The 71,550-nt window shown below is 44.5% G+C and overlaps 1 protein-coding gene across 1 annotated transcript; it reads left to right on the top strand.

The window, feature by feature from the left end:
• Nucleotides 1–11,009: 11,009 nt before the first annotated feature.
• Nucleotides 11,010–57,519, top strand: LOC121495239 (translation initiation factor IF-2-like). Its single transcript, XM_041762485.1, has 6 exons — nt 11,010–11,014; nt 11,074–11,724; nt 24,443–24,549; nt 52,412–52,452; nt 54,658–54,737; nt 57,435–57,519. The coding sequence occupies exons 1-6, from the start codon at nt 11,010–11,012 to the stop codon at nt 57,502–57,504; spliced, it is 954 nt and encodes a 317-aa protein (XP_041618419.1). The 3' UTR covers nt 57,505–57,519.
• Nucleotides 57,520–71,550: the final 14,031 nt, after the last annotated feature.

The following is a 71,550-nucleotide window of genomic DNA, read 5'->3' as shown; positions in this document are numbered from 1 at the left end:
TTCCCTAAACACTCTCATGAATTCCAGAAGGGCTGGTATTTGCCAAAGAGAATTATTCTACTTAACACCTAGTCTAACTGATGGTGAATGGGTTGGGCAAAGGGCCCTGTTCTCTGTCAAGTAGTAAGTAGCCCAACAAATCTTTCCCCTAGGTGTTTTACCATCGAATTGCTTTTCCCAAAGGGCTTTTCAGCTGACAGAGGCTGGATGCAACACAGTATTAGCAATAATTTCTGTTGTGTGTGCCATTGTTATATAAGTAGGTTGGAAAAATACAGGCCTATCTCATTTTATTGCACTTCATTCTGTTGTGTTTTTTGCAAATTGAAGGTTCAGGATGTTAGTAGAGAAGTCATTGCAGATGTGGTGGAAAGAGCAAGAGAACTAGAATTAGGGATGGAACCCGAAAATGTGACTGAATTGCTCCCATCTCACAGTAAAATGGATAAGGAGTTGCTTCCTGTGGATGAATAGAGAATGTGGTTTTTTGAGATGGAATCTACTCCCCGTGGAGATGCTGTGAAGATTGTTGAAATAACAACAAAAGGATTTAGAATGTGATTTAAATGTAGTTGATCAAGCAGCACCAAGATTTGAGAGGACTGACTCCAGTTTCAAAAGAAGTTCTACTGTGGGTAAAATGCTATCAAGCAGCATCACATGCTACAGAGAGATAGTATGGAAAGGAAGAGGCATTCAATGTGGCAGGCTTCATTGTTGTCCTATTTTAAGAAATTGCCACAGCCCCCAACCTACAGCAACTTCCACAATCAGTTAGCTGTCATCAACATCGAGCAAGAGGCTCCAGCCAACAAAAATCTTGCCACTGGCTGAGAGTTCAAATGATGGTTAGCGTTTTTTTAGTGATGAAGTATTTTTAAATTAAGGTGTGTACATGGGGTTTTTTTTCCACATATAATTCTATCGCACACTTAATAGACTATAGCATAAACATAGCTTTTATACACACCAAGAAACCAAAAAGTTAATTTGACTTGGTTTTTAGGTGACATTTGCTTTATTGCAGAGGCCGGGACCTAACCTGCAGTATCTTGAAGGTATGCCTATTCACTTATTTGCTCATTGAATCCTTATACAAATCCCATGAGATTGGTAAAGGATCCCCAGGGTGACAAAACCAGCAGAAGTCACATGTCTTCCTGGAATCTCAGATAGACCCACCCTGGAAGGTCTCATCTTGGGAGGAAGGGACTTAACTCAAGAACAGTTGTATAAGAAGCTGCCAGACACTGGAACATCATCTTTCTGCTGGAGCAGCCAGAGGGCAGCAGTCAGGCACCTGACCAGCTCTTTTTACCTCTGAAGGAGTCTCACATGAGAAAGTCTTCTCATGAATGTGTAGAGGTGTGGGCATAGAATGCACACATCAAGGACACGGTGCTAAGTGCATGCAGAGGTATGAGTATTTCACAGAGCCAGTGTCCTGAAGAGATCTGAAATTTTTAATTATAATGTAACCTTTGATCATTTAAAAAATTCCAAATGTCCTCATAGAACTATGCTCCCCTATACCAATCAAATGAGTATTAAAAAGTACAAACCTATAAAATGTTTTCACCAGCATTAAACAAGCATGCAGCATGATGTAATACATACACTTTAAAAATTGGTGAAAGAGGGCAGCCCTGGTGGCTCAGTGGTTTAGTGCCGCCTGCAGCCTGGGATGTGATCCTGGAGACCCGGGATCAAGTCCCACATTGGGCTTCCTGTATGGAGCCTGCTTCTCCCTCTGCCTGTGTCTCTGCCTCTCTCTCTCTCTGTGTCTCTATGAATAAATAAAATCTTTTTAAAAATTGGTGAAAGAGAAGATTCTAACACTGTATGTTAGAACATTCTATGTACATGCTAGCAGTGAAATACAACCCAATGACCCCTAAAGTCTTTAGCCATAATGAAAAGTCTTCAACATCAGGAGCAACCTCCCTAAGACTCCCAAATCAGGGCAAAAGCAGACTGGATGAAGGCCTTTATTTATTTCCCTCTTCAAAGATATTTGGAAACCACTATAGAAAACAGATGAAATGGAGAAAATGGACAATGGGCTAATCACCGAAAGAAGTGAGACCTGCCCTATAAGAAATGTTCAAGAGAGTCCTTCAGCTGAAATGATACTAGACAGCAGCCCAAATCCACATGAAGGAATAAAGCACATGGATAAAGGAAACAACTTAAGTAAATATAAAAGACAATTAATGAAAGAGAGGAAATTATTGCCAACCTTCCAGAAATAATAAGGATTATAAGAGAACACTATAAACATTTGTGTACCAACAAATTAGACAACCTAGAGGAACCAGACAAATTCCTAGAAACACATGCAAGTTCCCATAACTGACTCAGGAAGAAACAGAAAATCTGAACAGACTTATAAGTAGAGATATTGAATTAATAATCCAAAACTTCCAAAATAATCAAAAGCCTCCCAAAATCACCAAAAACCTCCAAAACCTCCCCAAAACCTCCCTTCTTGACTCATTCTGTGAGGCCAGCATTACCCTGAGACCAAACCCAGACAAAGACACCAAAAGAAAAGGGAACTATATAGATCGATATCCCCTATGAACATAGATGTGAAATATTCCATAAAATAGCAAACTAAGTTCAGCAGCATACTAAGAGGACTATATATGGTGACCTAGTAGGATTTATCCCAGGAACAAATGTAGTTCAATTTTAAAATATTAATAATGTAATACAACATGTGAATTGAATGACTTTAAATAAAGATTATATCAACTAATGCAGAAAATAATTTGACAACATTCAACACACTTTTATGATAAAAAACACTCAATGAGGGGATCCCTGGTGGCTCAGGGGTTTGGAGCCTGCCTTTGGCCTGGGGCATGATCCTGGAGTCCCAGGATCGAGTCCCACATCGGGCTCCCTGCATGGAGCCTGCTTCTCCCTCTGCTTGTGTCTCTGCCTCTCTTTCTCTCTGTGTCTCTCATGAATAAATAAATAAAATCTTTAAAAAATAAAACAAAAATAAGCTAAAATCCTAATACTTTTTAGAGGAAAATAGATGGGAGAAAGTTTCATTGGATTTAGGAGTGCTTTCTTGGATACGACACCAAAAGCACAGGCAACAACAAAAAAAAATAGATAAATCGGACTTTATCAAAATTAACTTTTATTATATATCAATTATATCTGAATAAAGCTGGGGAAAAATGAAAAACTTTTGTGCATCAAACACCATCAAGAGTGAAAAGGCAACCCAGAAAATGGGAGAAATCATATATCTATCTACTAAAGTGTTAATATCCAAAATATATAAAGAATTCCTACAGCCAAAAATGTAAAAAAAAAAAAATGGGCAAAGTAATTAAGTAGACATATCATCCAACAAGATATACAAATGGACAAGAAGCACATGAAAAGAAGTGCTATTCATTAGGGAGATACAAATCAAAGCCACAATAAGAAATGACTTCATACTCATTAGGATGGCCGTTGTTAAAAAGAGAAACAGAAAATAACAAGAATTGGTGAGGATGTGGAGAAATTCAAACAGCTGTGCATTGCTGGTGGGAGTGTAAAATGGTGCAGCTATTATGGAAAATAGTATGATATTTCCTCAAAAAAATCAAACATAGAGTTACCACGTGATCCAGCAATTTTACTTCTAGGTATATAACCAAATGAATTCAAAGCACAGACTCCGACATTTGTATACCTATGTTCATAGAAGAATTATCTATCTATCTATCTATCTATCTATCTATCTATCTATTATAGATAATTATATATAATAGGATTATTATATATAAAAGGTGGAGACAACCCAAGTGTCCATCAGAGGATGGGTGGGTAAACTATAGTGTGTGTGTGTGTGTGTGTGTGTGTGTGTGTGTGTGTAATAGAATACTATTCAGTCCTAAAATTTTTTTTTAATTTATTTATGATAGCCACACGCAGAGAGAGAGAGAGAGAGAGAGGCAGAGACACAGGCAGAGGGAGAAGCAGGCTCCATGCACTGGGAGCCCAACATGGGATTCGATCCCGGGTCTGCAGGATCGCGCCCTGGGCCAAAGGCAGGCACCAAACCGCTGCGCCACCCAGGGATCTCTATTCAGTCCTAAAATGAATGAAACTCTGATACATGCTACAACATGGATGAATAATGGTTACTAGGAGCTGAAAGGAAGAGGTAATAGGAGTGATTGTTTCATGGGTACAGAGATTCAGTTTGAGAAGATGAAAAAGATCTGGAAATGGATGGTGGTGTTGACCACCCATGTGAATGTACTTAATGCCACTGAGTTGTACACCAAAAAATGGTTAAAATGATTAGTTTTGTGACATATATTTTACCACAATAATTAACTTTTTAAAAGAATTGTTCATGGGTAATGGCAATAAAAATTCTCAAGTATTCAATTTAAGTAGTAAGGTACTCATGAATCCTTTTTGAGAGAAACTATTTAAAAGTGAAGTCTAAGCCCCAAATAAATGAATCCATTTGCAATTCATATAACAAAGAACTAATTAACCTAATATAAAAAGATCTCCTACAAATAAATAGGGGAAAAAATCATCAACCCCAATTTAAAAAATGGATGCGGCATAAACAATATACAGAGGTTGAAATACAGATGATTTTTAAACATATGAAAAGATTCTGTGCTTCACTCCTAATAAGAGAAATACAAATGAAAACAATATTGAGGTATCATTTTCACTTAACCATCCATCCTCTTCTCTGTAGAAATGCAAAGAAAAATGTACAGAATATTTTCCTAATATTAGTAGCAATACTTTTTAGATGGTAAGATTTGGAGGAACTTTTAAGGCATTTATTGTACTTTCTATGGTGTCTGTGTTCCTTACAATGAGCATGTATATGTTTTGAAGTGGTTTTTAGTTAAAAAATAAAACCAGAAGTAAATATGCAAGATGACAATAAAGACGAATTATTTTCTTCTGTGTATTTTTCAGTTTTTTTTAAAACTCCCTCAACCTTTTCACAAATCGTCACAGATTTTTAATTTTGATTTCTGATATAACACACTCCCAGTTTTACATCTGTCTTTGACACTCCTACCACCATCCTTCATCTCTGATTTCCCAATGCTACTCATGTTCAGCATTCACCTCCAGCACATCCTCTTCCTTGGAAACCCTATAGGGTGTACAAGTGCCCACACCTGGAGCAGATGTGTGGTCCAGGTCATCCAAAAGTAGCTTACTACCTCAATAACTTTAGGCAAGTCACTTTATGTTTCTGAGACTCAGTTTCCTCATCTACAAAATAAATGACCTGTCTTATTGGAGTATTAAAGATTTTATTTTTTAAGTCATCTTTACGCCCAACATGGGGCTCAAACACACAACCTGGAGATCAAGAGTCATACGCTCCACCAACTGAGCCAGCCAGGTTCCCCTCACTGGGGTTTTAAAAGGATTAAATTAGGGCTCCTGGGTGGCTTAGTCAGTTAAGCGTATGTTTGCAGCTCAGGTCATAATCCCAGGGTCCTGGGATGGAGCCCCACATTGTGTGTGTGGGGGGGTCCCTGCTCAGTGGAGGGAGCTTCTCCCTCCACTGCTCCCCCTGCTTGTGTTCTCTGTGCCAAATAAATAAAGCTTTTAAAAATTAAAAAATTAAAGATTAAATTAGCATGTAAAGTCCTTAACAGTACTAAATTTGTGTTGACAATAATAATATTCCTATTCTTCCAGACCTCCCTGAAGCAATTACTAACTCCACAAATAATTAGTCCTTTTTATGTTCTCTTTGGTTCCATCAGGGAAATTATAACTACCTTTGGGAGAAATATTTTTACTTATCCATCCCTTAATGAAAGCCAGAGCCCTTGGGGAAATGTACCTCATGATGCTCACACCTCCTTCTTTCTTTTTTTAGTCCAAGCAGACTAATGGTATCTAGGCTTCTGGCAAACTCACCTACTGTAAGCCATCACACTTCACAGTGAGATGGGATGGGCTGTCTGGGGTCTTCAATTAGTGAAAGAAATGTTGTTTGACTTGTGAGAGAACTCAGGGTTCAAATACTCCTATAGTAGTCATATTTTGTGTCTAAGCCTGATTTAGTAGATGAACCAATGTTGGACTTGAACATATCTCACCTTTCACAGGTGATTCACTCGGACAGGCTGCAGGGGACTGCAGTCTTCATGATAGGCTCATCCTCTGCCAGCCTCTCGAAGGGCAGACAGACGTCAAAGCAAGAGTGTCTTTGGGAGTACTGGCTTCTTTTCCCCACAGAAAGACAGATTCCCATCTGTGTTGCCAAATTTGTAAGTCTTTTCCTCTAGGAACACTTAGGAAAGACTATTCCTTTTTCACGGGAAACCAGGGCCACCCAAAGCAAAATTACTTAAATCTGGCTGTTCAAGAACAATTGGTCTCTCACTTTCTATTTGTTTACTTTTTTTCTCCTTAAGAAAGTTAAAGGATATTTTTGCTACTTGTAGGTTGTATTTTTCTAGAGGCAAACAGTTTTCATTTTGAGTTTTAAACTGGGGTTTGGAGATTGTCCATGGAACAAACATTTTACAAAGCAGATCGGATACTAGCTCAGACGGAGGACATAGTTGATAGTTTAGTAGCAAAGCACAAATACATCTTATGAGTGGGAAAGTGGACATGAGATTCCCTGCCCACCTGACACCTCACCCAAGATGTGCAGAATCTAAGTCCTGCAAAATGTGAGCCTTTTCTAAAATTCTCCAGCTCAATGAAGGGCAGCACTGTGTCAGTTTGGATCCCCTTAGAGCACATGCCAAGATGGAATTAAACATGCAAGAGCTTATTGAGGAAAATGTTCATGAAAGGTAAAGAGCTGAAGGGGCAAGAGTAGGCAGAGAGAGACTCAGATCATGATGCAGGTCTTTCCCCCTGAAAAGGGAGAGAGAAAGGAAGAGAATTAGGCAGGAAGGGCTTCAGGATACAGATTGGTTCTGAGAAATTGTTGACCACACTGATTGGAAGCCCCACAGAACAGATTGCATGTTAGACTGAGTCCCACGTTGGGCAGAAATGGCCTGGCTCTGGTACCCCCACCGAGTTCATTCATTGTCTGGGAGAAGCCAGAGAGTGTGTAGCCTTGTGTGTATGCTGCAGCAAATCTAAAGGGGTGGCAGAGACATAGGCAGAGAGAGAAGCAGGCTCCCTAAGGGGAGCCTGATGCTGAACTCCATCCCAGGACCCTGGGGTCATGACCTGATCCAAAGGCAGACGCTCAACCACTGAGCCACCCAGGTGCCCCTGTAGAAGGTTCTCTTGAAGACTGATCTGAGTAGCTTTGCATTTGGCACATTCATTCATTCAGTTATGCAACCTGCAAGTCATGCCTGATATCTTCTTCTCCCTTATCTCTAAGACCCAGTCCACTGGCAAGATCTTAACCATCTCACCTCCTAAATATCTCTCACATCTGTCCGTTTCTATCTCCTCCACCACTACCACTGTCATATTGTTCCCAACCATCTTTCAATCTACTCACCACACAGCGTATAGAGCAGGGTTTTTATGTTTAAAAAAAATTTTTTTTTAAGATTTTGTATTTAAGTAATCTCTCTACCCAATGTGGGGCTCAAACTTATCACCCTGAGATCGAGTCATAGGCTTTAGCAACTGAGCCAACCAGGTACCCCAGAGCCATCTTTCTACAATATAAGTTAGATCTGCTTAAACAACATCAATGTTCATAGGATAAGGACGTAAATCCTTAGCATGACCTTCAAGGCCCTACCTGTGTCAGTTTTTGCCTTACTCTTCAGTCTGTGGACTTGGGTTGTCCTTACTCTCTCTGCTCCACTGACCCTCTGAGCATCAGATAGCATTAAATCTAACCTCCTTCCAATTCCCCAAATGCTCCAAATTCTTTCCTGCCTCAGGACCCTTGCACATGTTGTTCCTTCTACCAATTATCTCTTCTCCAATTCCATGCCCCTTTACCCAGTTAACTAATCCTCATTCCTTAGCTACCAATTCAGATATAGTTTCTTCTGGAAAACCTTCTCTGACCTTTACACAAGTTTGAATCCTTTGTAATTCCATTTTATCATGAATTAAATGCACTTTGTAGCAATTAGAATGGGATTCTGTATTTGATTATCTGACTGATACCTCACCAGAAAGTGTGTTTCCTTTTTTTTCTTTTCTTTTTTTATTTTTTTAGAAAGTGTGTTTCCTTATGGCAGAGACTATGTCCATTTTTGCTCATTATTGCAGTATTAGCAGAGTGGGGGCAGTTTGCAGTCGCAAGAAAATATTTGTTGGATAAAGAAAGTATCTAAAAGGTTATTTGGCATCTTTTCCCCTTTTATTTGAATCAAACTCCATATGTTTTCTTTTCTAACCAATGCATTCTATTTATATTGTTCTCCAGCTTTGTTTCATGATCTCCACCTAGGTCTACTTCCACCCTTCGCCCATGGTAAAATCTTTGAGAGTTGGCCTTGGACTTGTGATTTTTCACTTCTTCCTTGAGAAGCACTGCAGGCCAGAATAAAGTGCTTGTTGCAGAATTTGCTGTGGCACAAGATTTTATTCTAGAGCTAAAGGTCAGGGATGTAGGAAGGAAAAGAAAGTGAGTTGCCTCCAAAGATTTGGGATACAAAGTTGCCCTTTGAAAGTTGAATTATAAATCAAACCAATCAGAGCAAAGATACAGAACATGCCTCCTGAAAGAGAAATAAGGACTCCAGGACCTACAAGTCCTAACAGTACTGTTTACTCAGTAAGGCCTTGTTCTATCTAAAAAAGAAATGTGTTCATCTAAGGAGGAACAGCCCTGGTAGCATAATAAGGAGAACCTAGGTAACAGAGTGTCTGCTGGCCACCATCCCCAGGAGACAGGCTGGCCGGGACTGCAGGAATGAGTGGCCAATCCTCACAACAGCTTGTTTGACCTCTGGTGTGAAGGAAGATGCACCAGGCTCCCGAAGGCTGATATCATTAAACATTTAATTTTTTTATAATTTTTATTTATTTATGATAGGCACACAGTGAGAGAGAGAGAGGCAGAGACACAGGCAGAGGGAGAAGCAGGCTCCATGCACCGGGAGCCCGATGTGGGACTCGATCTCGGGTCTCCAGGATCACGCCCTGGGCCAAAGGCAGGCGCTAAACTGCTGCGCCACCCAGGGATCCCTATCATTAAACATTTAAATCAGATAATTCACTCTTCTGCTTCCAACTTCAAGCTCGTCAAGCCACCTTCCAACAATTAGGTTCCAAATTATACACTTAAGAGAGTGCACTCACGAGACAAATTCCAGTCTCATGTTCCTGACCATTTTGCTTCTAACAGTCATGGTTAAGCTCCAGGTTTTAGTATCAGATGGCCTTCATTTGAACCCTGACTCGCACTTACATACTGTACATACTAACCTTGGGAATTTCCTTCATCTTTTTTACCACAACTGAAAAAAAGATCACAACATACCACATGATTACAGGGAGAATTAAAGGGAGCAATGCATGTAGTGTACTTAGCAGAGAGTTTAGCAAACAGTGAATGAAATCAATAAGTTTACATTCTGATTTTATACAACGTAGATTTTTAAATCGACACTGGAATACTGAAAAGATGAAATTGTGGATCCCACGGGATCAAAGACCAAATCTGGACTGTGTGAAATCACCAAGATGATAGACTACAGGCTAGCCTTTCACCTCCTGGCACCTCTCTGGTCACATGTATAACATCTGTAAAAGGAAACCAGGATGTGGCTTTACATTCCTACATCTCTACCTCTCTTTTCCTAACCCTCATCTCCCAGACATACTTTTTATGAAGAAACATATTTATCTCTCTTTTGTTCTCATGGATCAAGAATGATTGTCCTATCACAAGGAAGAGCTCCAAGGCTTCCCTTGGTTGTTGTTGTTTTTCCTTTTTCCTTCATTATATAGACCAAAAGCATCATCTCCTGGAGAGAAACATGGGCTCTTGTTTATCTAAGGTTACTATTTGGCCTGCCCCACTTCCCCACGTGCTCTTTTTTTTTTTTTTTTAAGATTTTTATTTATTTATTCATGAGAGACACAGAGAGAGAGAGAGAGAGAGGCAGAGACACAGGCAGAGGGAAAAGCAGGCTCCATGCAGGGAGCCCAACGCAGGACTCCGGACTCGATCCCAGGTCTCCAGGATCACGCCCTGGGCCAAAGGCAGGTGCTAAACCGCTGAGCCACCCAGGGATCCCTTCCCCACGTGCTCTTGAGGAGAATACTGCAGTTATACTTAGAAAGCCACAACATCAGTCACAGATCTAGGCTTCCATCACGCAGGGAATGTGTCTGAATTTCAAACAGGCAAGCCAAAGTGACTCTGCCAAGATTAGGCAATTAATTCTGCTTTTCTGTTCGTTATCAGACAGCTCTATCACAAAAATGAGCAAACACACAGATGGCAAATTTTGTTTGGAGTATGTATGAAGTCTCATCAATGTTTTCCAAGTAGAAATGTATTTTCAGATCTCAGTGACTGATGCTGGACAGAGCTGTAGGGACTTTGTTCAAACTTCAATATTGGAGTAGTGTTCTACTTTAACAGAACTTGATCCAGTGTCATAATTATAGGGGCTAGTTGTCAAGTGAGATGTGAGGCGCCTTCCAAAAGGACTGCAGTGCCTCCTCAGTCCCTCTAAGTCAAGATAACACGGTCTAAACTTTGAAAGCTATCTTATTCTCCTGGAGATCTCCACTTTTATCAACTAACATTAGAGAATGACTTGGTGGCTGCCCTCAAAGAACCCACCTAGAGCCTAAGAGAAAACGCCAAGTATTTCTCCTTGATATCGTTTCATGTAATTCCTACAACCTTGAGGTAGGTATGGTTATCCTCCTCATTTTGCCGAGAAAGAAACGAAGACTAAGGGAGGAAATACCCCGCCCCAAATCACACAGCCAGTAAGGGACAAGTTCAGGGCTCTCTAAATCCTGGGTGGGGTATTAATGGGCACCAATTCGAGCAGGGAGTCCAAATCCTAAGCTCGCTGTTCAGTTTTTCTTATCAAATGACGTAACCCGTATTTCACTGAAACTCTTGGCTTTTGATGTTTCGGCTGCCCGAGGATGAAGCGCCTGGAACCCCGCGGTCACGGTCCAGGCTAGGCCAGGCCCTTGCAAGCCACGGTGCAGACAGCCGGGCGGAGGGTCCAGTGCGCATGCCCGGGTCTGGGGGACACGCCGAGCCCTGGGGTCTGCGAACAAAACCTGCCCCAGCCGGCCCAGCGCTCCAACCCGGGGCCCCGCAGCGGCCTGCTCCCGGCCCCGGGCCAGGCCCAAGCAGGCGCCGGCCGAGGGGCGGCGGGGGAGGCAGCCCTGGGCCGAGGCGCGGGGCCGCACGAGGGCACGCCGCGGGCCTCTCCCCCGCCGCCCCCCCGCCCCCGCCCCGGCCCGGCCCGGCCTCGCGCCGCGGAGCCGTGCCCCGGGCTCCCGCCGCCTCCCGCGTGCAGGCCCGAGGCCCGAGCCCCGAGCCCCGAGCCCCCGCCTCCGGCCGCCAGCCCGCGCTCCGCGTGCACCGCGCTCGGCCGCGGGCCCGCCTCTCGGCCGATTTCGCTTTCGCTTTCCTGCAGCCGTCGCGGAGGAAAATGAAAGTGACCGTGGCCGCGGCTCGGAGCGGCGCGGCTGCCGTCCGGGCGAGGGGCGCAGCGAGCTGAGGCGGCGGCCTGCGTGGAGCCCGCGAGCTGGGGAGCCCGCGAGCTGGGGCCGCGGCCCGCACCCGGCGAGGTAAGCGCAGCCCCTCGGCGGCCGCCTCGCGGGCTCCGCCTTGCGGACCGGGCGGGCGGGACGCCAGGCAGCCGGGTGACGCGGGCCGGGCCGGGCCGGGCGGGGCTCCCGCCGCGGGGCTGGGGGCGCCTGCGTGGCCCCGGCTCAGCCTGGCGTGCCAGGGCCCGGGGAGCTGGAGCCAGGGCGCACGCGACCCGCAGGCCGTGCGCCGTTCCCATCACGGCTCCCTTCCCGCGCGACGCCACCCATCCCCCACCCGCGACCGCTTTCAGCAGAGACCCAAGGGGGAGAACGTGTGGCCGATGCTGAGCAGAGTGCCTCACCTGAGCTCAGCAAGGAGGAACTCGTGCTTTACCCCCTCTTACCTCTTAGACTCTTCTCCATTTGGCTCCGCTCCTCCTGCAGTTTGCCTTTCTGCGTTTTACAGATAGGGTGCCCTTGAGCGCACTTGGGGTGCCTTCCTACCTACAAGCCTGCAGCTCGCCTCTCTCGGTCCTAGACACGGACATGGGCTAGTCCAGGATGTCGCCCTCTCCCCAAGGCCCTGCCCATGAGAAGACAGGACCTTACTCTGCAGAGTCCAACCCACCCACCCACCCACCCCCTAACTGGGGGTCGCCAAAATGGTCAGGGATGGGTGCGCTCAGGGACCGAGTCCTTCCCAGACCAGGAATCTTCCGGGCCACTGCATCTGCCAGCAGAAGGGTGAAACATAAGTGCTCTGGTCTTTGCCATTGGTCACCTATACACTAATTCAGTGGTGGTATTCGAGAACTGGGCTCCACCCAAGGCTGGGGAGACAACCCCTTTGCAAGGAAAAAGACATCATGTGTGTGTGTGTGTGTGTGCATATACACATACACACACACAAATTGCCCACATGGCCAGCTCTGTGGAACAAGCATACTGGGTAGAAGGCATTAAATGTTGAAAGTAAGGTGACTAAATCTGCAGGCACTTGACTTACATTTCTTAGTAGCCAATACCAAGAACCCCCTTTTAATCAACTTTTGTCTCAATAACACTGAATTCAGCCTAATCACACAGATCTGATCCTAAGGCCTGTTACTGAATCAAAACTTGAATGATCTTAACTTTGAGAATAGCCATCTGAATTTCACAACAATGATATAGGATACTAATTTTTAAAACATGGAGTCCCTCCTCTGCCTTGCTCTGGTGCCCTGTTGAGTATTCATTGCATTTAGAAAATACTGCCTTTATCATGAGCCAGAAAATCAGATTCTTTGATTCAGTGAATTATTCCTTTTCTCCGGAATTCACTAATGTCCTCTTCTCTCTTCCTTCTATTACCTAAACTTGAACAGTAGTGGACACTTCTCTCCTTTTACTCCCCAGCTTCAGTCTGCACGGGGAGGAAGAGGTGGTGTAGTGGAGACACCATGCACTCCATTTCTACCACCCTGGGTTCTTGCTTCCATGTTCCGAAAAAATGAATTACTTAGTGGAAAACCAAGCAAACCCCTGTCTTTCCTGCTGCCTTCTTTTCTCCATAACATTATGATTTACTGATTTAGCCCCCAACGTGTGATGGGTTGTCTTATATTTTTCACTAAAAAGTGGTGCATGGGAATTTCTTGGTTTTCCTTAGTATCTAAGGTCTACCAAATTGAACTGCTCGTATGCCTTAGTTCATGGCACACTACTCCTTGCTCCATTTAGAGTCTCTCTTTCATTTTGTTTTATTTTGTTATTTCCTCCCTTCATATTCCAGTTCTCTGTCAACACCCTCCTCCCTGTGCACACACAAACAGGCAGCCGTGCTGGCATATTTGTTTGTTCTTCTAAACTACTCATTATATCTTCTTAGCACATGTGTATCTTTAAAACATATGTCACGTTTTGCTTTGTTACACTTACCAAAATAAATATTTTTATGTTAGAGGCGCATGGGTGGCTATGTTGGTTAAGGTTAAATGTCCACCCTCAGCTCAGGTCATGATCTGAGGGTCCTGGGATTGAGCCCTCAGGGCTGGCTCCACACTGGTCGGAGAGCCTGCTTCTTTTTCTCCCTTTGCCGTTCCCCCTGCTTGTGCTCTCTTTCTCAAATAAAATCTTTAAACAAGAAAATACTTTCTTTGGGTAACTGGCTGATGGGCACTGAGGAGGGCACTTGATGGAATGAGCACTGGGTGTTATACTATATGTTGGCAAGTTGGACTTCAATAAAAACAAATGTAAAAAAAAATACTTTCATGCTATATAGCTCATACTGCTTCTCCCCTCCCTCCATTACGTTTCTGAGTCAAACCATATTGCTATATATATGTAAGTCTAATTCATTACTCTTGGCTGTTGCATAGTTTTATATCAAAAGTATACAAGTACTTAACCAGCCTCCTGGGAATACACTGAGGTCGCCTGTAACTCCTTACTTACAGGATCAGTGCTGCACCAAACATCCTTTTGGGTGTCTCCCTGCGTCTTGTGCAAGAATTTTCTTTTTAATAGACAGATATGAGATTGCTGGTTCTAGGATACTTGCGGGACGTCTTTCACTAAAAATTGTGCAGCAGAATGGCTTCATCAGTTTCCTCCCACCAGGAGCAGCATATCAGGAGTCTCTTTTCCAACATCTGCTGGCACTTACTACTGGCTAATTTATTAATTTCTGTCAAAACTGGTAGGTTAAAGCAGTACTCCATTTCTGCTTTAATTGAGCATCTCATCATACTGTATTGCCATTTGTATGAACTGCTTTTCCATCTATCCATCTGATCTGCCTCTCTTTTCTTTCAGGTTTCTGGTATTTTTCAATATGGGGTTTGCATTTTGTTCCTACTGGCGTCCTTACATGTTAAAAATGTTAGATCTCTGTTAGATGTGGATGTTTTAAGTCTTCCCCCCATCTTGTCACCTGTTAACCTCATTTATGGTCTCCTTTTTATTATTACTCATAACTTTATGGAGGTGTAATTTATATACCGTAAGATTCACCTTTTTAAAGTAGTTCACTGGTTTGTAGTATATTTTACTGAATGAGTACCACTGTAATCTAATTTTAGAGCACTTTTTTTATTGGGGTTCAATTTGCCAACACATAGCATAACACCCAGTGCTCATCCCGTCAAGTGCCCCCCTCAGTGCCTGTCACGCAGTCACCCCATCCCCCCACCCACCTCCCCTTCCACCACCCCTTGTTCGTTTCCCAGAGTAAGGAGTCTCTCATGTTCTGTCTCCCTCACTGATATTTCCCACTCATTTTCTCTCCTTTCCCCTTTATTCCCTTTCATTACTTTTTATATTCCCCAAATGAATGAGACCATATAATGTTTGTCTTTTTCTGATTGACTTATTTCACTCAGCATAATATAGAGCACTTTAAAAAAAAAAAAAGGATTTTGTTTATTTATGCACGAGAGACACAGAGACATAGGCAGAGGGAGAAGCAGGCTCCCTGTAGGGAGCCCGATATGGGGCTTGATCCTGGAACTCACGGATTATGCCCTGAGCCGAAGGCAGACGCTCAACTGCTGAGCCACCCAGGTTCTCCTAATTTTAGAATATTCTTATTACTCCGTTAGTAGTCACTCTCCACTTTCATTATGCCCCTCCCCAGCCCTAGGCAACCACTAATCTACTTCTTGTCTCTTTTCATTTCCCTGCTTCTGGATGTCTCACACAAATGGGATTATACAACATGTGTTTGTTGTGACTGACTCTTTTGTTTAGCGTAGTGTTTTGTCTGTTTATCCAGATTATAGCATACATCAGTAGGTTGTTTCTTGCTAATGCCCAATAATATTCCATAATGTGGGTATACTGCATTTTGTTCATCCATTCATCAGTTGATGCACATTTAGATTGTTTCTACTTTGGGGCTATTATGAATATTGCTTCTGTGAATATTCATGTACAGTTTTTGTGTGAACATGTATTTTCATTTCTCTGGGATACATACCTAGAAGTGGAATGGCTGGATCATATGGTATCTCTATGTTTAAACTTTTGAGGAACTACCAAACTGCTTTTCCAAAGTGGCTGCAACACTTTACAGTCTTACCAGTAGTGCGGGATGGTTCCATCTTCTTCATATCCTCACCACGACTTGTCTATCATTTTGGTTAGAGCCGACCTATCCTAGCAGGTATGAAGTTGTCGGGCATTGTGGTTTTGATTTGTACTTCCGTGATGGCTAATGACGTTGAACACATTTTCATGCACTTATTAGCCATATGTGTGTGTATCTTTTTGGAGAAATGTTCAAATCTATTTTTTAAATTGGATGATTTGTCTTTTATTATTGAATTGTAACACTTCTTTATATATTCTTTTTTTTTTTTTTTTTAAGATTTTAGTTATTCATGAGAGACACAGAGAGAGAGAGAGGCAGAGACACAGGCAGAGAGAGAAGCAGGCTCCATGCAGGGAGCCTGATGTGGGACTTGATCCCAGGACTCCAGGATCACGCCCTGGGCCAAAGGCAGGCGCTAAACCGCTGCACCACCCAAGGATCCCTTCTTTATATATTCTTGATACATGTCCTTTATCAGCTATATGAACTGCAAATAGTTTCACCTAATCTGTGAGTTTTCTCTTCACTTTCTTGATGGTGTTCTCTGAGGCAAAAAAAAAAAATTCATTTTGTTAATATCCAGCTAGTCAGTGTTCTGTTTTACCTTTTGTGTTTTTGGTGTCGTATCTAATAAATCCTTGCCTAACTCAAGATTATGAAGAGTCACACTTACTTTTTTTTAAGATTTTATTTATTTATTCATGAGAGACACACACAGAGAGAGGCAGAGACACAGACAGAGGGAGAAGCAGGCTCCTCACGCTCTGATCCAAAGTCAGGTGCTCAACTGCTAAGCAACCCAGGCGTCCCCACACTTATGTTTTCACCTAAGAGCTTTATAGTTTACATATAGTTTACCATAAATGGTTTACATAGACCTAAACATAAATCTTTAAATTTTGTGTAGTCACTTCCATCATTTTTCTCCTTTTAGCTTGTGCTATTTACATCTTAAGAAATCCTTATCTATTGAAGATCATAAAATTTTTCTATATTTTCTCCTGCTAACCTTATTGTTTCTTCTTCTACATTTACATCTTCAATCCATTTGGATTTTGTTTTTGTTATGGCTTTGTAATATGTCTTAATATCTACCATTTTATTCTTTTTCAAACTTTTCTTATCTTGTCATGGACTTGTTCTTCCATAAACATTTTAAAATCTGTCTATAGAGTTCACAAAAGCTTTCTGAAGTTTTGAGTGGAAATTAATTGAAATTATAGGTTGATCTGGGAACAATTGATACCTTTTAATGTCAACTCATCTCACCCACGAATATGGTCTAATATCTCCATTTATTAGTGTTTTCTCTGAGATTTACTTTAATAGAGTTTTTCAAATTTTTTCCACAAGTCTCTTGGATTTTTTTTATTAAGATAATTCCTAGCTTCAATAATATTGGTATTATAAGTGGTTTCTTATTTTTGTCACATTGTTGCTGGTTACACTGTTATAACTCTCTCTCTGAGCAGTTGCTGCTAGTATGGAGAAATGCAATCAGTTGTTTTTAGGTTGGTTTCATATCTAACTACCATTCTGAACTCATGAATTCTAATGGTTTTTCTGTGGATTCTCTTGAGAATTCAAGGTGAAATAATTATACCAGTTGCAAACACTGACATTTATCTCCTTTCTTCCAATTTTATACTTTGTTTTGCTTTTTATTAGTTCCTTTAGTGGCTACTTTTTCTATAATTCTATTATATGGTAGTGAGGATAGCTGCATTCTTGTCTTGTTCCATTCCTTAACAAGAATATAGTTTTCTGTTAAATATGATGTTAGCTATAGGTTTGTAGATGATAGTCTTTATTAAAGAAAGGAAGTTCCTTTCCTTAGAATTTGAGATATCAAGGAAAACAGATACAATCCATGCATTACTTTCTAATGAAAAAAATTTTATAACAAAACGTATCACATGTGGTGGCTAAACCAGTTAATAATTAAGCTGTGAAGAAAAGATGGTGGTGGGGAAGATAGGAGATTGGTCTCTTAAGAGCTAGGTTTTGTGTTTTTGTTTTTAACATGAATTAGTATTGAAATTTGTCAAACGCTCTGTCTGTACCTGGTGAGATGATCATTTGTTTCCCCCATCTCAATTTTCCATCTATTATTAGGGTGAATAATCTTAGCTATTGTAACAGTCCCAACATTTCAAAGGCTTACACCAGGAATGCTATTTATTTATCTCTCATGATGCAGTCCAAGGATGTTGGTGAGATAGTAGACTCTCCTCACTTAGTTGTTTAGGAACACAGTCTCTTTCCAGCCAGTTGCTTCCCCATCTCCTTGGACCTAGGTCCTTCAGCAGGTTCTCCATGATGGCCAGAGAGGACACAGATCACTGCTCCTCACGTTCCATTGGCAAGGACACGATCCCACCTATTTATAAGGTGGCTGGGAAGTTTAATGGCATCCCCAGGAAGGAAAGGAGAACAGAGAGGTGGTGAGCAGTGGTAACTTCCTCTATCATCTGTTAATGTAGGGAATTACACTGAGAGATTTGCTGACTTTGAATCATTTTTTATTATTTTATCATGACATATTCTCAACATTTTTTTGCATTTGATTAGATAATTTATTTATTTATTTATTTATTTTATTTATGATAGTCATACAGAGAGAGAGAGAGGCAGAGACATAGGCAGAGGGAGAAGCAGGCTCCATGCACCGGGAGCCCGATGTGGGATTCGATCCCGGGTCTCCAGGATCGCGCCCTGGGCCAAAGGCAGGCGCCCAACCGCTGCGCCACCCAGGGATCCCTGATTAGATAATATTTTATTTAGATATTTGGCATCCATGTTTTTAAGTTAAACTGGCCTGTATTTTTCTTTTCTTGGACAATCTGTATTCCAAGTTTCAAAATTATGGTAAATTTAGGTTGGGTAATGTTTCCTCTTTTTTTAATTTTCTGTAGTAATACATTTAAGTAAAGATTGTTCCTTGGAAGTTGGTAGAATGTTCTTGTAAAACCTTCTAGAACTGAGACTTTATGCGCAAGAAGTGTTTTAAATTACTTCAATTTCTTAAATGGCTATTCACATTTGCTATCATTTTTGTGCCAATTTTGGCAATTTTTCTGACTATATTGATTTCTGTGTTTTCAATATGTATTGTCATATAGTTATTTAGAGTTATACAGTTATTTATAGTTATGTAGAATAATATAGCTATATTATGTACATATATATTATTCTTTTATAAATTGTTAAATATCTGCTATATTTGTCATTTCCTCTTTTTTTCATAGTCTTTTTTTCCCATCTTCTGTCAGTTTTTCAGTTTCTCTGTGTTCAAATCCTTTGATTATGATGAGCACTGAGTAATGATGTATAGAATTGTCGAATCACTATAATGTACACCTGAAACTAACATAACACTGTATGTTAACTACTGGAATTAAAATTTAAAAACTTAAAACTTAATTTAAAAATAAAATTTAAATTAAAAAACTCAAAGAAATACTTTGGGTTTTGTTAATCACCTTTATTTTGTGTCTTCTATATCTTCTCCTTCATTGATTTCTGCCCTTATGTTTTTTATTTCATTTCTTCTTGTTTCTTTTTTTTTTTTTCTTCTTGTTTCTTTATATGCAATAGCATACTCTAATATGCTATTTGTAAAAGTTTCAAACAACGTAGACACTTGTAAAGTAAGAAAGAAAAGCCCACTCCTGTCTCTTACAACCTCACTCTTTATAGGCAACAACCGTTACCAAGTTGGTGTTTTTCTGGATGCTCTTCTCTTATATATTTGTCTACAACTTTTCCAAATTATGTAAGTCATGGGTCTCTTTCTCTGGTGTACACACACACACACACACACACATCCATTAAAATGGCATATCATAATTTATCTCTTTTCCACTTAGGGCAATTAGATTGAATGTTTTGGTTTTTTAATAGTGGAATTTAATTGATTTATATTTATCAAGAGTTCATCCTTTTCCTTTTTTTCTTAAGACTTATTCTGTATTAATCAAGGTGTCTGTTTCCATTCCTTCCTTCCTTCTTTTTATTTAGTGACTTGGAATTCTCTATCTTATGAGGAGCCCTCTTTAATATCTTAAGCATAGACAAACTTATGTTTTCCTATAAATACCAAAAATTAAACAGAATCTCTAATGTCCTCCCAAACATAAGAAACTTTTTTTTAAAGATTTTATTTATTTATTCATGAGAGAGAGAGAGAGAGGCAGAGACACAGGCAGAGGGAGAAGCAGGCTCCATGCAGGGAGCTGCTGTGGGACTCGATCCCGGGACTCCAGGACCACACCCTGGGCCGAAGGCAGGCGCTAAACCGCTGAGCCACCCAGGGACCCCCGAAACTTTTTAAAAAATATTTTGTTTATTTATTTGAGAGAGAGTGAGGAAGAGTAAGCACAAGCAAGAGGAAGGGCAGAGGGAGAGGGAGAAATAGACACCCCATTGAGCAGGGAGCCTGATGCGGGACTCAATATCAGGACGGTAGGATCATGACCTGAGCCATAGGCAGATGCTCAACCAACTAAGCCACCCACACGCCCCATGAAACTTTGTAGTATCTTCTTAATCCTCTCCTCCTCCCCTACTTTCCCTCATAGGCACATACACACGTAAGTGCCTGCCCAGGAATTACTGAAACAATCTGGAAACTTCCTGTTGTTAATTCTTCATGCTTCAAAATACACTTTCCTTTTTTCTATTTTATTAATCTTTTGTTAACAATTGCATTAATCCATAATCTATTTCTGCAGTTGCCTATCACATAGGATAGGAAGGTTCACACATATGTTTCTTTTAGAGTTTTCATTGGCTTTCTGAATATTTTTAGTGATTGGTATGTCATGAATAATTCTTCTCTGGCTTCCTTATTTCTCAAAAATCTACTTTGGAATCCATGCTATTCTGGTCCTTGTTTGACCTTTGTTGGCACAAAAACATTCTGAAGTATTTGCAAATGCTAGTCACTTCCTCGTGTTTTACTGAGTTTACTTTTAGCTTAGTTAAACCAAGAGCAATATCAGTTTGTGTAAACTTAAACCACTAACTGAAGGCTCATGTAATGGCCCTGCCCCAGGGTTGGAGACTGGCTAGAGAAATATGAAAATAGCTTTGAGAATTCAGCTGCTGAATACCTTATGCTAAAAAGCTTAACATTTTAACATTTTTGTTTATAATACTTAACTATTTGAGGGTAAAGTACAATGAGCACTGTCACAGTGAAACTGTGGTAAAACTAACTCGGATGGTGTTTATCAAAAGCTTTTTATTTTTATTTTTTATTTTTTTTACTTTTTTAACTTAGTTTTTTTTTTTTAAGATTTATTTATTTATTCATGAGAGACAGAGAGAGTAAGAGAGAGAGGCAGAGACATAGGCAGAGGGAGAAGCCGGCTCTTTGCAGGAGCCCGATGCGGGACTGGATCCCGTATCCCGGGATCACGACCTGAGCAGCTGCTCAACCACTGAGCCACCCAGGCGTCCCTAACTTAGTTTTTTAAAAACAAACTTTTTTGAAAATGGTTATTTATTTGAGAGAGGGTGCATGCCTGCGCAAGCAGGGAGAGGGGCAGAGAGAGAGGAAGAGAAAGCCTCAAGCAGTCTACTCCGCTGAGCACGGATCCAGACATGGGGCTTTGTCCCAGGACCCTGAGATCATGACCTGAGCCAAAATTAAGAGGCTGATACATAAATTTATTTGGAAAAGGAGTAGAAAAAAATAATTCCAAACAAGTTATGTCTGGATGATTGAGACTACAGATTTTTGTGTTTTCCTATAATAAACATATATCACTTTGTTACCAGAAAAAGTGTATACATATATCTATATATCTTTTTTTACATATATCTATTTTTTAAATTAACCTGTTCCAACCCTAATAGGACTGCTTAGCATTTCACCATCTGCAGGCACTCCTGGGTGCTCCCATGCTCCTGGAACCCAGTGAGGTCCTGGTAGCCTGCTACAGAGCCAGAGGGGGATAACATCCTCAAGCCTTCCCTGTCACCTCTCCATTCACTCCAAGATATTTGGTCTTGGTGGGCATATAATTATTCCTTTGGAGTAAAACGGAGGAGTATATACAAAATAGTTTTAAATTATTTCGATTGCCATTTCTTCCCAACAGCCCTTTTAGGCAGGCTCACATCAGGATCCCACTTTTTCAGTGGGTTTGGAGCATTAAATATTAGAAGTAGATGCTGAAAGGGGTTCTCCTAGGTTCTTATTTATTCTCATACTATAATTTCTGTATTTTCTACATGGCTGTGAAATTTCTATATGTTAGATATAATCATGGTTCTGCATCACCTGGGTTGAGGTGCATATATTTAAATTTGGATTTCTCCTTTCCAGAATTACAGAATCTCTATTGAGAAGAAAAAAAATGTTCGCTGCAAGGCCTAATGCTTGGCAGAAACAATTGCTACCATTTGCATCGTAGAATTCTCAAGATGTTACTTCTTAGAGCTTGTTCCTGGAAACCTGAATTCCTTTGTGGGAATGGAGTTGGTAGGTCTCTGTTGAGTGACTAAATGCTATCTTTTTTGGAGAGTGGTCTTACAGCTCTGGTGTAAGCTTTCTCCTTCTACAAAGGAGCTGGGCTCTACCCAGGGCCAGCTAGCTAGGTCCTGAGCCTAACAGAAGCCTGTTGTGGCATTCCAATAACATCTGATAGGTTGTAGTAAGACCCTTGACTGGCCAACTCCTCCCCCCCTCCCGGGGTCCTTCAACTCCTCTCCACCCCTACTGCCACTACTGCTGTGATTCAGGCAGTCACATCTCTTGACTGGATAACACAGTGACTTCCTTCTGGTACCTACTTCCCCTTATCTCTTGCTTGTTTTTTCACGGAAGTCAGTGTGTGTTAGTCTCCTTATTGCTGCTGTAACAAATTACCACAAAATGAGTGGCTTGACTGAAACAATACAAATTTATTATTTTACAGTTCTGAAGGTCAAAAGTCTAAAACTAAAGTTTCAGCAAGGCTGTGTGCCGACTGGAGGCTCTGGATGAAACTCATTTTGCTGTCCCTTCCAGTTTCTTGAGGCTTCCTGCATTCCTTGGCTCATGGCCCCTTCTTCTGTCTTTAAAACCAACAAATCGGGATCCCTGGGTGGCACAGCGGTTCGGCTCCTGCCTTTGGCCCAGGGCGCGATCCTGGAGACCCGGGATCGAATCCCACGTCGGGCTCCCGGTGCATGGAGCCTGCTTCTCCCTCTGCCTGTGTCTCTGCCTCTCTCTCTCTCTCTCTCTCTTTGACTATCATAAATAAATTAAAAAATTAAAATAAAATAAAATAAAATAAAACCAACAAATCTTTCTCACACTGCACTGCTCTGATGCTCCTCATCTATAGTCAAGTCTCTCTGCTTCCCTCTTGTAAGGACACTTGTGATTACATTGCACCCACCTGGATAATCCAGGATAATCTTCCCATCTCGAGATCCTTAGTTTAATCACATTCTGCCATGTGCCTCTTGCCATGTTAGGGAACACATTAGCAACTTCTAAGGATTCAGACATCAGCATCTTTGGTAGGGCCATTATTCAGCCTATCACATAGTGTAGCCTTTTAAAAACACACACATCCAGCCAGATTATTCATCTGCCTAAAATTCTCATGTGGTACTCCAGTCCTTCAAGGATGAGGGCCTCTCCAGGGCTGCTGTGCAGGGTTGCTCACATCCCTTCTGCACCTCCCTCTGCCTCCTCTCTATCTACTCAGCCTCTGGCTTGCTGTCCGTGATCTAGCCTTTGTGCATGGTATGCTTTTTACCAAGGATGTTTCTCCTCTCCTAACTTCATTCCAGACCTTCCTGAGGCTCCAGACAAGGTCAGGTCTCTGTAGGATGCTCATAGTACCTGTGTCACTCTGCTGTCACACTTACCGAGGTTGTTATACCTTTGCATTTATTTAACTGATCATTTGATTAATACATGCTTCTCTTATGTGAGTAAGTATCGCATATGGGCTGGGCCCATGTCTGGTTTTTGGCCACTGTTGCATCCCAGCACAGTGGCTGGCTTATGTATAGTAAGTATGTGGGGATACGTGAATAAGTGAATGAATATTAACAGCATTGTCATCACCCTCTGTCCCCTTTACCCTGCTGCTGCTTCTGCACAGCATTTATTGCCTCTTCTCTTGTTGCCTCCCTCCACCAGAATGGAAGCCCACCAGAGCAGGGATGGGTTCATGCCATGTCCTAGAGCAGTGTCTGGTACATAACAGGAACTTGATAAATGGGAGATGCAAGATATGCAGGATGCTCAGAACCTCTCCTTCGTATCTGATCCCTCTTGGAAATTAGCTATTACCATGTTCTTCATTTTAATTATTCATGCTAACTCAGTAATCAGGCAAATCAGCAGAGACCTTTAAAATGTTCAATTTTTTTTGTGAAGATTAAATGAATTAATAAATGTAAATCATTTAGAGCAGTGTCTGTCACATGGCGAGCCCTGTGTGAGTTTGCTTGGTGTTGCTGTTAAGAGATGCTTGAGTCCTTAATAGTTTAGAATTTTTACTATGTCGCAACTCTGTGGTGGAATCACAAATGCAGAACTGAGTGGGTTCTCCCTGCACCTGGATACACCCAGCTGTTCCAGCTGCCTGAAGACAGGCCCAGGGAGGGTGGGGGAGGCGATTAAGGTGGATGATTTAGTCCATAACGTTGTGCTTTTTCTTGTTTTGCCTGCAGATGGCAGCACGCCCTGGACGTCTTTGCGCTACCAGTAGTCCTGAGGCAGAACCGCAGAGAAGCAAGAAAATGGACTCCCTTCTACAGTCTGCAGTGTGAACATGTGTGTGAGGACTGTTTACATTCTCTTTCGACCCCATTTGTCCTCAAGAGACGATAATTCTAAGTGTCATATTTGGGAGTAAGGTACTTGCTGTCTGTAAAGCTAAAGGCAATGCACCCCTTGTTGTCACTGTAATGAGAGGTCTAGGAGAGACCCTCTCCTCCGTCCCTCCCTGATTTTCAGCACCTACTTCCTGCGATGATGTTTCTTCCTTACTACTTGCAATCTCTATGACATCCTCTTTCAGTGTCCCCAGTCTTTTTTTGTAGGGAGTTTGATGTCGCTAGTTCTTCGCCCTACCCTATGCCAGCTTTGCCCCGAGCCTTTGTGTGTCAGATACTATGCTGTGCGGTTTCCACCTCCTTCAGACCCCACAAAAACCTGGTCAAATAGGGATATTACTCCTTTGTTATAAATGTGGAACCAAGGCTCAGAGGTTAAATTATGTCCAGAGCTCAGATGTAGCAAGGCAGGATGGCAGCCCAAGATCTCTGGAACTCTTGCCTCTTATCAGAAAATGAGGCTGGCCACCTCAGGGTAGAAGATGAATCATATTTGTTCTTGTAGATATGAAAAAGGAACAAAGTAAAACTGATGGAAAACAAAATTATAGTCCCTAAACAACCTCTCTCTCTGAATTTAGCATTTTAACTTCACATAATCCTATTTTTCTTTCTTACTTCTTTTAACCTGAATTGTTGGTGCACGAGTAAAATTTGCCTTTGTTGCTGTTTGCCTTATATGAATCCTTATGTGCACCATTCCGTGTACCACTTGACGTGAGGTAGTTTTGTGGTTCATTTGGAGGACCCGTGACCTCCATAAATTGGTAAAGTTTGAAAAGCGGCCAAGTGTGAAAAGTCTTCTGTGCCCAGGAGGTTGGGGGACCCATCTGAGGGTCCACATGCTGACAACCCTGAGCGCCCCAAGCAGGACTCTGTCTCAGCTTAGCTCTGATGACTGGTGCAACCAAAATCTTAAATGTTGTCACAATCAGTTATTTTATAAACCAGGTCACTCTTAAGTGCCTGCCCATATCTGAACATTTTAAAATGCTACAGTTAAAATGGGCCAGTTAAAGAAAAGCTGTCCTTTGCCCCCGGAGGGTATCTTCTTGAGCACTACTTTGGGGTACTTCCTCTCCAGCCACTCAGGACAAATAGCCTCAAGGACACATTCATTGTGGATGTTTCAGACTGATAGATTTACACAACAGTCACTTGCAAAAGCAAGTCACTAACTTGTGTGAGAGGCTTTTTTCCTTGTCCTTTAAAAAAAAAAAAACAAACCAAAAACAACTTCATTAGGCTATCGTTCTCATACCATACAATTTATCCATTTAAAATATATGATTGAATGGCTTTTAATGTATTTACAGAGTGTATATCCATCACCAGAGTCAATTTTAGAACATTTTCCTACTCTAAAAGAAACTCTGTACCCCTGGATTGTCCCCCATCTCTACTCTGCCTTTTTCCCCCAGCCCCCACCCCCCCAACCACTCACCTGCTTTCTGCCTCTTGTAGGTTTCCTATACTGGTCATTATAGAAATAGCGCCACAACACCTGTGGTCTTCTGTGTCTGGCTTCTTCCATTTCGCACGATGTTTTCAAGGCTCCTCCATGTCACAGCATGTGTCAGTACTCCATTCATTTTCATTGCCAAATATTCCATTGTATGGTTATATCACTTTTGTTTATTCATGCATCATTTGGTGGACGTTTGGGGTTGTTTGCAGTTTGGGCGATTGTGAACAATGCTGTGAATATTTTGGAGTGCAGGTTTTTGCATGGGCCTCATTGGGTTCTGTGACTCTGTAAAACTGTGAGGAGCAAGTCCAGCTTCTAAAAATTTGAGAGAGGACAAGAATCATGTTGATGTTGTTTGTAATTTAAAGGGACAGTTTCTTTGCATAGACATAGATTTGCATTTAGAGTGATTAACTGTATAACACAAGGTTACACCCAAAAGGTATTTAGATATAATTCTTCTCTGTATCACTTGAGTATTCTAAGTTCTATTGTTTTGCTATTCTTATTTTTAAAAAGAACAGGAAAGATATCTATGTTGGTCCTGAGGTCTCACTTGAAATGATGTGGAATTAGTTGGGTGGCAGGTGGCAGAGGGACTTTTTTTCCAGGTACATTTGGCGGCTGGGTGGGTGAGGTGGAAGCAGGAGCCAGAGAGAGGAAGAAGGCAGGAGGAAAATCTGGGATGATGTGGGCCACACATCTGTTCTTCGTATAGCTTCCCTGTGGCCCACCCCCATGGCCACAGGACACTGACAGGTCATGCTTAGTGTGGCTCTTGCTTGGTAGCTGGGTGACGTGCTTCGCAGCTGAGTACCTGTGGGGTCTAGTTTCACTCTGCTTCTGACTCACAGAGCTCTGGTGTTGGGCTGCTGGTTTTTAGTAAAAACAGGTGTTAGGAAGAATATGTTGAAGGACAGATCAAGCCCCCAAGGGACTCTGATAGGTGCAGTACTAAAAACATTTCCGGGCTGCTTGTTGTGTGTATGTATGTGTGTGTATGTGTGTGTGTTTCACATCACTTAACAGTTTTCAGTTTAACTGTGTTTTCCTTCCTGAAATCTTTAAACGAGGTTAGTCCTTGTGATTTATTCTATGCTTTTTTTTTTTTTTTTTAGGGAGTTCCTCTGCTTCTCACATCTGGGTTTGAGTTAGAGATCATTTTTTTTTTCTTTTCAAACTGACCAAGCATGCAGAAATAGGAGTGATTTGAGTTTGCCTCCAATTTTTTTTTTGTTTTGTTTTTTAAATTTTTTTTTTAATTTTTATTTATCTATGATAGTCACAGAAAGATAGAGAGAGAGGCAGAGACACAGGCAGAGGGAGAAGCAGGCTCCATGCACCGGAGCCCGACGTGGGATTCGATCCCGGGTCTCCAGGATCGCGCCCTGGTCCAAAGGCAGGCGCCAAACCGCTGCGCCACCCAGGGATCCCAGTTTGCCTCCAATTTAACTTACTTTTTTATCTTTATTTTTCTTCCCTTGGGACATGAGGGAGTACTAGGGGGCGTTTTAACTGAATTTCTGACCCAGGTGAGTCAGCAGGAATTTGTTATGTATTATTTAATGCTTGATGGGAGACACATAGTAAGAGAAGAGACAGTCACCCTCAAGGATCCCACCTTGTGATTTGAGAGTCAAAACTTTGTTCCCTGGGTGCCTGGGTGGTTCAGTCAGTTAAGTGTCTGCCTTGGGCTCAGGTCATGATCCCAGAGTCCTGGGATGGAGCCCTGCATTGGACTCCTTGCTCGTCAGGGAGTCTGCTTCTCCCTCTGCCTGTGCCCCTCCCCATCACTCGTGCTCTCTCGCTTTACTTGCTCTCTCTCCAATAAATACATAAAATAATAAAGAAAAAAAAAAGAATAGGAAATAAAGCACCTGGCTGGCTCAGTTGGTAGAGCATGGGACTCTTAATCTCAGGGTTGTGAGTTTGAGCCCCATGTTGGGATATAGAGCTGACTTAAAAAAAAAAAATCTTAAAAAAAAAAAAAGAATAGGAAGTAAAGACTTTTGAACAGGAACACAAGCTTACTACTGTTTCAAAGAGAGATTTTTATTTCCATTTTACACCTGAGAAAACCAGTGCTTTTCAAATATTTTCTTTTCAAATAATTCTCCAAGGTCACGTAGCCAGTGGAGCTTGGATCCACCAGACCCCAGAATACGTATAGGTGTGCACTGGTCTGAGTCTTAAGATCACCAGGGCTTCCAGCCAGTTCCGCCCCATGTCACCCTGTGAGGCTATACGTGACTGCATTTGTTTGTCAGCGTCACTCCCTGGGCTGAACTGGTTAGGGGAAGAAAGGGGACTTTGGGTAAGTCACTTCCCAACCTGTCTGAGGCCCTGGGAAAGCAGGGGCCGGCACTCAGCCAGGCCCCATTGGTCGGCGCAGCAATAGTCCAGGCACGTTCCCAGGGCGGCAGAGACCGTGCAGGGAATTTTGGAGCTACAGGTCCCCGGGCAAGTCTTTTCCTCCAAAGTGGGAGCCGCAGGGCTGATAGTGATCCGGGCGGGGTGACAGCACAGCTGCAGCCCCAGCACACGTTGACTCTTGTTACTGCCCTGCTCCTTCAGGGCAGGCAGGAGAACATGAGGATTTGGTTTGTCCTGAAGTTTTCTAGTCATTCCTTCCCTTGACCCTTCCTAGAGTATTCTGCAAATAGTTAAGCACCTACAACGTACCAGGTGAACTTGTGACAATGAACAGAACAACCCAAGGCCCTGGATCACCCTTGCTTGACCCTTCTGGTCTCACCTGTAGAATTTGGCGAGTCATAGCATTCCTATCCAAAGGGAGGGAGGGAGGAAGAAAATGACTTAAGGGTCTCTCCCTTCTTGGCAGTCTCTGATTCTGTAGACAGGATTCCACAGAATGTTCTTAAAGGGATTAGGACTATCCCTTAAATCATGTCCAAGGGTTTGTGAGTTATATTTGTATTATGCAACCTCTGCCCCTTCCTTTTTTTTTTCCTTTTTCTTTCAAAACACTTTTATATCTGTCCTTGATCTTTATTTTTTTTTTAAGATTTTATTTATTTATTTGAGAGAGAGCACAAGCAGGAAGAGGAGCAGAGGGAGAGAAAGAAGCAGATTCCCCACTGAGCAGGGAGCCCAATTCAGGGCTCCAACCCAGGATCCTGGGATCATGACCCGAGCCAAAGGCAGACGCTTAACCAACTGAGCCACCCAGACGCCCCTGTCCTTGATCTTTATAAAGTAATTCTGTATGTCACAGTGGACATGGTACGGAGACCCAGGTTCAGCTTTATTAACCATGGACTGTGGGCGTGCTCCCTAACTTCCCTGTTCCTCCACAGTTTCCTCATCTACAAATGGAAAGGAAAATAGTAGCTACCTCTGAGGGCACTATGAGGGTAAATGTGACAATGTTTCTAGCATAGGGCCTGGCTCAGAGTAAAACTTCAGTGAATGGTAATTACAATGATGATTATATATAATTATTCCCATATAAAAGAAAGGAAAGCCTTAGATCAGGGAGGGTAAGTGACTTGCCTGATAGTCATGTGGAGAGTTAGAGGCAAAGCTGGAAATAGGAGCCAGGGCTCATGGGGTTAGTGGCCAGTGCTCTCTCTCCCCAGGATTCATTCTAGTCTCTAGAAGGAAATGTTAGTACACATGGACAGTTCTTTCTGAGTCTAATCCCCTGGTAGCTGGTTCTGGCTTCTGTAGGGGATTTTGTAGGGGATCAGCACTCAGGACTCTCGATCCTGGGCATTGGGAGCCCCTCAGCAAGGGGCACCTGTGATACTAGTGGACAGGAAGCCTCCCTCTTTGTTTTCTGATAAGTATAGGGAGCTCGAGGCTGTGTGCTTCCAGTGCTCTCCTGCTTCCGCCTTGCCTGCTTGCTGGCCAGATCCTACAGAAGCCCCCTGGGGCTTCACAGAGACCATGCCTGGCCTGGGGTGGGCACTGGGACAGGCATGCACATAGCAGGTGGGTACTCGAGAATTCTCCATCCCTGAGCAGAGCCAGTCCTTACAATGGTGGGAGGACTTTTAGGTTTCAGCCTAGGAATCGGGTACAGGAGGAGTCTCCTTAAAACCCTTTGGAAAAAGAAACACTACTTTTGCCATTAGGGGCCAGAATGGCAGACACCCTTTGCATACAGCTGCCCCATTCACTCTGTCACCAGAGGACTGTTCCCACTGGTCTTAGGTACACAGTGGTGGCCCTTGCTCCTGGTGAAGGACAATGATGGACTGCCCAGATGGGTTTTCCCAGGAAATGGATAGTGCTTGGAATTTTGCTTCAAATGGTCTAGCAAAGTGGAGAAGGCCACAGTCGGTCAGGCGTGGATTTGAATCCCAGCTCTGCTTCTTTGTGTGTGGGGCTGGGTGGGACATGCTTGGAAAGTTATTTAGCCTCCTTGGCTCTCAGTTTCTCCATCTGTAAAATGAGAATACCTACCTCACAGGAATGCAGTGTGAAACAAATAAAGTAACCTGTGTGAACGTGGCACGTGCTAGGCCTGGGGTGGCCCTCATTCCTGTCATTATTATTAAACACATCACTGGGCCCCACTAGTATATGGGTGGAAACCGCTTTCGCGTGTGGCTCAGCCTCAGGGAGCCTGTGCATCTGCCATGACACAGCAGACCCCAGCTTCACAGGCTGATTCCAGAGCCCTGCCTTGCCTCCCCAAACAGGGCGGTGGTTGACTTTGGTGGCCTTGAGAGATCAGGTCTTGCTCTGGCCTGTCCCCCAGCCCCCTTTCAGGCCTGAGCTGCCCCAGAGGGGAACATCTGCCCTACCTTGGATGCTTTTCTGAGGACACTGCCGATCCTCCTTTGGTAGCCATTTAGGAGTCTGTAGCGACAGTGGCTTCTTCCTCATTTCCCTTGCAGTGTCTGTTTCAGGCCCATCCATCCAGCGTCCAGAGTAGTTAGGGACATACTCTGAGAGTGTGCTCAGTCCTGGGGTGGACAGGCAGACAGCCTGATGATGTTCCACAGGCATGTGGACGGTGAGGCCTTTCTGCCTCTGTGATTGTGGAATGGAGCATTCAGCGCCAGTGTAGCCAGACAGTGTCCCCACCTTCCCTCCACCTGAGTCACCAGACCTCAGCTGGCTCCTTCCTCCCAGGTCTGTTTGCTGGGCTCAGGGAGTGAAGAAGTGGCCTGGGGGCCAACTGGGTGACTTGAGGAGCTGAGTGGCTCTATCCGGCCTGGCCTGCAGTCCCTGGGGTGACTGGGGTGATGGGTAGGGGTGGATCTGCTCCAACCACAGCAGCCACTGAGGGGTTATTTAGGGACTTTGAAGCCTGAGAACTAACATGCCCCCTGGAGGTGCCTTCATACAATGAGCATTTATTAGGCACCCCTGTGTGCCTCAGAAGACTATGTGAAAACAGCCACACATGTGAGTTGGTCTAGAGCTGCCTCCAGCCCAGGGGGCAGGGCTGCCAGTAGCCACTAGGGAGCTCCACTGTTCTCAGAAGGATCTGAGGCTGACCAAGGGGTCAGGCTGGCTGTGTTGCTGTTTATCTGAGCAGCTTCCATGACAACCAGGAGATAAATACCTGAGGTCAAGAGAAGCCTGGAGCGAGGTTAGGTGTCTGAATAGATGGGACCTGTACTGTGATTTGGAGACCCTTATGTGACCAATCTTCCAGGTGGCCTATTCAACATGCCTAATTAGTTTTTTAGTTAATTAACTAATTAATACCCCACCCAATTCCAGAGAGGATTCAAAGTGGCTCCATTCAGCAGATGCCCTAAGTTTGCTCTTGGTGAAATGTTGGGGTTTAGGCCCCACATGGTCATTTACCAGCTGCCAGCTCAGCTCTGAACTCCCAGGTTGGGCTCCCTGAGAAGCACAGCCTTTGCAGCTTCTGTAATCACCTCCTGGTCCCTTTGCAACAAGTGGCTCTGACACCTTCCTGCCTTGAGGCAAATCATGTGACTTAAGAGAAGCAAATCTGACCTCAATTACCAGGTGCAAATATCACTCACTGGGAGTAACCGGGAGGCCAGCGCCCCTGGTTGTCTCAGCCTCTGGCGTTAAATATTAAGAGTGCACTGTTGAGGGTGTGATAAAGGCTGTCTCTAACAGTTTATGGTTTCCAGTAAACCAGAGGGCTTCAAGGAAGGGCCAGGGGCAGGTGAGAGACTCTAGGCCTGGCCCTCCCCTGAGCTGGCAGAGGGATGTCTGCAGGAATGGGAGGGGCAGGAGCAAGGAAAGCTTCTCAAGGCTAGCCCTGTTCCACAGCAGAGCCAAAGAGCCACACTGCTCTGCCAGCATGAAGTAGGGCCAGTTTCTGCACCCAGCCAGGCAGTTATGTGCATTCTTGGGGCGGTTCTAGCAGGGAAGGAAGACGTCTGTCAGCAGCCACTGTGCCTGCTTCCTGCTGGGTGCCAGGCCAGCTAGGAACCTTGGACACATTCCTCTGTCCGTCTGGGAAGTGGGCAGCTGGAGCTGCTCTCACAGAAAGCTGGAGGAGCATTTCTAGGACGAGGGGCCTGCAGGCTCTGGGCCGAGATTCCTCAGCATCTGGCCAGAAGGAAGCTATAGGCAGGCAGTATACCCCACCTTGGCCTGTGAAGGGACCTGAGGTCCCCCTGCCACCTTCCAGTGCCATGAGGTAGGCCTGTCTGAGTTTCTCTGGAGCATCTAACCCAACAGCATAGATGGAGGATGTACATCAAATTAAATCAGAATACAGTAACAGTAGCTTGCATTCTTTTTTTTTTTTTAAGATTTTATTTATTTATTCATGAGAGACACAGAAAGAGAGAGGCAGAGGCAGAGGCAGAGGGAGAAGCAGACTTGATGCGGCACTTGATCCGAGGACCCCAGGATCACTCCCTGAGCCAAAAGCAGATGCTCAACGACTGAGCCACCCAGGCATCCCAATAGTAGCTTGCATTCATTTAACAAATATTTAATGAACACTTTGCTGTGTGGCTCACACTGTGCTAGATGCTGGGCATAAAGCCATGAACAACCATCCCTGCTCAAATGGAGCTTACAGTCTAGTGGTGAAGATAGGAAATAATACATAAATAAAATTTTCACAGAGAAAATAAGTAGTGTGTAGCAAATTAAAATACACTAATGTATAATCAAGTGACCAAGAGACTCCTTTGGATAGGGTGGCCAAGGATGGCCTCTAAGGAAGTGGCATGTAAGAGAATACTGAAAAAAGAAGAGAAGGACAGAGGAGGTGAGCAGTCCACAAGACTACCTGTTCTGATTGCTGTTGGGACAGGAAAGCCAGAGTGACAGCAGGAGAGGAAGGCTGTTCTAGAACATATAGCTGACCTAACTCAATGCTTTGTGATTTGTAAATTTCTTATCTTCTGAATAGTGCCCTAAACATTCATTCAGGAAACTGTTAATGCATGCCAGGCATTCTGCTGGACATGGTGAAAGCAAGGTGGTCCCTTCTCAAGGCTGTTGAGTCTGTTGTGAGAGGTAGGGCAGGGAACCAAGATAGTGTGGGAAGTGCTGTGGGTTAGAAAACCAAGGAGGGTCTTCTCAATCCCTGTGGGCCTTAAGGGAAGGAGACACTGTATATGAGGCTCCCTGGAGGAGGTGACACCTGAGGGGTCTGGGGGTGACATTGAGCTCATCTGTTCCAGGCAGAGAGAGGCCCATGTGAAGGCTAGGAGGGGAAGGTAAGCAGATGTGAGAAGAACGGCCCGGAGCCCTTACCACACATCTGAGAGTAGCTTGTGAAGTTCTGAGGGGGCCAAGTGAGTGGTGGTGGGCAAAGGCTTAAAGAAAGGACGGCTGAGGTTCAGGAGCTCAGACCACTCTCTGGGCCTCGCTTCCTACCAGGAGCCATCCCATGGGAGGACCAGCTCCCTCTGCAGCCATTTTCCAATTCAGAATTGAAGAATCACCTGAACCAGGCACCCAGATGGGAGCGGGCAAGTATTTGCACATCCATATGAACACATTTGACTGCTTGGTTTTTTGGAGGGAAGGGAGCACCAAGATAAAATCTGTTGATCTAGAAGTAGGAACAGAGTTTTGCGTTTAGGGCAGGAGGATCTTTGCAAGTCTCACTAGGCTTTCTGGCGAGTCTCAGTAGGCTGTAAAATTGCGAAGACTGTTATCACATCTCAATAAATGCATAATATGATCATAAAGTAGATAATGCTGTGTTTATTCCAGCCTGATAGGGAACATACAGCTTTCTTTCCTCCTTTCCTCCTGTCTTCCCTTTTGTTTTCCTCTCTTGTTTCTAACCCCCAGAGCCCCTGGTAATCTTCTTTACACACTTATTACTCCCTCAAAACTCTCCGATATAGATAATCACACTTGATTCCTGGGAGTACATTCAACCTATTGAAAACCAGGAAGTAAGCAGTAAGTTAAAAAGGTAGGCACAAGGAGAGAGGGAGAGAGGCCAAAGTCCAAAATTAATCAGTATTTATTGAGGATTTGTGGACTTACTATATGTTTAAGCACTGTGCTAAGCTCATCACATTCTCTGTTTTGTTTAATGTTCCCCAAACCTCTTCCATTTGCCCCATCAGATCTGCTCTGCACTCACTCCCCCTGCTCTGTGCACTGGAAGGCTGACCTGTATGCGATGCATCACCATATACCTTGTCTCTGGCTTTAGGCTTTGGCTGATGGGGAGCAGTGGCAGGAGATGAGTGGATATAGGAAAAATAGGTCAAGAATTTATTCCCCTGGATCCACATCAGGTCATTACTATACAACTGCATCATCCATGGGCGCCCACAGCTCCTACCAGACACCCATTCTGATGGCCTCTGGGCTCCCTTACCTCTTCCCTTCCTTCCCCCCTTCCTCCACACTTTCAGGCTGGAGGTGGTAACAGCTCCACACTGTTGCTAACCTGAAAGTGCTCCCCTATCTCTTGTTGGTTTCCTTAAACCTTTCTAGGCTGAGTAGGCCATCTGTTTCCTTTAGGACCTTGACAGTATAATAAACTTTGTATTCACCCCATTGCAAGACAAGGAAGGTGAGGCTCAGAGAAGTTTAATAATTTGTCCAAGGGCATATAGGATAAAGGGTAGAACTAAGACTCAAATGCAGGTGTTCCTGATACATGCAACTAAGGATGTGTACATTTAATCATTACGTCCCCATTGCTTCCCATGCACCGGAGACCATCTCCCCAGACGCCACTAAATATCTGCTTATTATTTTATCTTGTTTCCCAGTCCACAGCCATTTAAAACAAGCAAAAATTAGAAGTGGGTGCTAAAGGCAGGTTTTCTGGTAAATAGTGAGAAGGACAGTCTGCAATGGAGAAAGGCATAGTAATGATTAAAAATAGGCCTAAAAACTTCAGAAGCCTTCAGGCTCCACACTGGCCACATCTTCTGTGTGTTCTGAGGGATGGCAGCATTGACATTACAATCCTCTGGGGCTGGAAGTATAGTTCTGAATTTACCAAAAGAGTTTACTCGGGGTTGCTTAATTCTCCCCAATACTGGTTTTTATTTTAGTGGTCAGTTTTCATGCTTAGTTTGTAACACCCCAAGCACAGGGCAGAGGTTTTTTTTAGTTCTGAAACTGCTGATTCAGTTTGCATGAGGATATTACTTTTTAAGGAACTTTCAAAAACACCTAAAATTTAATTGTAGCCATAGCTTAGTTAGAGAATCCCTGGGTGAAGAATTTTCTCCACTCCCTAGCATTTACAGAATCTGACATCACTTGGGCTGGAGGGAGACTGGGGAGAAGGGCCAGGCACCATTCAGTAGGTGGGAGGGCCTTTACCCTGAAACTCTCTCCATGGGCAGCTGTATGGAGGTTGTTATGAGGACATCACTTCCTGGCTGTCCCCTCAGTGGCTCATCTGGCCAGTCCTTCAAGATCATAGCTGGACAAAACCATAAGATGGCTACTTTACATTTATTTGATTATTGTAAGTTTGGCTCTTTAAAAGTCCTTTACATTTGTATTTATTTTGTTAATTCTCTTCACATGTATGCTAGAACGTGCCAATTGCTTTCCAATATCCATTCTCCCCTTCTTTCTTCATAACAAACCCAGTTTTTTAGCTGAGCCCTTTGCTAGCCAACTAAAAAATAGTGTTCTGGGCTTCCTTGTGGCTAGGTATAGCTATGTTACTGAGTTCTGGCTAGTGAGATATAAGTGAAAATATCATATGAGACTTCTAGGAAGTCACCCAAAAAGGAGAGGGGTGTGTCTTCTACTCCTCCCTTTCTCCAGCCTGCTTTCTTAAATAAGAGCACAATGGGGATACCTGGGTGGCCCAGTGGTTGAACTGCCTTCGGCTCAGGGCATGATCCCAGGGTCCTGGAATCGAGTCCCACATCGGGCTACCTGCATGGAGCCTGCTTCTCCCTCTGCCTATGTTTCTGCCTCTCTCTGTGTGTATGTCACTAATAAATAAATAAAATCTTTAAAAAAAATAAATGAGAGCACAATGACTAGGGCTCAAGCAACTAACATGGACTGTGAGAAGTGTGCCGTAAGGATGGGGCAGAATGAGTTAGAAGAAGAATAGGTTCCTAATGACTCCTGCAGCCACCATACCAGCCCTGGACTGATACCTCTGGGTGTGTGTGTGTGTGTGTGTGTGTGTGTGTGAGAGAGAGAGAGAGAGAGAGAGAGACAGAGAGAGAGAGAGAGAGAGAGAGAAATACACTCCCATCTTTGTTTAAGCCAGTGTTCTTTTCTGTTATACGTAACTGAACTAAATTCTAACTAATACAAAATGTTCTGTTTTCCTTCTGGAGCATCTTTTTTTTCATTACTGATCAGTGTTCTTTACATAGAAAGGATATTTTCTCTGCAAATGTAATTATTATTCTCCCCATTTTTGCTTGCTTTTTGATGTTGTATATGAGTTTTATTTTTAAAGCATAGGTTTTTTTAATGTTAAAATTTCTAGAGTTTTAAAATGTGATTTGCTCACATATTTAAAGCCCTTCTCCATTCAGATCAGGTAAATATCCACAAATATTTTCCTTTTTTTTTATTCACTGTTTATAATTAACATTTTATCCATTGGTGAGTGCCTTTGGTGAGCTTTGAATCTCTTGTAGGTCATGAGTTTCTAAACCCAAATAGTCTCCTGAGCTGTAGGACAGACAGGAGCCAGTGTCACCTCTCGGATACAGGATTCTCGGTATCCTGAAAAGCCTCCTGAAAAGTCAGTGCACTCAGCACATATGCTCACTCCTGTGCTTTTCCCCACTCACTCCTGTAGGTTTCCTGCCTGCGACCAAAAGATAGACTTTGAGCTTCTTTGGGGACTTCTGTCTTCACCATCATGTGTTCAGTTTTATTCCAGCTCATTTTAAATTCCTATTTACCCATTGACAGATTTCCTGAATACCTCATTTTTAAAAATTATTTGTTCTCTTGAAAGGCAATATGAAGAATTTTTAAAATCTTTTTCTAAGTAGATGTGGAGCTTTTTTAACTAAAATTTTGTTTTCTGATAAGAGAAATGAAACATGGGCATCATCTAAAAAATCAGGAAATACAGAAAAGCCCCAAACACAATAAAAAATAAAAGCCAGAAACTCTCTCTTACTGCTACTTTATAAAAACACAAAATATAGCCTTGTATGATGACAGATGGTAACTGCACTTACTGTGAATGTAGCATAACATGGAGAGTTACTGAGTTATTGTGTTGTGTACCTGAAACTAATGTAATGTTGTTTGTCAACTCTACTTCAATTTTTAAAAATGCATAGAGTAAAAAGTAAAATCCCTATTACCTCAAGGAGTAACCTCTAATAACAGTGGAAGTATCTATTTCTTGATTTACTTATACAAACAAACAAAAGACACACATGTGCACAATGTTGTTCATGGAAAATTCCATCATGCTATATATTTGTTCAGCAGCTGGCCTTTTAAAAATAGCAATATAAAAATAAAAATAAAAATAGCAATATACTGTGTACCTCTTTCTAAGATAGTACAGAGGGACCTACTGCCTAGTTTCAAAGGCTGTATGGGATTGTTCACTGCATGGATACACTATTATTTACTCTTCCCTCCTGTGATGAACATGGAGTTTCCAATGTCCTGTAACTGTATGTGAGGCCGCTATAAACATCCTCATCCTTACACTTTTATGCATTTGTGCCAAGGTTCCTATCAGATTTCTAAGATTAAGACTGTTGGGTGAAAGGGTACATAGTAAATTACACAGGCTGCCGAAACCTGGTACCAATAAATGCAGCATCCGTTTAAATGGTCCTTACACCATACCACTCCACCTCTGCCCCACTGGTTGGCTCCTCACTCTGTTGCTGGATTACTTTTGTGACACTCAGATCTGACCGCACCTTCCCCTGTTGAAGAAATCCCGATGGCTCCTCCTTGCCAATAAGACAGAGCCTCGACACTGGGCATTCATCCAGGGACCAACCAGTTCGGTCCTCTCAGAGGCACACACCCAGATGGAATCTGGAGTGCAGGGGACTTATGGGGGTACCACTTGTGAAGAGAAGGGGGCAGAAGTAGGCAGACAAACTGCAGTAGAGGTCTAAGATCCTCCGACTGTGATGCAATGTGGAGATTGTCTCCGCCAGCCCAGTTGGGGGCTCCACCGCAAAGATTTCCCATGAAAGCAGTCACTCTGGGTAGAAACAGACAGGCTCTAACACCCTGCCATCATCTGCCATTAGCTAGAGGTTTCCCAGGAGAGAAAGTGACCTTGACCTGAACGGTTCGGCAGATCCTGAAGTTGCAAGCTGTCACTCTGTGCAGCAGCTTTTCTCAATGGCTCTTGTCCATGCCTGTCATGAACCACAGCCTGCCTTTTACCTCTTGCTCCAAGACCCCATGCTCTGGCACCACTGGCCTGACTACCTGCCATACCCCCCACAACCAACTGTCTGTAACCCTGACCTTTGCTCACCCAGTTCTTTCTGCCTGGTGTGCCACTCCTCCCCAGTTATTCCCATCAAAATCCTCATGTGTTTTCAAAGCCCAACTTAAATGTCACCTCTCTGGGTCACCTTCCCTGATCCCACCATGCAAAATTAATAGTTCCTTGCATCTATGGTGCTATTTGTAGGTTCATAGACTTGGAATGTTCTTAGCTAATCTTTTCTCAGAATCTTGTCCCCTCGAACCTCAAAACACAGCACAGCAAATGTTGGCTGAGTTGTTCACCTGCCCCTCTCATGGCACCTTGAGGCTGTGGAGCTCCACCTCCTGGAAGGGTTGGAAGCACACAGTCAGTGGTCAATAAATGTTGAATTGCCTGGGCCTCACATGGACAGGGAAGGTGGGCAGAAGGTCTTGGGGAGAGGGTGTGTACTGTCATTGGGCATCACCTATCTTGGTACCAGGTCAGAGTTTAAAAACTAGAGCACATCTTCCTCTGTTTATACATTCTGCCATGATTTGGAAAGACCCCAAATTTTTTTAAGTCATCATTTTATTGCCTCTGGTCAGCAGATGGGAACTTTTGGGGGGCTTCCCTTTTTCAACCACATCTTTAGGAGTTGGGATTTTGCATTTCTTCATCACTCATTCTCCTTATGGGCATAAGAAGAACAATTATTATTAAGACCTGGGATGATATCTCCCAGTCAGATGAATAATTATTTTTTGATTGGGTATTTGTGGAGTGATGGGATTGGGAGGGATGGAAATATTTTTCCTCTTTCTCTTTCCCACATCCACCAATTAAAGAACTCCAACGGGAGTTCTGTGGGAACTGTGTGAGAAATGGCTGAGGATCTCTGGAGCGGCCACAGTTGGGCCGACATCAGAGCTTGGTAGGGATGAGGGTGGGCAGAGAGAAGAGAAAGAACTCCTGGCCCAGACTCACTACCCTCCTTTAGATGTCCCTTAGCCACTATCCCTTCACTAAAGGAGGCTGGGGCTGGGGTGGCCACACCCTCTACTCTCTCCTCAGCTTCTCCAAACTGTGGGGTCCTCAGGGGACACCCTAGGGTTTTCTTATCAGAGTGAGAGCCATGTGCCTCTGCCTTCTCTAGTAGTGTGTTCAGTGCAAGTATCAGCAAAGAGGTTCTAGGCTGAGGTATTGGCTGTTGGTGCTGATTTGCAGTGGTTATGAATTCTTAGAGCTTTGTGGTGTTAGGAAGCCCGTTGTAAGCCCAAGGTTCTTATTTCTGTGTTCACTTGCTTATCTTCAGAGCTTGTTGAATCCACCCTCTCCCCTCAAGTGGTATCAAATAGTACATTTGGTGAAGGCATAGTTCTCATCAAATTATTTTTTTTTTTACCAGTAAAGTCCATGATCCAAACCACTTCTTTAATCCTAAGAAGAATAGTCTTTCTAATTAAAAAAAAGAAAAAGAAAAAAGGATGTTTTCCTATGAAAGCCAGATTCTAGTTGGATGATGGGCACTGAGTAGTGGAGACACCAGGGTGATTCTAGAAAGAAGCCCAGATCATCATCCCTCCCATGAGCTTTGTGTAATCAGAATCTGCGGTTTAGGGACCCTATGGATTAGGTCAGCACGGATCCAGAGAGCTGAACCCCTGAGAGTTGAACCAAGAAATCTGATGCCTACCTCCAGGGAGGACAACCCAGACACAGAGTAGACTCTGCAAGTCTGGAGAGGGGAGAAGAGAGCTGTATTGAGCCTGGTAAGCATGGAATATCAATGAGAATAGAATATTCCTAGGCTTTTAAATGCATTCCAGCATAGTCTTTCTAAACACCCCTACAAACCTGAGTTCTGGGCTGATTCTGGTCTCCCGGGTGACAGTTCTGATGTTCCCAGAAACTGTTAGGAGTGTTTGGTGCACAGCAGCAGACAATGAAAGAAAAGAAAACCAGAAAAGGGGGAAAGTGCATGAAAAGAAACTTCTCAAAGTAGAATAAAATATTGAACTGGCTTACGAAAGCACAGAACTTTAACGTGACAGCCTCTCCAATTGTGACTGTCCCTCTACCTGATTTTTTAAGTCCTGGCCATGATTACAAATTGGAAGCCATATCTGTGGAGACTTCCCAAGGGTTACGTAAATAGTTTGGATGGTTATATATGTTTTTTTAAACAACAGTTTCTGAAAACACTGGAAAAAATCCCACTTATTTAACAGTCTGCTGTCTGAGCCAGCCCTGGGAGTCCCTGGGATACCTTACAGAATCACTTCCTCCTGACTGCAGTGGGGGCAGGCCCTGGCTAAGTCTGAAAGCTCAGTGAAAGACCAGAGGAGCAAGAGCTGGCTCTTCAGATTGTTCCTTGTAAGAGCAGCTGTGTCTTGTCACCAGTGGAGCATGGGGGCCCAGGATGTGGCAGACATAGGGCTTCTGGGGGCGTGGTCCTTGCAGGGGGAGACACATGCTCCAGACACTTTCTGCCCATTTGAGATCTGGTATGATGACAGAAGCAGGGTTCCTGGGCCCCCAAGTCAGGGTGGGAATCTTCTCTTCTTTGTTAAGGTTTTGGCAGCCTCTGAGACCTGAGGGGCTGGGATCCATCTGAGAAATACTTGTGTCTTTGGGCACATCCTAGTCACCAACTCCTTTTCTCTTACTCTCCACTCCCCCTTCCCCATAGCCTCTGAAAAGTTTCTAGAGAGAAAAACTGGTTTTATGCACTAGTGGTAGTGGCTTAAAGGAAACAAGAAGGTCCTCCTGCTTCATTGTCATCCTCCCCCCACCCCCGTTCAAATTTCAACTGGACCTCATATTTGCCATTAGAAATCTATTTTCAGTTAAGAATTCTCCTTCCCCAGGTGTTATTTTGGAAGTGCACTTAGCTGAAGATGCATAACTCATTAATGCAAATTAACTTTATCCAACTGATGCATTCTATTTAAAGAGGTCCTGGTTCAGTGGTTCTAAGCCTTTTTGAGGTCACACACCCCTTCTAGAATCAAAGGAAATAGATGGACGAACATACAGAATTTTACGTACCGTTTGTTAGTTTCAAGGATCCTTCTACTGACTCTGCCCTGGAGCTCTTAAATTTTGTGAGAGGATGGTAAATGGGTGGTGGGGAGGGGCCGGGGAACAGGCACAAGTGAGGGACCTGAGATCACTTGTGGTTTTCCCCAAAGCTACTAATGTGAACATGTTAGAAATGGATGTCTGTCACCTAGCTGTGGTCACTGCCCTGCCCTAGAGAGAAGGTATGCTTCCGTCAGCTAATGATGTTGGGGACTTGTGCACCATATCTCTGAGCTCTCAAGGCCGTGTGCAGTACATCTCCATTAAACTGGATGGGGAGAAAGACGTCCCAGGGACTCTAGAGCTGGCTTTCTGCTGGAGGAGACAGAAGGAGGCTTATGTCCATCTGTTGGGTTGGGGTCCTCTTGGCAAGGTGACAGGAGCCACTAGCCTTCTACTCCCACCCCTTACCCCTCCCCCTGGCAAAAGAAGTGGGGGCTTGACCACTCTGGACTACATATCTGTTTTCTTTTCTTTGGGGAAGTCAATTTCACAAGTCAGCTTGTGATTCCCTGGGTATTGTTCTATTCAAACTGGGGGAAACATGGGGAAAGTTTTTGGACCCAGACTTCATTCGAAAGCATCATCGGGGATTTTGGAAGTGATGCAGCATAGTGAAACAAGCATAGTGATCATTTGTAGTCCCGTGCTTGTTATGTGAAGCGCCTTCTGCCTGTGGTGACTCAGGGAGGGAGAATTTCCCCTTCTTGAGCCAGCTGGACAAGAGTCAACACTTTTGTCCTTGCAGGCTCTGGCACAGAAGAGGAGGAGCAGGGCCTGGATTAGGGGGAGCCTGCAGAGTTTGGGGGGCCGAACCCAGTTTAACACAAATGAAAAGAGGCAGTCCTTCTCCTGAGTCAGCCATTCAGGGTCTCCCTGTCCCCACAGAGCCATCCTCAGCACCCGGCACAGCACCCCATCCAACCTGGATACCAGCACACGTTCACTGAACTGATCAGAGACTCCCCTTTCACCTCTACCCCACTCCAGAACAAAGCCCAGGCTTTGCACATCACACTCAAGCAGGCACACCCTCGTGAGCAGAGCCAGTGCTTTTCCCACACTCACTGTCAGACTTTATCCATTACTTCTTTCTGTTTACTAGTATTGGTGATTTTTGTCATTATTTCTGTGTCCACTGGATTTCTTAATATTAAAATAAAGATCTCTTAAATAGGCTACCAAAAAAATACTAGTCACAGATGAAAATATAGATAAATTGACCTATCATGAACATCTCTTCATCGCAAGTTACCACTGAAAGGAGTGAAAAGGTAAGTCACAGACTGATATTTTCAGTAATGTACTTGACAGAGGATTTATATTTAGAATGTACAAAGAACTCCTGCAGGTCAATAAGAAAAAAGACAAAATAGGCAAAAGTCCTTTTTTTAAAGATTTATTTATTTATTTATTTATTTGAGAGACAGAGAAGGAGAGCGAGCACATGCATGCACATAGGAGTTGGGGAGGGTCAGAAGGAGAGAATCTAGTGCAGACTCCCTGCTGAGCAGCTGGACGTGGGGCTCCATCTCACTACCCCTGAGATCATGACCTGAGCTGAAACCAAGAGTCAGCCGCTCAACCAACTGAGCCACCCAGGCACCCCAAAACAGGTAAAAGTCTTGATTGGCAACATCTTAAAAGTGAATATCTAAGGTCATCTGGGTGGTTTCGTGGTTGAGCGTCTTCCTTCGGCTCAGGTTATGATCCCAGAGTCCGGGGATCGAGTCCCAGATCAAGCTCCCTGCAGGGAGCATGCTTCTCCCTCTGCCTATGTCTCTGCCTCTCTCTCTGTGTCTCTCATGAATAAATAAATAAAATCTTTTTAAAAAGTGGGTTCCTGTTAGCCAATAAACGAATTGAAACTTACTGTACACACACCCAAAGGACTAAGACTTAAGAAATCGATAATGCGGGATCCCTGGGTGGCGCAGCGGTTTAGCGCGTGTCTTTGGCCCAGGGCGCGATCCTGGAGACCCGGGATCGAATCCCACGTCGGGCTCCCCGTGCATGGAGCCTGCTTCTCCCTCTGCCAGTGTCTCTGCCTCTCTCTCTCTGTGTGACTATCATAAATAAATAAAATTAATAAAAAAAAATCGATAATGCCAAAGCTGCCAAACCCTCACACACTGCAGGCAGAAGTGCCAATTGGTATAATAACCTTGGAAAAATGTTCAGCAGAACCTACTAAATGTAAGATTATGCCCATTTCATAGCCATCAATTCCACTTCTGGTGTATACTCAAGAAGAGTGAGTGCACATGTCCACCAATGTTGGTAGTGTTTTTATTCATAGAAGTCCCAAACTGGAAACAGACCAAATGTCCTTTAGTAATAGAATGAATAGGCGAATGGATAGGTGAATTGTGTCATATCTGTGCAGCGGAATACACCACAGCAATGATATGTTTTTTATTTATTCATGAGAGACACAGAGAGAGAGAGAGAGAGAGAGAGAGAGAGGCAGAGATACAGATAGAGGAGAAGCAGGCTCCATGCAGGGAGCCCGATGTGGGACTTGATCTTGGGACTCTAGGATCATGCCCCGGGCCAAAGGCAAGCGCCAAACTGCTGAGCCACCCAAGGATCCCCCACAGCAATTTTTTAAAAAGCATACTGTGGTGACACAGAACAACATAGGTGAATCTCACAGACATGTTGAGCAAAAGAAGCTAGATACAAACAAAGTGCATATTGTGTGATTCTGTGCTCCTGAAGGATGGGACCACACCTTTCATCACTGAACCAGCCCCAGTGCCTGGCACAGTTGCTCAATTCCTGCCACAGCTGGCAGGCCCTCAGTTGATTTTTGTTGACAGGGAGCAAAGTGAGGCCCTCACTCCTGAAGGTGCTTTCAGAGTCACATTTATTTGTGCATTAGAGTGGAATCCATCTGGGAGGCAGTTAACAAATGCTCACAGTTCACCCATAAAATGAAGGAGAACCTATGTGCTGTGAAGAGGAGCAGAAAGGAAGCCTTTGTACCAGAATGGGGAGTGGAATGGAGGAGGAGCTGTGTGTTCTGGGAAGAGATGCTCACAGGTGCTCAGGGGACGAGGAGGGCTTCCTGAGAGGGATAGTGAGGCAGAAGAGGCCTGAGACGGGCAGCCCAGGCTCAGCAAGGAAGCCTCATAACCACGTGGTTTCTGAGTACTAGTTAGTGCACGTCAGAATTGCCTGGAGGCCTTGTGAAAACACAGCTAGTCCAGCCAATTGCATCTCTCCTGAGCCACAGTGTGAGGTAAGCCAACGACAAGATGGGAGGGGGGTATGGACAGGTGTCCTGGCCCGTGACCTGAAGGCTGTCTGAGGAATTTAGACATAATTCTATAGATTTAACTTAAGGCCACATGGAAGGACATGAGTAATGGCTGGTCTCTGGGATATCCCCACTCAGCCTGAAGCTTAAAGCTGTCCAGGTATGCAGGTGAGAAATGCATACTGCATTTGGCCTTGTAGAGACAAGCTCTGCACACAGCACATCTGCAGAGGGGGACTCCACTCATGCTGATGGGCACACAAGCATTTTAAAAAGGCATCAGTTTATTTTCAATTTTATTTTTTTAATTTAATTACAGTATAGTTAACATACAGTGTTGTATCAGTTTCAGGTATACAACATAGTGATTCAGCAATTCTGTATATTGCTCAGTGCTCATCATGATAAGTGTACTCTTCATCCCCTTTACCTATTTCACCTGTCCATACCCCCGCCCCCCACGACTTCCCCTCTGGTGACCCTCAGTTTGTTCTCTAGAGCTAAGAGTCTGTTTCTTGGTTTGTTTCTCTCTTTTTGTTTTTTCCTTTGCTCATTTGTTTTGTTTTTTAAAATTCCACCTATGAGTGAAATTGTGGTATTTGTCTTTCTCTAACTTATTTCACTTAGTGTTATACTCTCTAGCTCTATCCATGATGTTACAAATGGCAGATTTCATTTTTTATGGCTGAATGATATTCATATCACATCTCCTTTTTCCATCCATCTATCCATGGACACTTGGGCTACTTCTGTCATTCAATTATTATCAATAATGCTGCTATAAATGTAGGGTGCATATATTCCTTCAAATTAGTGTTTTTGTATTTTGGGGGTAAATACTCACTCGTGTGATTACTGGATTGTGCTATAGTTCTATTTTCAACTTTTTTTTTTAAATTTTATTTATTTATGATAGTCACACAGAGAGAGAGAGGCAGAGACACAGGCAGAGGGAGAAGCAGGCTCCATGCACCGGGAGCCCGATGTGGGATTTGATCCCGGGTCTCCAGGATCGCGCCCTGGGCCAAAGACAGGCGCTAAACCGCTGCGCCACCCAGGGATCCCTATTTTCAACTTTTTGAAGAACCATAGTGGCTGTACCAGTTTGCATTCTCACCAACAGTGCACAAGGGTTCCTTTTCCCCCACATCCTCGCCAACACTTGTTTCTCGTGTTTTTTATTTTAGCCATTCTGACAGGTATCAGGTGACATCTCATTGTAGCTTTGATTTGCATTTCCCTGATGATGAATGACGTTAAGCATCTTTTCATGTGCCTCTTGGCCATCTGGATGTAAAAAGGCGTCATTTTAAATATGCAACATCAAGATTATTTGTAGCTGTGCGGTACATGCATGTTGTGGGGATGGCAGGTGCAAAAAGAATCTACTGATCTGACCGTTCAGGCAAAAGCAGCAGTTTCACTCTCTCAGTAAAGAGATAATTGCTCTAGACTTTTCTTTCTCGTGGCCCAGAGCCCTCTTAGGTTCCCAAGGACCAAGGTGTTACACCACATACCCAGTCCATTTCTATCACCTGGATCCTGGAGATTTCCCCCAAAAGGGCTCTCTTTGGCTAAGGAAGGGAGAGATAGTCACTTGGGTCGGGCTTGGGGACAGAGGTCAACTCTGAATACCTCAGGTTAACAGTCTCTGCCCCTCCCTGGGATTGTCTTGGTCAAGACACCAGACCATCAGGACAGGCCCTTTCCTGGATGACCCAGGTATGAAAAGCAGATGGCATCCTGGATACTGGCTTCCAGTTATACCTCCAATAAGCTACAATGAGTACCAACTCTATGCAAAGAAATCTACTGGGTGTGGTAGAGACACAGATGAATCAGCCACCAACCTGCCCTCCAGAAACACATAATTTAAAAGGGAGGAGGGACACAGAGGGCATTCTTGGTCATTAAAAACCCTTCTTCTTAGGGGTGCCTGGGTGGCCCACTGGGTGAAGCGACAGGTCATGATCTCAGGCTCCTGAGATTGAGCCCTACATTGGGCTCCTGGCTCATCGGGGAGCCTGCTTCTCTCTCTCTCTCTGCCCCACCCCCACCTCATGCATCCATTATCATTCTCTGTTTCTCTCTCTCTTTCAAATAAATAAATAAATAAATAAATAAATAAATAAATAAAATCCTTAAAAAACCTTCTTTCTGGTCTCTTTTCCCTTCACATCCCTGGCCTAGGTCTAGCTTCCTCCTCTTCCTCACTCCCCAGTGCTGGCGGTTGGAGGCTGTCATCATTCAGCAGGATCCTGGGGTCACAGAGATAAGTAAATCAAGATGCTTTTGATCTGGTGGGAAGCTCTACCTGTCCCATACCTGGGGATAGGGCAGTTCTGAGCAGGTGCCCAACAACCACTCCCGCTATTGCTGGGGCCATCACCAACTCTGACCTGAGGAAACCCAAGTCCCCTTGCTGGCTGGGCTCCACACTGATAAAGGGAGCCTAGGGACTTCTTTATTTGCATAAGCCTGCCCCAGACCAGTCAAATCATGGGTCTCTGGGGATTACAGCTACTGTATACATGATTATCCACAGGAAGATGAGACAGGGCTCAGGTGACAGTCAGTGCCCTGCTGACTTCCTAAGGACCTCCTTTTACTTGGAGTCCTGCCTGTCTTTTCCCTCAGAGATGTTGAAACTGATTTGCTTCCTCTTCACCCACTGCCACCTCCCCAATCCCATTTGCCAAAGATTCATCTAAAAGAGAGTGGGGACCCAGAAATCAGAAGCAGATTTAGATCTTGCTCTGCCACTCCCTTGCTATGTGACCAGGGCAAAGCACCTAACCTTTCTGAACCTCAGTTTTCTTTTCTGTAGAATGGTGACAATGACCTTGGTTACTTCATAGTATTGTTCAGCGGCACAGAGGATACAGAAAGAAAATTCTTGTCCTTAAACTGCCTTGAAGCCTAACAAGGGAATTAGACAACCATACACACTGTGTGATATGTGCCAGACCAGAGGCTTGTTTGGGTTGCAAATAATGAGCAGAGTGGAGGCAAACTAATTCTATCTAATAAGAGGAAATTGCAGAGCATCCTGTCCATGCCATGGGGTGTGGGGCATGAAAGCAACTTTCTAGGGCTTTGAAGTGGTGTTTGTTGAACACCAGACATTATGTTAAGTATTTTACCCATGTTTTATTTAGTCCTCACAATGAACCTATGATATTGGTTTTATCATCCCCATTTTGCAGATAAGCAAATTGAGGGTTAGAAAAGATAATGGAGCACAGTATTTATTGAGCATCTAAATGCTCATGCTAAATTTTGCAGATATAAGTATGCAAAACAGATCCAAGTGTCCTGCTTCTAGAGCTTGTGTTCCATAGGTGAAGTCACTTGCTCAAAATGAGACTGGAATGTGCCAGAATGTGCTGTGATTCTGGACTCCTGGGCTTGTGCTTTTCCCACCTCACCCCAGAACTCACTACTCCCCAGGACACTCCTGTTATTTGGGGCACAGACTGCCCCTGCCAGCCTTCTGGGGAATTCAGGGATGCAGGAGCATGGCTGGGTCAGAGATAGGAGAGGAGCTGCCATTTCTGTAGAACCCTCTGTGCCCAAGCCCTCCCTGGTGGCCCTGCCCTGAAAAAAGGCTGAATGCCTCACCACTTGGATATTTTCCCCAAGGAGGGATGGAAGGGGCAGCTTCCTCAAGGGGATTTCAAAGGAAGAAGGGAGTGCTCTTTTTGCTCCTGTCAGAGGGAGACACCCTCTTCCTGGCTCAGGTGGGGAATCCCTTTGGATTTCACTGGGTTTAAGAAAAGGGCCTATTGTTTTCCTATTTAGGCCTCAAGGGAGGAAAACTCAGGACCAGGGTGTATCTGAGGATAAAATCAACCTCTGGCATCTGAGTGAACTCTGGCTCCTTGGTACAAGGCACAGCTCTGCTCTTCCACTGCCCTGAGCCTCAGGCTGTTTCTTGATGCCATGAGACCCACGACACTCCTGCTGGGCAGGGATGCTTTTTCTTGAACCCAAGAAAACAATCAGGGATTTGCAAACCTACTCCACTAAGAAAGAAAAAATGCAGGTTTGTTTATTATAGCATTTACTCCTAGTGTCACTCACTTGGAAACAATCTAAATGGCCAATGTTCTTGGGATTAAATAAAGTATGGTAAAAGTATGCATTCACAGTAGAATACTGTGCAGCCATTAAAATTGGTATGTGGAAGAAAATTAAATGGCATCAGAAGTGTGCTTATAATAGATTTAGTTAAAATTCAAGACTAAAACAGTGTACACAGAACAGAATGGACAACATGATCTCTTCTTTTTAAGATTTATTTATTTATTTATGAGAGAGAGAAAGCTCTCTAGTGCATGTGACTTCCGGAAGGGGTGGAAGGAGAAAAGCAGGCTCCCCACTGGGTGTAGACCCTGACCCCCCCCCCCCCCAAGGATCCACTGTGATCCTGAGATCATAACCTGGACCGAAATCAAGTTGGATGCTCAACTGACCGAGCCACTGAGGCACCCCAAGCCAATCTCTGTCTTTAAAAACTATGTGTTTATATGCATAGCAAAAATGTCTACAAGGATGCATACAAGTGTGAGCAGTAGGCATCTCTGAGTAGTAGAATTGTAAGTGACTTTTTTTCCTCCTCTTTTCAATATATTTTCCAATTCCTTCAGTGAAAATGCATGTCTTTTGTAATCATGGAGTATTCCACAGTATACATTAAAGAGAGAAGAGGAAGAGAATGTCTCCTTTTGGCCCTATACTTAGTTGACCACAGACCCCAGGCAGCTCTGGGACATTTGAAAGCCCAAGAGTAGTGGGGCAGGGGCCAGTGTGAGAAGAATTACCTAGGCACCATCTCCCAGAGAGGCCATCTGACCACACAGTCTGGCTGAAGGAGGCCCCACCCCACCAACACTTTTCTCCCCTTCTCACCCCATTTTATTATCTTCACTTCATTTGTCGGCACCTGAAATGACCTCTCTGCATGTCTGTCTGTTGGGCGATTGTCTCCTTCACAAAGCAAGCTCCATGAGAGCGAAACATTGCCTATCCTGTTCCCTCTGGCTACAAGGGACTGTGAGAAAATGGGAATTACTTCCTGGGAGTCTAGAAACAAGCAGGTAGTTGGCTCATGGGCCAGAAGCTGGATGAAGCTCAGCAACCTCGGGAATGCAGTTCAGCTTGGTAACCATGGCTGCCACTGACACGTGTTGTGGAGGTGCCAGCTTTGTGTGCTACATTTTATAAAGGAGTGAAGTGCAGAAAGAAGAAATTTATCTGATCATTCCTTCCCCCCTCCCTCCCAAGGCTCCTGCTGCTGCCATCTCTCTGTCCCCCAGGCTGATGACTTCCACTTTTCTCTTTTGAACCTGTTGCTGTCAGGTTGTCATCCCAACCATTCCACTGAATCTGCCCTTGACCTGGACACTCCAAGATGCCAAATCCAGTGATGAATTTTTTGTCCTGTCATGACCTATCACAGTGGATTGCCCCATCCTCCTTGAAACCCTTTCTCCTGATTTCCGTCTTGTTCTACTTGCTACTCCTTCTTAGTCTCCTTTACTGTGTCTCAGCCCTTAGACAGTTGCCCCTTGGTGATCTCATCCTGTGTCATTGCTTTAAAGAGCTACATGCTGAACTTCATTTCTAACCTTGACATCTTCCTGAACTCATATATCCAGCTGCCTACAGGCCTCTTCAGTTGGGCATCTAAAAGGCATCTCCTACTTAACATGTCCAAAACTAAGTTCCTTGTCTTCCCCCCAAACATGCTCTATCAGCGTGGAGATAGTGCAAGCCAGATAATGGCAATGTGAGTCTCCTATTTGCTCAAGCCAAAAATCTGAGAGTCCTAGTTGAATTCTTTATTTCAAATCCACTTCTAATCCATCGACGAATCCTACTGGCTCTACTTTCTAGGATCTGACCTTATGTCAATACCTCCATGGTGTCTCTCTAGTCCAAGCCACCATCGTCTCTTGCCAGGATTTCTGCAGTAGCCTCCTGACTGCTTCTACCTGTGCTTCCCAATTTATTCCCAACACAGCATCCTGAGTGATATTGTTTTTGGGGTTTGTTTTTTTAAGAGACTCAGGAGAGGGGCACAGAGAGAGGAAAGGAGAGAATCCTAAGCAGGCTCTGTGCCCAGCCCAGAGCCAAATGCGGGGCTCAGTCTCACTACTCTGAGACCATGACCTGAGCTGAAGTCCAGAATTGGATGCTTAACCAACGGAGCCACCCAGGCACCCCCAGAATGATACTGTTAAAATATGAGTCACATCATGTCTTCTGTGTAAAACTCTCCAGTGGCTCCTATCTGAGTCAAAGCTCAAGTTCATACAAGGGCCTTCTTTTAGTGCCCTGCATGCCCCACCGCCTCTCTAATCCCCTCCCTTATGCCCTCTTCACTCACTCTGCTCTGGCCACGCCACCCTCCCCAGTGATCTTTGTCAGGCAGCCTCTCACCTCTGGGCCATTGCACATGCTGTTCTCACCACTAGAAAGCTTTTCCCCCATTAAATGTCAAGGTTCAGGCCCTCATTTATTTCAGGTCTTTGTTCATAATTCACTTTCCCTGGCCATACTATTTAGAATTTCAATACTCCTCCATGCCTGCTCCAATACTCCCTTCCCCTTCTCCTGTTTGCTTTTTCCTCCAGAGAACTTTCCTCTTCTCACTACTATAGATTGTATCCTTTTCTTTCTCTGGCTGTTGGTCTCCCCTAGTAGAATGCAAGTTCCTTGAGGGTAGGATTTTTGTCTCTTCTGTCTACTGCTGTATCTCTAGAGCCTGAGGACAGTGCCTAGCATATAGTCAGGACTCAACAAATACTTGATGAATGGCTGTATGACTCAAAATACACAAAAGAATGGCTTACTGTTTATAAAAGGCTTTGAGACATAGTGGCAAAAGCACTGGGGTTCCTGCCAGAATAGGAGCATTAATAGACTGAGTGAGAAAATTAAACGCCCCAAGCGGAGAATGTCTGTGTGTGGAAGTCATGGTGCCTGCGTCTGACCTGGGCCAGCATGCAGCCAGCTCACACCTCAGTGGCTTCTGAAGAATCCACCACCAATGAGGGGCCCCACTTAACTTCCATCCAGGCTTTGTGTGTGTGTGTGTGTGTGTATGCGTGTGTGTGTGTGTTTGTATGTGTGTGTGTGTGCCTCAGGACCTACCCTCAGTGCTCTGTCTCAATCAGTTACTTTCCTTTTCTTCTCCAGGTGCCAGAATTTGCAACCTGTTGGAAGAAAACAACATCAAGGTAAGAGAACAATAAGACTGTGTCTAGTTTGGGACTTCCCAACCTAAAAGGCCTTGGAATGTATTCAAGGAAGACCAGAGTGTTGAAAGTGTTGGCAGCTGGATGAAGTGAAGGTCCAGTGGACTCGTCTTGACTTCCTGGATAGAGTTGTTGGTGCTATGGACAGTGAGGACAGCTCAGTATTGAGCAGTGGATCATCCACGGTGGCCTCAAGGTCTTTAGACCCAAGAAGACTGTGCTTTCCTTGGGAAAACAGAACAACCTCCTCCAAGCCGGTCGGTTGTGTCCACAGCTGGCCTCCTGCTGTGCTTTCCTGACCTCTCCTTGGTCCCTTGTTTCCTTGTTTTCTATCAGGCCTGCTGAAGTCAGGGTCCTGGACATTGTTTTTTTTTTAAGCAAAGATGTTTGGGTCTAGATATAGAGATATATAGAATGCTTCCTGCATCAGGGTTCTCTGATTCTGTGTTAAATCACAGCCCAAATTTTAGAGAGCAAAACACTCAGTAAATAATGGATGTGGGCAATTGTGTACCGATGTGTACTGCTGACGTAATTAGAGAAGAAGTGTTAAAAATGTATGTAGCCTTGGACCCAGCAATTCCTCTTTCTGGAATTTATCCTAGGAAAATCGTGCAAAGATATATGTGTAAAGATAGTTGTCACTGCATTGTTTTATAATATGAAAAAAAAAGAAAGGAAAGAAACGTTGAAAAGCCCAAGAAAAAGGAATTGGTCCTTTAAAATTTGGCACATCCTAGGTGTATATTTATTGGCAAGAAAGATGTTTACATGTATTGCTAAGTGAAAAAAAAAAAAAAAGAAAAAGAAATGTAGAAAGCTCAGCAAACATGCAAGGCAAGTGGCTTGGGACTCAGGCTTGAGGGTTGAAATCCAGGTCAGTCTCTTAACCCATGTGAGAGCTCAGACAAGTGATGTGATCTCCTTAAGCTTCTACTTCTTGCCAGTAAAATGGGCATAATAACACAGGTCTCGCAAAGTTTCAAGAATTGGGTGGGATTAACACATCTAAAGGCCTCAGCACAGGGTCTAGCCTGTGTTGAGTGCTCAACAGATGGGTACCCAGATGAGGCGTGAGCCAGTAGTATTTCTACTTGTGCATAAGCCTGGAAACATCCTGGAAATTCATAGACAAGTACTGAGTTTTATTTGGCTGGTAGAATTGTGAGTGATTTTCAAAATTTTCTTGTTTTTGTATGAGGAATACATGTTACTTATGTAATAATGATGTAATTTCAAAAAGGAAGTAACAATTGAAAAGGTTAAAAGAAAAAACCTGCGGTGCATTTGGCAAGCAAGCCAGCTGAGCAGCCCCTAGGGTGGGGCTGGGGGGGGCACGGAGGAGGGTGGTGGGTAGAGGCAGGAAGGAGGAGGAAGAGGAAGGGCAGTGGGTGAGGGAAAGAACAGGAAGGATTGTTCACCCTGGGTGCCTTGGCCTGGCACCCAAGGAGATGCACCTTAGAAGTAAGGCACAAGCCCTTACAGGCATGTTCCCTGCTTGACCCCTCCTGGGGAGCTCCTGGTAGGAGATATGGTGACTCAAGGCCCATCTGTCGCATGAGACAATGAATGTGTGCAGCCACCTCTAGCAGCTGAGCACATCAGCACAGAGGCTCTGGACCTTCAGAAATCTAGCACTTTGTCTGAGTCCAGAGTAGGAGAGGCAAGAAATCCTAGTGAATTCCTAAATTTCTCAAAGGGTAACTAGCTCTTCTCTCCTTTGGCACCCTGGCAGGATCCATACTCAAATGCAGCAATGCTGGGAAAGGGATCCAGTAACTGGTGACCCCCCCACCAAGGGGTTGGTGTGTAGGTCCCCATCCCACCCCCACCCACAAACTGCTTTCACTGACCAGTGAGGTCAGGAGAAACTCCTCCACATTCATGAAGTAAATGGGGCATGGCATGGCATGGCTCAGCCACATCAGTAATTTTCCAAATAATCAAACTTAATCCCATCGCATTGCAATTTTTAACTGTACTCATTTTTAATTAATTTCTGTTTTATCAAATTTGTCAAAATAATGCATGCAAATGGTTTCTATATCAACAGTACAGAGAGGCTCATAATAAAAATCCCCTCCCTTAGCTTTCTCAGTCCAGCTCTCTCTAGAGGTAGCATCTTTCAACTCTTTCATTAGTTTCTAGTTCTGTTTATATTGTTATTTCTTGATTTACCCATTTTAGACGTCTGTTGACTTCTTGTGGGAGTCGAGAATTGAGCTTTCCTATAAAGCCACTTCCAGTTCTCTTCCCTTGGTCTCCTGGTAAGAATATAACATGATTTTTGGTTAACTCAGTAGTGAATGTAGACATAGTCTTCATTGCAGAGCTAAGTAGTGTGTTGTGTGTCCTTGAGTTCTGGGGGAAAAACTTCTATCTTTGGTAATTTTCTCCCCTTTATTTTACCTGTTGGACCTACTGGATTACTCTTCGGATCTTGTATTTTCTGTATTGCCCTGACCTTTGCCTCTGCGTCTAGTTTCTTGGGAAACTTTACTTGACTTTATCCCCCAAGCCTTCTGCTGATTTTATTTTAATTTCGGCTTTCATATTTTTAATATATAATTATTCATTCTTGTTTTCCATGCTGTCTTTCATAACATCATGTTCTTGTTTTATGGATATACTGTTGCCCTCTTACCTCTCTGAAGGCATCGTTTATTTTTCTTTTGTCTATTTGTTTTGTTTTAATCTCTTCTTTTTATTATCTTTGTTTCCACCTAGTTGCCTTTTGTTTGTTTTCTTTCATTTTGGAGGCTCTCCTCAAATGTCAAATGTCCTGGCTATCTGTCGATACTTATGAATGAAGCAATGAAAACCCGAATTAAACTGTTTGAGGGGCACCTGGGTGGCTCAGTGGTTGAGCGTCTGCCTTTGGCTCAGGTCATGATCCCAGAGTCCTGGGATTGAGCCCTGCATCAGGCTCCCCACAGGGAGCCTGTTTCTTCTTCTGCCTATGCCCTCTGCTTTCTCTTTCTGTGTCTCTCATGAATGAATGAATGAGTGAGTGAATGAATAAATAAATAAATAAATAAATAAATAAATAAATAAATAATAGTCTGTTTGGGAACAACTTATTAGCTAGGGCTTCTCTGTAGAGAGCAAGCCAGTCTTTTCAGTTAACAAGCCTCTAAATGTCAGAGCCTCTCCGCAGAACTAGGTTTCTCAACCTTGGTGCTATGGATATCTTAGTACAAATAATTCTTTGTTGTCAGGGGCTTTTATGCACTGTAGAATGCTTACCAGTATCCCTGAAGCTCCAGATGCCTTTCCTAGAGTTGTGATAACCAAAAATGTCTATAAACATTGCTAAATGTCCCCGGGGGGGGCGGGGCAAGATTACCCCACTGAGAACCACCACTTGAGCCGTTCCACTTCTCAAGAGAAGCATTTCTGATTCCTTGTTTCCATTACTTATTGCTGCATAACAAACCTCCCCAGAACTTAGCAGCATAAACAAGAGCCATTTTATTATTCTACAAGTCAGGAATTCAGAAAGGCTCAGCTCCCCAGTGTCTGGAGCCTAGGTTGGGATGACTGAAATGAACAGAGGCTTGAGTGGCTGGGATTTGGAACAGCTGGAGCTGAAGGGTCCACTTTAAAGATGGTTCTTCCCTTGGCAGGGATAAGCAGGGAGCCTGGGCTTGGCTGGGACTGGTGACCAGAGAGATTACACATGGCCTCTCTAGCATCCTGCCCAGGAGTTGGACCTCATATGTGGTAGCTCAGAGCTCCATTGTGAATGTTCCAGCTAGCAATATGGATGCTGCATGACCTTTTATGGCCTGGCGTTGGAAGTCACATGGCATCATTTGCCACTGTAGTCACAAGGCCCACCTGGGTCTTTTTTTTTTTTTTTTGAGGAATAAAGGGAATTTTCATTCTTTATTATGTTTACATTTATATTGTTTGGAATGTTTTACAATGTTAAAGAGTTGCTCTTATATGTGACAAAAATATTATTTCAAGATTATAATTTAAAAGATATTTGGTCATAGAAAAATTTACATGATGCTAGATGCATTTTGTATAAACTGAAATCTTTAATTTGGAAAATTTAATTTGGACCATACTTTCTTCCTCTTGCTGAGAACATCAAATATGTCCATAAGCTTTGGGTTCCACAGACCACAAAGGGGCAGTGGGTTGCCAGCAGTTACATACTATACTCAACTTTCTATAGAAAAATCAGACATTTTCCAGCCTTGCTTTAGAATGTTTCCTTAAAAATGATTTAAAGTTTTCTTACAATAAATGGCAAGTAAAACAAAGTAAGGCTTTATTTTCTCCTTTTTTTCTTTTTTTTTTCTCTTTGATGTTGCATGTTGGAGGACGAAGGAAGAAAGACTTGTCATATCAGTGTTGGTTCTATGGGGAGGGCTCCTGGGTCCTCCCAGGGGCACCCATAGCACTGAGGAGCCCAAGATGGGCTTTTTTTTTTTTTTTGTAATGCAAAGCCAATTTATTTCCATGTATGACAACAAAGATTGGGATACTATTATAAGGAAAACAGTCTTCTGTCAAATAGAGATCCAGATTTTTAAGTAGCTGCTTTTGGGAACTACTACAATGGAAGACTTGCTGTGTTGCCTTCAGATGTTAAGCCTGTCTGCCTGATGCTTTACCAAACTGTTCCAAGATACCTTCCTTTGAAGTCAGCCTTTCTAATTCCTTCTGATAGCTATGCTAGTATTCCAGATATTTTATGTTCCTCTTCTGTTTACCCATGAACCTTTTCAGGAATTCTAAGAGATCAGTTTCATTCTTCTGAGAAGCCAAGTTCTGCAGGTCTTGCAGGAGCTTGTGTAACCCGTTTTCCAACTCCAGAGCCATCACTATAGTTTGCACGTTCGTTCCTCAGTACTCTTTGTCAAGCCTCTTAACCACTGGAAGGCAGGCTTTACTCTTATGCTCCTTCAGGTATCTTATGAACTGCCTTGTGTTTTCTTTCTTCCCCTCAGCTTGGTTTTGGAAAAAGGGGACATAAACAGGTGTATCCGGGTCTTCATCGAAGTAACAGACCATAGATAAATAACCATTACTGACGTTCAGCTCGTAAGATGCCATGTAATTAATAACAACCCCACAGGCCTCTGAGAGGGATCCTTGAACCTGAGCCTGACCCTGAGCCCGAGCTGGAGCCAAGAGGTGAAGCTGAAGCCGGAGCCGGAGCCGGATCCAGAGCCAGAATCGGAGCTGTAGATGCCATCTCAGCTCCAGGAAAAACCAGGCATAAAATGTTTTTTTTTTGTTTTTGTTTTTGTTTTTGAGGGCATAATTTTAAACTTTATTCACCTAACAAGATAGCCTCAAAATGTATAAAGCAAAACTGATAAAACAAGGGGAATTTGAAAATCCATCATTACAGTGAGAGATTTCAGAGCACTTCTTCCAATTACTGACAGGTCAGGCAAAAGACCGTTAGTAAAGATACGGGAGGTTCGGACAATCAACAAGCTCAGTGTACATATACAGAAAACAAGACTCGGAAAATAAACATTCTTCTTGAGCACATAGGGTACATTTAAAAAAACAGAGAGGGAGGCAAGTCATAAGAGACTCTTAACTCTTAAGAACCAAACTGAGGGTCCCTGGAGTGGGGGTGAGGGGGGACGGGGTAACTGGGGACGGGCATTGAGGAGGGCACGGGGTGCGATGAGCGCGGGTGTTGTGTGCAGCTGACGCATCACTAAATTCTACCTCTGACACTAGTAATACAATATATGTCAATTAAATAGAACTTAGGTAAAAAAAAAAAATTAGCCACACCTAGACATAAAGTACATCTCAAAAACTTTCTAAGAATAGGTAATAATAACAAGTTTATACTTGTTCAGGGATTCAGGGAAGGAGACCGACACCCACTTCTCAATGGAAAATATGTTCAAAAAAATGTGCAGCCATGTTTTAAATACAACACACTCCAGAATAGGGTGATATATGCCTGGGGCAGGATTGGGGTGAAAGGACTGTAGACCTTGAATCTCACTGTTCGGTCTTCAGACTTTGCCCTCGTGCCCCATTTGCATCCTTGTGCTCATCTGCTATCTCCTCTGCCTCCATCTTTCTGGTTCTGGGTCTTTAGTCTCCTGCTGTGCCAGGCAGAATGTGTAGTGGGATCTAGAAAGATTTCTCTACTTCTTTACTCTGGGGCCCTCCTATTCCTGAGCCCACCATCACAATCCATAATTACCCTGAGGTTAGAGTTCCTCCAGGGCTCTGGGCATGAGAGGACTGACCTCCTGTCAGCATCCTCCTCCGTGGGCCTTAGGAGACTATCTTCCTCCATGCCAGCCATCATTCCTCCATCTGCTTTCCATCTTCCTGGAGTCTGCTCAAATCTCATCCACTCATGTCTCCTTTTACCATTGTCTTTGCACTTGAGGGTTTATACCGTTTCCTTTCTTTTTTCTTTTAACTTATTTTTTATTTATTTTTAAGTTTTTATTTACATTACGGTCAGTTAATATACAGTGTAAAATTAGTTTCAGGTGTACAATGTAGTGATTCTACACTTTCGTACATCCCCCGGTACTCATCATAAATGCCTTCCTTAATACCCACCATCAATTTCATCCCTCCCCCCAGTATACCATTTTATTTCCTGACTGGCATTTTTGTGACACTTCAGGAGAGAAAGAAGACTGGGACATGTGGGTAACCTGATGTCTTTAACTGGAAGCCCTGTTTTACTTCTTTTGGAAGGAGGTACTTGTCTAAATTGTGTTACCATCTTGCCTGCCCAGTTAAAGCTCTGTTAAGTTGTACAGTGACCACATATAACCCTTTGCTGGTAATTCAGAGTCAACTTTATTAATGTACATGTTTGCCTTGGAATTATGTAGAGTAACTTAGTAACTTGTCCCTCCATGATGGGGACTGGGGTCACTGTGCTAAAATCCCATAAGCCTTTTTTTTTTTTTTTTAAAGATTTTATTTATTTACTTGAGAGAGAGAGAGAGAGCATGAGAGAAAGCACAAAGGGGTAAGAACAGAGGGAGAGGGAGAAGCTGACTCTGCAGAGCAAGAAGCCCAACACAGAGCTCTTACTTAGGACTCCAGGATCACAGCCTGAGCCAAAACCAACTGAGCCACCCAGCCACCCTCATCACCATCCCACCCCTGCCTTGAGCCTTTTTCCACCGTCATCTCTGTCGTGGCTGCCTCTTGTGCCATTCATTTGTGATGAGGATGCAACATTACAGCATATTAACTTCCAATCTACTCCTTCTGAGTAGCTAACCGAGATGAGTGTGTGGAGTATCCTGCCACTGCCCTGCCCCTACCTGTTCTCTACCCTTACTCACACCTCCCAGTCCAACATTTGTTGGACTGCATCAACCAGGCAGCATGGTGTCATCATGATTCCAGTAGGGTTTGGCCAACCCTGTTTGAGATTGGAGAATAATAGTGGGGTGCTTTATCCACCCCCCCCCCCCCCCCCCCCCGTTACCTCTTCTGCTAGGCCTCTGGTCAGCAGAGTCTGTGTTCTCCACCCTAAAGCCACAACCCTTATAGCAGCCCACTCCTGCAGCCCTGTGTCTGTTCCACCACGGATGGGCTCCCTCGCCCTCCTCCCTTCAGGGTGGAGGTAACACCTCCCCCTCCCCCACCACCCCAGCCTGTTGCTGGCTCTGGGAGGCTTCTCTTCCCCTTGTGCTTTCCTTAGTCCTGCTCACCCAGGACATAGGGGACATAGTCCTTCCTTACTCCATCTCCTTGCTTATCGGTGCAGTGCATCTGGTTCCCACTGGGACTCTGACGATACAGAAACCTTTTCTGATTTGCATCTAAAACAAGAATAGTCCCTGCAAGATTCTCCTAAGAGTTCTTTGTATGAGCTTTGTGACGTCTCTGAATGACACAGGGGATGAGGTGGGGTGGGGGGTTGGGGGGGTGGCTTTTAAAAATTCCCATTCAAGATTTTAGCTATAAGGCATGATAGAAGGTGCTGGATTAGTGACTTCTCCATATGGGGAAATATTACTCACTGGAGTGTTCTGAGGAGGGAAATAAGCATGTCAATAAAAGGAAACCAGGAGAGAGAATTTATGATGACTTTCAGAAATTATATGACTGACCAGAAAACATCAACAGTTTCAGAAAAATGAAGAAATAACTCCCTGAATAACAGATCCTTGTTGGGTCTTTAAGGTAAGAGTGTACATTTGGGGGACATCCAGGCTACGTCCACGTGGGATTCCCCTAGATCTGACATTAGGAGTCCTTTCAGTCAGATTCACTGAGCCTGTGTGTTTCCAGCTCAGTGGCCTCCTTGATACTTTTGCTCTGAGGAGTGTCGTGTGCTTGTTTGTCCCCTTGGATAAGGATAACCTAGAGCCCAGGGAGGCCCACAGCCTAGGCGCCGGTCACAACTCACATGCAGAAGGAGCACCCAGAGTCCAGCTGTCCTTCAGCCACACCCCGAGATCAGCCTTCACTGGGCGTCCATGACTTCCCTGCTGGAACACTCTCAGGATTCTCTTGCCTCCTCACTCTCCCAGCCTAGTCACACCTCAGGTTTGGTTTAATTTGCACAGCCCTTTGAAGCATGCATACCTCTAGGGAAAAGGTAGAATCAAGTACTCTTCCTGGCCACCCATTTCCTGAGGTACAAAAAGGAAACATTTCACAAATGCTTTGTAAAGCAGACAACAGGAAGGGGTAGTGGCACTCTGGCTGGCAGGGCTTGCCATGTGGTATTTCACAGATGAGGGAGGTGAGATGGGACATGGAGGCCGAGGCCCCAGCTAGGGACAGCATAGGCACAGAGCTTGGCACAGTGTCCCACTGGCCACTCTAGCAGAGCCATTAACTCTCAGCCCCGCTCCTGGGCAGGGAGGAAAATCCAGGAGTGGATTGGAGTATCACCCCAATTTCCTGGAGAGGGGACAATGAAAGCCAGAGAAGCGGGGAGTTACAGCTTCACTGGAGAGACACTCATATCTTTACAACCTGGCTTCCTTATTCAAGCTTCTTTCACTTCTAGGGTTTTTTTTTTTTTTTTTTTAATTTGAGGAGTGGGGACTGGACAGTTAGAGACAGATTTGTTGCTCTGCTGGCTACCCTCCAGCGATTTAGCTTTCATCGGTTTAGCTTGTCCTCTTTCAGCCCACGCCACTCTGTGTCCATCGGCCAAGTAAGCTTAGCCCAGCCCCCTGACACCCCCCCCCCCCACACTGCATTCCACTCAGCAGAGTTGCAAGTGGCCCCAGGCCCCTTCCTGTTCACTCTTACTCTGTAGACATGATGCTGTGAGGCAGACATGTAGGGACACGGACAAGAGGCAACCCATGGCTGGATGGTGGAGGGCCCTGGAGGGCTGGGGGAAGCTTCTGAGGGATGCATCATCCTTCCCACAGTGGGAGGTTCATGGTCCATGCACTGGGATGAGGCCCAGGTGGGCAGAACTCCTGCGTAACGTGTAAGCCCATGTTGTCTTTTCCTGTCCAAGCTGCCCGTTGTCCAGAGTATGCTGGAGATGGCCATTGTAGGGTGGTTGCCTCTAACCGCAAAGAGAGGAAGGAAAATTCTCAGCCTGGGCACTTGAACCAAGCACATTGTAGTCCTCAACAAGATGTTGCAAGTTCCTAATCTGAACCCAGAGGCCAGGGAGTTTAGGTATCATCTGGAACCCAGAGTTGCATGTTACCGACAAACACAGACATCCGTGCCCCTTCCTGCCCCTGCCCAAGTGGCACATCCTCAGCAGTGCCTCTGGCCTGGGTAATATCCCTGAGAAGGCCAGCTGCCTCCTCTCTATAAATGGCCCTGCAGCAGCTGTGCTGATAAGCCAGTGCTCTGGGGCGCGGCTGGGGTCCACCTTGCTGTCACTAAACCCCATTGCAAACTGATGCAACCAGCTTTCAACAGACACTGCCAGAGAAGAAACATTACAACAGTGGGCCACAGTGCTTCCTCTGCCCGTGCAGGAGGCTTGCTCACCTCAGCAAAGATGGACCTCTTCCTGCCTGGGTATCGTGCTCCACCTGATTGGAGAGTGCCTTTTGTCAGGACTGTTTGAAGCCTCTCAGTGGATCTCCTTTTCCCAAAAAATCAAACCAGTGGCTTTCAATCCTGGTGGCACACTACAGTCATCAAGGATATTAAAAAATATTAATGCCTGGGGCCAGCTGAATTGACCCAGGTTAAAAAAAAAATCTAAGTGTGTACTGGAGGATAACATACATACAACAACAACAACAACACAAACCCTAAGTGGAAATCTCAGTGAATTTTCACTAAGCGAACTCCGGCTACCCGAAGTAACCAGCATCCAGATCAAGAAGCAGAACATTACCAATGTCCCCTGGTGCCCCGAAGGGTAACCACCATTCTCACTTCTAATGGTAGAAATGAGTCTTACCTGTTTTCAAGCTTTATATTATATAAAGGGAATCATACTGTGTTTGGGCTTTCATGTCTGGATTCTTCCACTTAATACTGTGTTTGTGAGATTCACGCAAGCTATTGCATATGGTTGCTGTAGTCCATTCATTCTCATTGCTATAGAGCATTCAGCCGTATGGATATTACTGTTGTTGGGTATTTGGGTTTTTGGATTGTTGTTTGGGGTTTGAGGTTGTTATAACTACTACTGCTATGAGCATACCAGTGGCGGTTTTCGGAGCACATTTATATGCATGTCCATTGGGTGCATACTTAGAAGTGGAATTGCTAAGGCAGGCATGGATATGAATGTGTTCAACTTTCGTACTCTATTTTTTTTTAAAAGATTTATTTATTTATTTATTTATTTATTTATTTATTTATTTATGATAGAGAGAGAGAGAGAGAGGCAGAGACACAGGAAGAAGGAGAAGCAGGCTCTATGCCAGGAGCCCGATGTGGGACTCGATCTCAGGACTCCAGGATCGTGCCCTGGGCCAAAGGCAGGCACCAAACCGCTGATCCACCCAGGGATCCTCAACTTTTGTACTCTATACCAAATAATTTTCCAAGTGGCCGTACCCATTTGCACCCCTCCAGCAATATATGAGAGTTCTGGTTGCTTCATGTCTTTGCCAGCAATTGGTATTTTATATCTTTTTCATGTTAGCCATTCTGGAGGGTGTGCAATGGCATCACAATGTGGTTTTAATTTGCATTTCCCTGATGACTAATACAGTTGAGCACCTTTTCATATGTTTATTAGCCATTTAGATCCCCTCTTTGCAAAGTGCCTGTTTAAGTATTTGGACATGAGTATTTTTAAGAAGTTCCTTAGGTGGTTCTTATGTGCAGCCAAGGTTGAAAACCATTGAACTAAACCACAAGTTAGTATCTGCTGCTCTGTTTCTCGATGTCCTGCCCTTGAACTCAGAGTATTTTGGATCTGAGGGGACCTCATGAAGCTGGGGAAAGGTAACCTCCACCCTCCATCCCCCACACTAAGAGAAGCCTACCTGGAAGAAGCAAGAGATTGGAGCTGGAGTTTAGGCAGTTCTAACTCTCTGGGAATGTAGCCTCCACTTCAGAAGGGCACAGAGAGAGGGCCTGTGGTGTCCAAAGCTGCCACAGACATTTCCTGACCACAAAAATGATCCCTCGCTGATCCCCCCAGAGCCCCAAGCAATCATGTGGAGGAAGTGGAGGGGCCACATGCCAGGTACTTCCCAGTTTCTAAGCCAGCATGAACAGGACACAGCTCATGTGGGGGTTGTGGTCAGACTGGGGACAGTGGAACATGTGTTACAGGGGCCTGGGTGGGGCTGAGAGCCTGCCATCTGTGGCCTTTCCCCCGGGTAAAAGGGCAGCCAGTGAGGCTCTCCCACATGAGTCCAAGCCTGGCCAGGTCTTGAGTTCTGTGCATTTGCATAGAGGTCCTGTTTTGTTGTTTCTGTCACTTGTAATGGTCTCCTCCCTCCTCTGCTCCCCACCGTGGGGGCCCTGCTCCAAGACTTTCCCTCCCCAGCCCACCCCTATAGGACCCCTCACCCTGCTGAGCTCCTGCAGCACTGAGGGTGAGACCATGCAGTGTGGCACCTGATGGCACACTGCTTTGTACTGGGTCTGTGCTGTCATTTGGGTTCATCTCATGTCCCCCTCTGGACTGCACTCTTACCCCAGGAACTGCTGAGCACCTCTCTCTGCTCCCCAACAGTGGGTAGAGTGGCATTTGGTAACTCAGTGACAACAACTTCCAACTTGAAAAGGAAGATGCAGTGAAAATACAGACCACACACGGAGTCAGCATTTTCCTTCCCTCATACTGGAGCTGTGCAGGTGTTGAGCAGAGCTGCCTTTTGTGGGCTCCTTGGCACATCCCATGTCTGGAGCAAGGAGCTCTGTGCAGTGAGTCTGGAGTGGGACCACCAGCAGGGGACTAGGATGCTGGTGCCCGGCTTGGTGTGCATAAAGGCCCCTTAGGCAGAGGGGCTCTGGACACCCTGATGGAATTCACCGTGGTGTCCAGAGCTCAGCAAGCAGGGGTGCAGCCTCGCCAGGACCCATCCACATGCTATTTGAAAAGAGCACGGTCCACTTTCTGTTGACTGAAGTCCTGCCAACCATATGGCATGAGATGGAGGCACATAGGCAAGGTTGACATTTGGTAGGCTGGTGAGCATGGAGCCAGCTCTGGGCTGTCAGTCGTGCCATGTTCCTTGGATTCAGGCCCATCTTGGAAATCGCTCCGGACATAGAGCCTTTCATGTCTGGTGGTCTAAGTACAGATGTTGGTGTTCTCTTGACTGGTGTAAATGGTAGTCTGCACCAACCAGAGACCAGAGTGCTATCTGAAGCCTGGAATACTAACAGGGAGAACACATGGCAGTGTCTGAGGGTTCCAGTTGCTTTACGTCCTTGCCAACAACTGGCACGTTCTGTCTTTGGTCATCTGAGTCTCATAAAGAGAGACCCCTCTCCTTCCACTGAGAATGCATCACAGCCTCTCTCCTTTCACCAGGGCCCCCTCCCAGCAATCTTGCCCTTTAGTTCTTTCAAACCTGGGTCTTCAGGCTCTACTCTACTGGCTGCCATGGTTCAATGTTTGACATGCTCATGCCAACATTGTCTGTGTGATGCTTCCTCCACCCTCTGTCCCCATGCAGCACAGCCATGCTGTCTGCCTTTCACAGCCAAGACTCTGGAAAGAGACATCTCTCTCCTCCTCCTCCTCCTCCTCCTCCTCAATACTTACTCAGCAAGTATTCATTTTACCCCTGCCTGTGCTGGGCACAGTAGGGTTCAACAGTGAGCAAGACCATCTGGCCCTGCTCTCATGAAGCTTACAGATGAGTCTGGAAGACACACATGAATTATTAACAGGTGCTTATGTAATGGCGGTTGTGATAAGCACCCCCATAGCCCAACAGCACAGGCCACGTCCTCTCTGCACTTGAGTACCTGCAAATGTCCACAGGTCCTTTGAAGCTCCCACATCTGCCACCTTCCCAACACTGCATTGCATAACAGGGTGGTCCTTTTGGCCCAGAACAGCCTTGGTTTTAACTGCTCTGTGCAGAGATGAAATCCAAGGGCAGAAACCAGATCACGCTCACCTCAAAGTCTCCTGCTCAGCATAGAGCCCAGAGTATCAGAGATGCTTAGTAGATGAATGTAAACTCTTGCCAAGACTGAGCTGAAGTGTGTGAATGTCTCCACGGGCTGAGAATCATTGTTTGCTTGCTTGCTTGCCTTTTTTTTTTTTTTTTTAATGTACTTGTTTCCTTTTATCATTATACAGTAACTTGGGTTAGGTCATAACAATGTGAATTTACTTAAAGATACTGAACTGTACACTTAAAATGGCTAATATGGTAGAATTTATGTTGTGTGTACTTTACCACAATTTTAAAGAATACATATAATGCAAAAAATAAGTACAGACAAAGGGAATAAGGGAGAAAGGTCCATATTATCAAGAGATAAAGGACAAAGGCTTTGATTCAGGATTTGATCCAGACAGAATTGGATTAAAAAATAAGTAATTTGAATTAGGTAAATGCAAATCAAAACCATAATAAGATATGACTTCACACCCATCAGGATGGCTATTATCAAAAAAATAGAAAATAGCAAGTATTGGCAAGGATGTGGAGAAACTGGAACTCTGTGCGTTGCTGGTGGGAATGTAAAATGGCATATTTGCTGTGGGAAATGGTATCGTGTCTACTGAAAAAATTAAACATAGAAATACCATATGATCTGGCAATTTTAATTCTAGATATATACCCAAACAATTGAAAGCAGGAACTCAAAGAAGTATTTTTACATCCATGTTCATATAAGCATTACTCATAATAACCAAAAAGTGAAAACAATCCAAATGTCCATTGACAGATGAACAGGTAAACAAAATGTAGTATACACACAAAATGGAATATTATTCAGCCTGAAAAAGGATGGAAATTCCCCTACATGGTAAGGCATAGATGAACCTTGAAAACATTATGCTAAGAAGTGGAATGAGCCAGACAGAAAAGGACAAGTATTGTATTGTCCCTCATTTGTATGGGGTAGCTAGAGTAGTCAGATGCATAGAAATAGAAAGTAAAGTGGTGGCAGCCAGTGGCCGGTGGTTGGAAGGGAATATGGAATTAGTCTAATGGGTTTGGTGTTTCTATTGAGGACAACAGAAAATTTTTAGAGCTGGATGGTAGTGATGGCTGCTTGTACATTCAACTTATCATCATTAAATTGCACACTTAACAGTGCTCGAAATGGGGACACCTGGCTGGCTCATTTGGAGGAGCGTGTGGCTTGATCTCAGGATTGTGAATTCAAGTCCCACTGTGGGTGTAGAGATTATGTAAATAAAGAAAACTTTTTATTATTTATTTATTTTTAAAGATTTTTAAAAATATTTTATTCATTTATTCATGAGAGACACAGAGACATAGGCGGAAACAGGCTCCCCGTGGGGTGCCCGATGTGGGACTCGATCCCAGGACCCCAGGATCACGACCTGAGCCGAAGGCAGACACTCAACCACTGGGCCACCCAGGTGTCCCTATTTTTAAAGATTTTATTTATTTATTTGAGAGAGAGAAAGAGAGAGAACAAGCAGGGGGAGGGGCAGAGGGAGAGGGAGCAGCAGACTTCCCACTGAACAGGGGCCCATTGACATGTGGCTCTATCTCTAGATCCAGGGATCATGACCTGAGCCAAAGGCAGATGCTTAGCCAACTGAACTACCCAACCACCCCATAAAGAAAACTTTTTTGAAAATGATTAAAATGGTAAATTCTATGTTATGTATGTTTCACCAAATTTTTAAAAAATGTAATATGAGCACATTATGAACATTTTAGAAACTGTTGGTAAGCACAAAGGGAAAAAATTTAAACCTTACCAGCTAGAAACAGCTGCTGTTAAAAATGAGGTGTGTACCTTTCTATTCCTCTCTTTCCTTTCTCTCTTTCAAAAACAAATATGTATGTATATCTACCGATCTATCTTTGGAGACCATATTCAACCTATGGGAAGTCTCTTCCTCACATCCATCTCTCAACTATTCGTGTCAATGCTGCTTCCTCCCTTTGAGGCTCCCAGGACAAGTCTGTTCCTGTTCTGGACATCAGTTCTTTGAACAATTTCTCACACCTGACTTTTGATCTATGTTTCTAAGAACATGATACTAGAGTGGGACTGGTAATGTGTTAGGAGGGGTCAGAGAAAACAGCAAGTGCCTCTCCCCATTCTCAGCTTCCACACATCTTCAGTAGGTCCACATGAGCGTGTTGGCTTCTTGTACAATGCACTCGTTGTGAGTCCTACGAAAGCCACTGGTGACCAAACCCCTGAGTATCTTGGTCCAGGCTGCCCTTCCCCAGGGCCCTGTGCTCTGCCTTGTTTTCCTTGCTTCTTGGACCTGGTGCTGGGCCTCATTATCCCTGGTTTTAGCCCCAAGATCTGACTTCTGTAGCCTGTCAGGAGCCTGTGACCTCGTGCCCCAAAGAGCACATCCTTCCCCTCTCTACCGTGAGGGAGCTACGAGAAGAGTGAGGGCCCCACAGCCTCTGACCCCTGCTGGACCCAGTGGAGAAGCAGCTGCTTCCTCTCTTCCTCCCATGAGAAGTGGGCCTCCTGCCCCATCCCAGGCACCACTGTGCCCTGCAGAGCTACAAGTCAGCAGGAATGAGCAAAGCTATCAGAAAGAGGGGTTCCCCCCACCATGTGGGCTAGGGGGGCTATATTAGCTGCCCTGCTTCTGCTGCCATTAAGTACTGGCCCCAGAGCCATATCCCAGCTGTCACATCCTATGGATGTGCCCCCAGACTCTCACATTTGGGCCCAACTATATCCTCCTTCTCTACCTTTGCCACCTGGTCTAGGAGGCAGAGCTTGGCCAGCTTCATCAGTAGTGAAAAATGAAGCAAGAGGCCCCAGCCATGCAGGTGACTGAAGTTCATGTCTATACCCCCTGATTAGAGATGGTTGATGACCTCATTTGCTTGCAGATCCAGCCACAGACATAAGACCCTTCTCTCTTGGCTTTCAGGCTTCCACAGAAGGGTTTATTTAAGGTTTCAACCAGGATCTTTACAGCCCAGTCCTGAGAAGATTATCTTTTTTATTGCAACTTTGATTAATGATTGATCAAAAACTGATACTAGAAACACCGAAGAACAAATTTGCCCTAGAGATTAGGAAAGGTCTACATCTGCCAGACTTGGGGAGCTCACCACCTGCTCCCTCCAAGGTCAAACTGGGGCAAGGGTACATTGGAAGGCCCACCTCAAATACAGTCACACACGTGACACACACGGACACACACGCACACACATATACACACACACACACACACTCAGGGCAAAAAAACCCAAAAACATAAGTGTCCTTACAGTCTTTTTGGAATTACATAAGCTATAAATTACAAATAAATGGAACAAGGGACAGAACAAAAGGACCTAAAGGCTCTTAATAGAACTTTTCCCGCTTCATTTCTATGAATGCCTATTACAAATTAGCACCTTAAGGAGAAATGTGGAATGTGGGGAATAGAGGAGTTTGTGCGAAGACCATAGGCTGGGCTTCCCATAGACCTTGAGGCCCAGGGAACTGATATTTGAAGCATGGTCAACACCAGCGAGGGAAAGGGAGGAGATTCTGAACAACGTTCCTTCCACCAACGCTCCTCGCAGGAAGAGCCTTGGAGAGGGAATGGGCTGCGGTCCAGCTGTACTCTGGCTGTTTTGATGGTCTCTGAGGCTGTGACTGCCTAGCAGGGCCCCCGGGCCACATCAGAACCACTGACGGGCCCAAACCTCCCTCCTCAGCAACTGGGGAGCCAAGAATCTGAATTCAACAAACCTCCCATACAGGGGCTTCAGCCAGTCTCCACCCTCCGGGAGCCCCAGGGAGTAGGTGCTGGTGGGAACACATTCCTTGCCCCTCAGCTCCTCTGTGGTGCCCTGGGGGCATGGGGAGTGGAGCTGCTTCTCAATGGAAACTGGAAAATGAAACTGGAAATCACAGCCTCGCCACCCTGAGTGCTGGGGTTTCTTTTCCACAGGGAGTCCCCAGTGGGGGAGAGCAGCCTGTTTAGTGAGGCAATGAGGGCTTTCCAGAAGCAGCCCGGTGGTGGGCACACTACACGCCACCTTGGCAGCCTGCAGGCTGGGTGGCGCCCATGCAGGGAGGGCCATGGCCACTCACCAGCTTCCTCTGAAGTTGGCAGGTTTGCTGGCAGCACTTCTAGGGTTTCCTCACTAGGAAAAGGTAATTTCACCACTTAGGTTGAAAAGCTCTTTCAGAGGTACTTTGGGAAAGGGTCCTGGGCTCTCGCTTAATCTAAAATATGTTTCATTCCAAAACCGTTTCTCAGAAATCAGCATTTCATTCCAGCAGCGTCTTGCCACACCGGCTCCCTTCACGAACGCTTTGGCCTGCCAGTGCTCTCCCACATGCACACACAGCACCCTGATGAGGAGGGATGGAGGTGCTTGAGACCCCAAATCCTGGTCCTACCCCCTCCCCAACTCCAGCCACCCCAACAGGTGCCAGAGTTCGGAGCTCATGCTTACTCAGGCACAGGTACCAAAAACAGTCTTGGTCCCAGCCAAGACACTGCTCAGGGGCAGCTTTGACGACACCAGCAGAGCAGCTTTCACAGCTGCAGATTTCTTAAAGGGACTGAAGGCATGAGATGAGGACTGTGGGATGTGGGCCAAGAACCATCCCCACCCTACAGCTCCACATCAGCCCTCTGTCCTCCATGTCGCTCGCCTCAGAGAATGGCTGCCCTAATCTGCAGGCCCACCACATACTCCTTTGATTAAGACCCTGCAGTTGTGCCTTCTAGAGCCCTGTGCTCTTCAGTTGTCTATTTTTTTTAAGATTTATTTTTATTTATTTATTAGAGAGAGAGAGAGAGAGAGAGGCAGAGACACAGGCAGAGGGAGAAGCAGGCTCTATACCGGGAGCCCGATGCGGGACTCGATCCCGGGACTCCAGGATCGTGACCTGGGCCAAAGGCAAGTGCCAAACCGCTGAGCCACCCAGGATCCCCAGTTGTCTTTGGGAGTATTTGCCTCCTGTGTCCCACCCTGAAACTAAAACTGCCAGGACCCAGAATTTGGTCTGTACAGTTCACCACTGTGTCATCCGTGCTTGGAACAGTGCCTGACACATTGTCGGTGTGCAAAAAAGCATGTTTGATGCACGAGGATAGCCTGAAGAGCCCAAGAAAAGGACAATGTGTCAGGAGGGGGTCTGCAGTGGCATTCCTCAGTGTCCAACCTCATCCCACCCCCTCAGAGTACCAGCAGTTGAGATGCTGTGAACAGATGTCCCAGCTCTGCTGCCCATGGTCCCCAGACACACCAGTCCGTGGAATGGGTTGACTACTGTCCTGGGGTGTGCAGGAGGTTTCTCAGGGCCACGGCAGAGGCTTCTCCTGTGGTACCTCCTCCAAAGGGCCTGGCTTTGTGCTCCCCCCCCCCCCCCCCCCCGCCGCTCTTACCTGACAGATGGACTTACATAGCCTCTTCTAGATAGGCCAGGACTCTTGGCTCCCTGGGATACCTAGAAAAGAAAGGCCACTTTTAGCCTCGGGGGGTCAAGAGGTGAGGGTGTGGGCAGAGGCATGATGCCAGTGGATAGCCCTCTAGGAGTAGATGCGACAGCTCTGTC

Source organism: Vulpes lagopus, chromosome 7 (assembly GCF_018345385.1).
Source record: "Vulpes lagopus strain Blue_001 chromosome 7, ASM1834538v1, whole genome shotgun sequence".
NCBI classification, from domain to species: Eukaryota; Metazoa; Chordata; class Mammalia; order Carnivora; family Canidae; genus Vulpes; species Vulpes lagopus.
The sequence above is the reverse complement of the archived record's forward strand: the minus strand, read 5'-3'. Positions and strand labels throughout refer to the sequence as shown.

Excerpts from the sequence above, each read along its gene's own strand:
- LOC121495239 (XM_041762485.1), top strand. Across the intron at positions 24,550-52,411 it reads TCTGCAGTGTGAACATGTGT|GTGCCAGAATTTGCAACCTG; the intron begins GTGAGGACTGTT and ends TTTCTTCTCCAG. Across the intron at positions 54,738-57,434 it reads TCTCTTCCCTTGGTCTCCTG|CTTGGTTTTGGAAAAAGGGG; the intron begins GTAAGAATATAA and ends TCTTCCCCTCAG.